The 72,089-nt window shown below is 39.9% G+C and overlaps 1 protein-coding gene across 1 annotated transcript; it reads left to right on the forward strand.

The window, feature by feature from the left end:
• Positions 1-19,903: 19,903 nt before the first annotated feature.
• Positions 19,904-51,980, forward strand: slc7a11 (solute carrier family 7 member 11). The gene is made up of 12 exons (XM_042493313.1): positions 19,904-20,260; positions 22,922-23,048; positions 27,346-27,461; positions 29,419-29,544; positions 32,161-32,260; positions 32,487-32,531; positions 33,572-33,695; positions 43,588-43,691; positions 46,098-46,194; positions 46,606-46,755; positions 47,758-47,935; positions 49,826-51,980. Exons 1-12 carry the CDS (start codon positions 19,993-19,995, stop codon positions 49,879-49,881), a joined length of 1,491 nt encoding a protein of 496 aa, XP_042349247.1. The 5' UTR covers positions 19,904-19,992; the 3' UTR covers positions 49,882-51,980.
• Positions 51,981-72,089: the final 20,109 nt, after the last annotated feature.

Genomic DNA, 72,089 nt, shown 5'->3' on the forward strand with positions numbered 1-72,089 from the left:
CCTAGAGAATGTGCAATAATGTTATGTTTGGTTTGCTGTAATGTCTACTTCTGCAATATATTTAGGGAATGTGCAATAATCTTATTTTTAGTATGCTGAAATATCTACTTCTCCAATATACTTAGGAAGTGTGCAATAATATGTTATGTATGTTGAAATGTCTACCTTTGTTCTTTCTTTTGGTGTAATTTTGATATGTGCTTTTAGTTCTTTCTTTATAGGAAACATCTGCTGAGGACAACAGATGGAAATTAGCCGATGGCTATAATCTGGCTTGTTTACTTTACCTCTATGGTGATGTACATGAACTTGCACAGTCCCCCTCTCAAATAAATTAAATTAAAACAACAACACTGTTTCTTGGTTGAAGATAACTGATTAACTAAGATAATGTTTCATGAGAAAATATGTGAAATTGTGTGAAAATGTCTCTCCCATCTTTCGAGGAACATAATGTTCTCCAGAACATGTCATTTGTCTTTCAGACTTTGTGCCCATCTCACTGAGCCAAAAATAAAAAATAAAGTAAAAAACAAAAAAACAACAACAAACAAAACACAGAAATGCCATTTGGAAAAGTGCTTTGAAATAATTATAGTTTTTTAACATAATTTTATACATTATACATGCCCAGTTCTCGTGTGGGTCAGTATGCTGCCAGTGTGCATCTTGCCCATGTGCTGATTTCTCTGATGTACTGCTACTGCTGCTGAGTGTTGCGTGTTGCTGTCTGTCAGTTTGTGTCTGGTCCAGGTAGATTGTGAAACTGAATTGCCCTGTTGGGATAAAGTTGTTTGAAGTTGAAGTTGAAGTTGAATATATTTTTTGCCTAGCTTTTTAAAATTTTTCCCTTAGACTTTTTTTTTTAATTCATTGTTCCCATGTTTTGAAAGAGGGGTGGTAGATAGGTCCAACAAACCCTCCTTTGATGCAGGAGTCCGATGATTGCGTCCCATCTGAATGTTTTCGACACCATACCATGTGCTTTTCTTGCCTAAACCTTATCATCCATATATTTGTTGGCAGATCCTAAGCATGTGCTTTTGTTGATGTCTCAGCGTTGGTTGCCCTGTGCTTTGTTGACATCTCGGTGTTGGTTGCCATGTGCTTTTTTGGACGCTTTGGTAGTGGCATCCCCGAACAGCAACAGCAGACGCATAAGGCTACCTAGAGCGTCATATGTGATGACTTGGGATGAAAAGGTGTTGGAAAATTACAAACTTAGAGGGCAGTAAAACACTAACTCTTCATTAAAGCCTTTTTATTTCAATTTTTTGTTAGACATATGGAAAACAACATTTCTTTTTGATTTAATTATTTCATTTCAGTGCTAGCAGCCAAAGGTGTCTATTGTGAGACACATGGCAGGGGGGAGATTGGGGAACAAAACAACACTGTTCTCTTGGCCAAAGATAACTGACCAACTAGGATAATAATTTCATGAGAAAATATGTGAAAAAGTGTCTCTTACTTGTTTCATTTTGAAGGAACAGAATGTTCTCCAGAACATGTAATTTGTCTATCAGACTTTGTGCCTGTTTGACTGTACTGTGAGACAGTGTTGGCTGAACACTGTGTTTCTTCCCTCCAAATCACAGTCATTGTCTTCCTCCCTGCTTGGCCATGCAGCCACAGAAGCCAGGCCTCTGCGTGAAGCCCACAGCAGACATCTATATTTCATAGGCCCTCTCCATGAAGGGGTGAAAGTGTGGTGTTGCTAGCGGGCTCACCTTAGGACTCACCACACTCTTGGCAGAGAATTTTGGATTAATAGCTAATAATATAAAACAGAGCCCAAAGCCTGCAGCCAAGCTGCAAACTGACAACATTCTCACATTCATTTTCTTGTTTCTTTTCTCTTCCCCTAACTTTGCTGAGGCAGCAGGTTAATAGATTATAAATCCCCACTGATTACAGCATTAAAAAAAACATGATTCATGATCCACTGTAGCAGCATGGTCTGTCTAAGAGACTGCAGGTTAAGCCAGGACATGAGATATTGTACTGGCCTTTAACCCTTTGAAACCTGAGCAAACTAGTGTGATTTCTGTCAAAACATGGAAAGAGGGAGAGAAAAATGACCCAAAAATTAGCAAAAAAGAAAATTACCTGAAATTTTGTAAAACAAACAAACAATGAACTATTTAATGTAGCTTGTACGGTAGCCTTGGCCAACAATGTATAGTGTGTGTGTCTGTGTATGTGTGAATGGGTAAAAATAACTGGAAGTTTGAAAGGGCTTTGAGTTATTGAACGACGTGAAAGGCACTACACAAGTGCAAGTGCATTTCCAAGTTACAAGACTTAAATTGGGCAGCTGTGGCTCAGAGGTAAAGCGGGTCATCCTCTAATCAGAAGGTTAGTGGTTCGATCTTCAGCTCCTACAGGCAAGTTGAATTATCCTTGGGCAAGAAACTGAACCCCAGGTTGTTACCAATGCTGCGTCATCGGAGTGTGAGTGCATATGACTGATTACTGAGTAGCAGGTGGCACCTTGTACGGTAGCCTCAGCCAGTAGTAGTAGTGAGAGTAGTGAGAACGTGTTTTGAGTGGTCAATAAGACTAGAAATAGCGTAATTGTTTTGGGGAGATAGAGACTTGAGTGGATAGTTTGGCACCCAGGACTAACCTCCTGAACAATGAACACTGAATGAATTTTAATCTTGAGAAGTTCTAGTTGATTGTAATTGGCATCCTCACTGCTATATTCCACTTAAACCTTTAATATAAATATATATTGTGGTGTTTTTTGTAAATATATTTTTGGAAGATGAAAATATAAAGAAATATAACCTAATATACCTTAATCTCTTAAATTAACGTATTCTTATGGAATGAGTCATATATCCTCCAAAAATGCAGTTGTATGATACAGTTTGTATGATATCGTACAAATCTGCGCCCCACAAATGATGTTACATCTTTTATGTGCAGTTATGTAACTAACAGTAAGTTACAGAGATTAGGCTCAGACAATAAACGTTACTGTGGTTAGGTTCAGCAAAAGAACCATTGTAAGGATGTACCTTAACCCTTTAATAATCACACAAAGAAATACCTTTGCAAAATATTATACAACATTGTAGGCCATGGATTATTTTAACAAAATGCATCAATTTATCAAGAACATGTTTTTTCCTCGTATAATGTATTGTATAAAATGAAAAAGTCAATGTAATATGAAAGAAATCTGAAAAATAAACGTAACTTCATACAATAAACATATAAAAGTAAGTAAACACAAATAAATAGATACAAATAAAATGAATCCAATAAAAAAAATCTGTACATCTGTAAGTCTTTCTTGGTAAATCAATCTGATCGCTCCACAACTCGCGTACGTCACCTTGGATTGTAAATAATGATGGCTAGTGTGGTGGCTGCAATAGAAATAAAGCTGCTAATGTTTTGAACATCCATCACTATGCTTCTTGGAATTTTATCGTGTTGCAGAACATCACTCAATGGAAACGCAGTCATCTCACAATTTTGTTTAATTGACATTTCAGAAACATTGCTTTAGTTTTGTGCAAATCTATAATGAAATCATATTGTTCTGTTTATTCTGTTTCCTCAGATTTTTTTTTTTTACAAGAGGAAAGCTGCATAATTTCCCAGGGTTTCCAAGTACTGTGGGAACCTCATGTCCTTTAACTGCATATAATTGGAAGTCAGGTTCTTCCACATTTTGCTGAGGGGCAAGCAAATACAGGATCAAAAATAACGTGCTTTACTCCTCCCCTCCACCAGACAGTAACAACAGAGGTGTTCACAGAATTACAGCAGTCTGAAAACAGATTGCATAGCTACCAAACCAAGTTTTGGGATAAAGACACAAGAGGGAATACAAGGCTGAAGTCATACATCTCTTTATGAGGACACACTGGGGATTCCAGGGCGCCCTCACAGTGATAAATACTGAGTTCATTACACAACATATTGCTCAGCAATTTTCAGGAAAATGATGCAACACTGGAGAATTTTGCAGTGAAACAACACAAGGCTAAACTTTGTCATACATTTTGTCATAATTTGTCTCCAGCAAAAATGGTGCAAAGGGTGATGAATGTTCCAGCAAACAGTGTGCTGTGCATTCAGATGATAATTTTAGGTTTTCTTTGATATGCTGTATCTCTCCCATCGCTGACATTGTAGCCACAGAATCAGCTTGCCTCTCTGATCTCCCACTGCACGTCTGGGGAGTATGACAGCAAAAATGACTAAAATCAGACTGTTTACTCTTATTTATTCTACTAAACACATATATGTAGTGTGTAGTTTCAGCCTGTTCTCAGTATGTATGATGCCAAAAGCCACCTTCCATGAGCAACTGGATGGCGTCAGATGAGAATGTGGTTAGCTAGATAGATACATTATTTGTCCGTGTGGGGAAACTGATTTGCAGCAACAATCACTTGACATTTCCATATATCGATGTAACAAAAGTGAGCACATCAATGTAAATGTACCACACACTTAGACTAGCCTTAAGTAGTAGAATTTGATGAGACAGGACAGAGGAAGATGTTTACCAGACCAATGCATATACTGCCTATTACAGGGTGCATGTACATGTGCATGTTAAAAAAAAAGTTTTTGCAGGTGCAAAATAAAAATACATTCACACACACTTAAAATAATGCCAAGGGGTAAACCGTGTGAGGCCAACCCAGTCTGAAGATGTCACCTTGTGGCAGTTGGCCTGTGACTGTCCACGTCAACTTATAACGTGTTAGGTTTCACCGCCACGTCAACATTTGACGTTCCGAGGTTGGTGTAAGACCGGGTTGTGTAAGCACATAATGTTAAGGAGTGTGAGTGTGTCTCAGTGGAGGGGAAGGTGGGCAGGTGGACAGGTGGACGGGCCACACAAACAACCAACTCACATGTAGAAGTCTAGACTTCGAGTCCTGTGTGGATGTGTGTGTATGCATTTGTGTCCACACTTTGTGTCCTATGTTTGTGTTTTTTTTCTACACCTTATTACCATGTCCCTTTTTGCCTGAACTTAACCATCCGTGACTTTGGTGCCTAGGGACCGCACCCTGCATCCAACCACATGTGCATTTGTTGATGTCATGGTAACGTGTTGCGTCATCCCACCATGTGCAATTCTGTAGCCACCACATGACCACGTGCATTTCTGAAGCGGCATCCTGGCACATCATTTTTTGATGTGGGAAGCGGAGGGTCACTGACAAAGCGGCACCATGTAAGGAGTTGGGAGGAGAACGTGTTGACAGTTTTGACGAGCCACATTGAATAGTTACCATTTAATGATCAATCGTGCCTCATTTTGTCATGAAAGCTTCTTTTGTGCAAATCACATCACTCCAAATAGCACTGTAAAAAGATATCCCCTCTGCTCTTTACCACCTTCAAAATCCTTCCCAGCACTCATTAATGCGTTGAATAGGTGGGATACGTACTTGCAGCCTGCACAAACATGCACCCAGCCTGGGTAATTAAAGCTCTGGAATGAGAGCGATGATTACATCCACAGCTGCCATCTGCAAGCGTTTATAACAGCACCTCTATATATCTGCCTGATATCACACACAAACACATTTTAAAGTTGTGTTTCTGCTTGTTAGGGTTAATGCGGACTTGGCAACCTCAGCTTTCCTCAACTTTTTATTGAGTTCATCTTTGACTTTGCAGGTGGGGACTAATTTGTCAAAGAAGACATCTTGGGGCCCCCAATTTAATGAGACCCTAATAGCTATAAATATGATGTCTAGTGGACTGAGTAAAACACAATTTACTGTTTCATGACAAATAAAGCAACACTTTTGTATGATGTCATTACAGGCAGCATTTTTATCTTGATGGCGTCAAGCAGCGTATTATGCAGACAGGACAGATTCTATCCAGACACAATCTCAACTGATGCCAACCATCCATGTATCATGGTGCTGTGGCAGGTGCTGTTTAGCAGCGTAAAATAATACTGCCACCTATTCTGTTTGGCCCCATTCTCAGCTGATGATGTCCAACGATGTTTAATGTGGAAGCAAAATGTGGCTTTTGGTGTTGGGATCTTGCACTGAAAGCACTACAAAAGTGGCTGTATCTCATGACTCTGGAATGAGAGCAGGCTGTCTTAGCAGAGGATGGGATCAGCCATTCAGGAACAGTAAATTATTGTCATTGCAATGTGATGTTACTGTTATGCTTTAGAAAGGACTGCCGCCGTGGTGGCTGTAAAGTCATACTTTCTTTGTTTGCATGAAGGCTCTATTGTATAATCTCTGTGTAATCTCTCTGTGTATGGTCCTTGGCCGCATCCATGAACATCAAAACCTACCTTAATACCAAAAACATTCTCATTACAGAAAAGAGTGAAAATAAGACCCAAGGGAGAACCCATCCTTGGGTTTGCCCAGGCTCCCAAATCAGAAAATCTGCCCCTGTAACCTTGTCTCATCACAGTCACAATTTGATGTTGTATTTATTCCCCTAAAGAAGTGAGTGGAGGTATTTTAATGCTGCATAATTCTCCACCAGGTACTACGTTTATGTCAAAGCTTAAGTGTTTTACTAATTGTATGCGTGTTCATGCATGTATGCGTATGTCACTGGATGAGCCGCTCACAGGAGCTGTCACAGTACAACCGCCGCCAGTGACCGACGGCAGAAAGAAAGGGAAAAAGGATGAGATAAAGGGGATTTTCTGTCTTTTGTTCCCTCTTTGTGGGATGAAAAATCTCTTTGCAGATTTGATACGCTCCCCCCTCCAGCTAAACACTTTTGTCAGGACAAGTGTTTAAAGGCAGGAGAGAGAGAGAAACAAAGGAGAAGCAGACACACACAAATACTTGGATCACTTTGAGTTTGACAGCCTCCCCTCTACCCATTCTGAATGAGCAGGCAGACCAAGCCAAGGACACACAGTCACCTCTCACAGAGTCTTTCATGTCTTGCAAGTGGCCCCCTTCCCAGACAAACATGCATTACCCCTCTCACCCTCACTGCCTCCATTCCTAGCTCATGGGTCTCTGAAGATGTCTCTGCAGAGGGGCCCCAGCAGAGTGGGAACACAGATGGATCACTTGCAAGCACTGACTAGCTGGATGTTAGAATAGCGGATGTCAGCAGTTATAATCATCAAAATGACAAAAAAAATCAGAGTGAAACTTTCTGACACTTTCTTCTCTGATAAATAATGGAGCAACACCAAATAGTGTGCCTCTGTTACACAAATTTTCTCAGGGAAAGGGTAACCTTGAAGCTTTACATTTGCTACCTAAATGTAGTGTTTATCACTTAGTATCTTAGAAATGTTCCCAACCACATGTGCATGTCTTTTCAATGGAGTGTGCTTTGCCTCAAATCTCATAAACCACAGCTGAGAGAGAGGCAGTGGCATTAACAGACTTTTCAAAACTTGGTTGGATCAAGAGGGGCACTGACCCATGCAGGGTGCAGGTGCTGCTGCGGCAACACACTTTGGCATTGCTTCAATTTACCATGTAAGTCTCCAAAACCCATACCTTCTTTAATTCCTAAAATTGCTGTCTTTTACATACCTGTTTAATTTAAAATATAAAAAGACCTACCAATCACAACACAACAGAGTGACACCACACATATGTAAAATAAAGCTTCCATACTTTATCAAAAACAATGTTCCTCCAAAAGTAAATAGTACAATAGCAAGTAAAAAATGTCAAAATTCAAATGAATAAGCCTGTGTGAACAAACTTTGCTAACATTTTCTATGAAGACTATATCTATAATGCATTATGAAGGCATTCAGAGTAAATAATAATGCATTCAAAATGCCTTATGGATACACTCATAAACACACATAATGCTTACTGGTGCACTGTATTATCAGTCATGAAACATTATAGATGTAACTTATAGTGATTTATAAGAGGAAAGTGTCTTATGGATGCTCTTGACTAGTTATAAACTAGAGGTTGACTCATGGGGCTTATAATGCATTATAAATACCTGTATTCACCTATACACACATCAACAATCAACTGTAATAAGGACTCATAGTGTCCTACAATAGTCAAATTTGAATGATGAGTGTACTCTACTCATATAAATGAGCATATCTAAAAAAGCTAAAAAAAATGTGTGCTGTCATTGTCGGGCACAAACCTTGTTTCTCCACACTTCAATTTTTTTCCCCATAAATCACTTCTATTGGTTCCCTTCTACATCTATCATTAGTTTTTTACCATTTCTCAACTATGCATTTAAAAGTTTGTGACATACCCTATTTCCATTTGATCCTTTTAAAAACAAAGCGTTTTTCCTAATTCTTAAAAAATAGCTATTTAAGAGGATTGTGCCCGACCACAGCAATATAGTTCAAATAACTTAAGCAGTGTTATTAAATATTTTGTTTATGTTTCTACATTAAACATTTTTTGGATTAGTGTGTTTTTTTGTTTTTTCAATAGTTTCATTAATTATTGCGCTTTTGAGTTTAACAGATTTTGAGGATATGACGCGTTTGAACATATTCCAAAAAATGACATCACAATAAGCATAAACACCTATAGGCACTAGCAGACCATTTTTATTGCAGAGTTTAAAGGGCTGATTATGTCCTCCTGCCATGTCTCATGGGTGGTCAGTAAGATGCAGGTCATATGAGATGTGAAAAGTGAAAAATGCCCAGTCAAGAGGAAAGGGGGAAGAGGTCACAGAGAAAACTTGCAAAGAATACAACCCTCAGCCAACTGTTAAGTGTGTATATATAGCTCAGCACTTGTTATGATTGCAGATATTTGTATAGAAGCAGAGTGAAGCAACAGCAATGAAAATATGTCATAACTAGTTAGCTATCGCCACAATGCATTTGTGCACACACACGTTTTTTACCCCGCTTTCTGTGAGCCAAATATCCCAATCACTAAGAGACAGCATATTGTATTACTGCAATTATTCATAGCATTCATCTTTCAGTCTCTGCATTCATACACAGTGGCCCATGCTGGTCTACAGCATACTTTTGTCACTCACTCACTCACTCACTATTCTCTATGTAGTGTGTGTAGTGTGTATTAAATGGTGAACTATATAGGAAATAACCAAACAAGATTTTAGAACATCATTGCATCAGTAGATGCAGCAGATAACAGTGACACAGTGGGAATGCCCAGTACCACTGAAAAACAAACAAAGCACTCAGGAGAACAGATTAATATATCGATGTTGAAGTTTTCTGTAAAATCCCAAATAAATTGTTAAAATTGTGTTGGTGTGGAGGTGTGGTTTTGTCAACTGTAGACCTGTGTCCTGATCGCAAGCTGTAATAGCCCTTGAGCTATTTAGTTCACAAGCTACTTGCTAGCTTGCTATATATAAGTAAATATAAGGTATATATAAAAGGTATAACACACCATTAGACTAATAGTACTAATCCTAATAGACAGATAAATAGATGACCACATTATACTGATAACATACTGTGGTCATTCAACTTTACCAACATTTTTTGCCTCAGTGTTAAACCCAAGTCAATGATAGTCACTTTTATCGCTTTCCACTTCATCACTGAGTCAAAGTAGATGTTTGTGACAAGAAGGGGATGAATGCAAGGTCACAACAACCTTGACCTTTTACGAATGAAATCAAATGAGTTCTTCGTTGGGTCCGGAGTCCGATTTTTTTGTGACAAATTTGAGGGAATTCTATCAAGGCATTCCTTAGACATTGATCCAGTGCACAAGAATAGATATATATATATATACATATATATATATATATATATATATATATATATATATGTGTGTGTGTGTGTGTGTGTGTATATATATATATATATATATATATATATATATATATATAGAGAGAGAGAGAGAGAGAGAGAGATTTGGGACAACAAAGGCTCACACAATACATTGAATATGCGAGCGGCGTACAGCATTCCAAATAAACATGGTTTTGATATAACTCATCTCAATGCTCTGGCTCTGGGTCTGACCCGAAGAGAATAGAAATAGCTCATGACTAACAGCGCAGGCATCTACATCTGGGGCCAGTTTGTTTACACATGTCAGCCTGTGGATGGCCGTCCATTTGTGCCAGAAAAGATGAGGAACATAATGACAAAAGTTTTAAATTCCATTTGCAAGAATAACATTCTGGAATCTGCCTTATTGACCACCGAGGGACAATCAATGCAATCGACAAAAACCCAAACACGAGACAGACCTGACATCTGCCTTGTTATCCAATGTTACCAATGGTATTTAATTGGAAACAACTGAAATGTTCACTGTGCTTGAATCCTGGCATTTTAACCATCGTAGAATTAGAGAATATGGTCCAATTAAATAGACACGGGCATTCAGCAGGACAAAGAGGGAGCAGGAGAGCTGAAGGGGAAGCAAATGTGCTACAGGAGTTATATTTGAGTCAAAATTTTAGCCAAAGCACACAGAAACAAAACACATTGATTTCATTGAGTGTGACTTACACACATCATTTTTAATGTTGTGTTTAAGTTTTTCTCTGAAAGTTTCTCTCTCTTTTTTCAGTTCATCTCTTAACTTCCCCTGGTTGCTTGTGTTGCCTCTGGCTAAATCACATCGAGCTGTTATCTCATTGGTTGGCCTTTGAAAAGTCAGTGTTAGTTCATGCTGGAACATGATATTCAGAGACAAAGTAACTGCCAAACTGCAGTCATTTGTTTACATTCTATGTTAGACAGGTTCTTATTGTATATCTAAGAATAACCTTCTAGAACAAAAATTAGCTGTGATCCCCTGTTGCCTTAAAGTAGGCTACAACTTATAGCAGTTTCATTAGATATTTTCCATAGCCCAGAAATCATGCTCCTGTCTGTCAGTAGAGTTGAGTTAAATTGACAGAACAAATTATGAATGCACCATGCAAGCATAATATCAGCTGAAATAATACAGGTATTAAATTAAACATACAGTTTATTGTAATGTAGGTTTTATTTTTTCTGTAGCTCTAGCTATCAGTTAATAGAGTGAGGATAGAATACCCCAATAAGGAGAACTAAAACCCTCAAATGAGTTGGCATTTCAGCACCTCCTTCGTCTCAAAGTCAATGCATTTTTAGAATGGGTTTTCAGTTAGATGTTTGAAAAAATGTCTGTGACATACACAAGTTGCTAATAACTGGCAATAACTGCCAAGCCACATTGAACAAGGCTTTACAGCCTCTTTGTGATTGAGATGTTAAGTCATGCAATTGTGGTGTAGTTTGTTTATAGTCTAACGTTAGCCTTTTACTTCTGACAATTGCAGTAGTGATCTCCACTGTGTGGAGTTCCTGCCCAGAGACCTGCCCAACCAATCACAAGCACACCAATTAGCACAAACAGCTGTCAATCATGTCTTCAGATTGAGCCCATTGTTATTCCGAAGTCATCAAGTACAGCTACTTTTGCAGTGATTGTGGCGTATGATCCCAACACCGAAAACAACCTTTCACATCCATGTCATAAGGCACTGGACAGTGTCAGATGAGAACACAGCCTGAAGGAACCTGTCACGTCCACATGATACGCTGCTTGTAATGACATAATATAAGAAGCACCAGGGTGCCTATGGGGCAGGTAGGAGGGGTGATAGATGAATCCAACAAATCTAGGACTTTTATGCAGGAGACTGGAGTTTGCTTCCCATCTGTATATGATGTTTTTTTTTCTAAACCTTATAATGTGCCTGACTTGTTTTGACTTTGCTTTTGGTGAGCCGTTATGTGGTCTATCTTTCTGTATAGTCGATGAACTTTATGCAAACTGCTAGATTAGCTTAACTATTAAGAAGTGAAAATAAAGATCCATCACAGTTTACGGAACAACTTCAACTGCTTCACCTTTGACCTATTGTACATAGTGTAATACTGTAGTGTGTACACAGTTTTACTGTGCAAGTGTTCACTTTCAGTTTGACCTCAAAATAAACTGCATTTGAACTAGATAAACTGTTGGCTGCTTTCCAACTGGTTGATCATCTCACTGGTCTCTGAAGTTTTTCTTTTGAGCCATTAAACCTGATTCTCGTAATATGACCTTCAACAATAGTTACACATTTGATTCTTGTGTTCTACAGCCTGTGTATTGTTGTTAACAGTGTATGTTAAACAGCTGTTGGAGCTGACTGGACAGCTGACTGGACATGACATTAGAGAGATGATGTCATCGAAAATACAGTGGGGAATGTTACAATCATCTTTTCCCTCCACGCAGATCTGGTGTTTTCAACCCAAATAATTAGGGCTGTCTAACTTTTGGACTTGTTATTAATAGCTGAATTTTAGCAGTTAACCATGATTAACCCTTTGATACCTAGATCGACATTGGTTTTTCTGCGCTGTTTTCAGATGCCTATCACTATTTGTTTAACTATCAACCTGTTTAACTTGTCAACAAATGTCCCACAAATTCTAAGAAATAACTTTAAGGTTACAAAAGAATGACCTTATTTTCCCCTCTCATCAGTGTGATTAGCTGCACCTGCGTGCTCAGTTCGTAGATAGAAACAATTGCAAGATAGTTAGTAGACCCCAATATGCAGAAATACTCCAATACAATCAAAGAAAATAACACATTTATACTGCGTGCAAAAGAACCCCCAAAAACCTGCATGTTTTTTGCCTAAAACTGCATGGGACTAGCATAAAGTGGGCCTGGAGAACTCATGGGTACCTGTCGAACCCTTTTTCATTCAGATATCTTGAGGCCAAAGATCAATGGACCTCTATAAAATGAAATTTTTTTTGTTGAAATCTGGCCTAACATTGGTGCTAGCATGACATGGTTAGAAGATAGAAGGTAGAAGGAAGATTTATTAGTCCACTGGATTCCTTAGGTCCTTTAGTCTCATATTTCAGTCTGTCCAGAGTGTACTCTGCCGTTTGCCCAGTGACTGCTGGGATAGGCTCCAGCCTTCTCATGAGCTTTAGGAGGTCAAGCTGTGACAATAAATGAATGAATGAATCAAGTTATTTCTCAGCAAAAAAGATCTAGTTCTAGCTTCTCAGCTGTGAAAATGTGCTGCTTTTCTGATTTATGTGATAGTAAATTTAGGATTTTCACTGCTGCTTGGACAAAAGGAGATATTCTTGACTGTTTCACCTAGCCCTGTCCAGTTCCAGTTACAAATCATATTTATCAAAGAATTATGAGTTGAGATATACAGTATATAAATATTCACTATTAAATCCTATTGGTCATTCATACTTGCTGTCAGCAGTCTGTGCAAACATCCTTACGTAATCAATAAAAAAAAGACTTCTCTTTTCCAGGGTATAACGGATCACGATGGTTTCACAAACGCAATCTCAAAACCACAGCAGACGAACTGCAACCGTACACAAAAAAATAATAATTATGTGATTTAGGAACTGACATATTCCTGGCAAGCTGGCAAACAAATGGGGATGCAAACATTAGAGAAGATAAGTTCAATCAGGGTGAGAAGAGAGCAGTACATAAGACTTAAAAAATATATATAATCAGATGGATTGAAGGAGCCTAGGGATGGAAGTACTGGGTTTCTTTTATTGTCCTAGAAAAGATGAAAGTGTTATAATAAGAACGCTAGATCACCTTACTGTATCTACAGTAGAAATGCTAGCTATTGTAATGGCTTTGCAGTGGAGAGAGCTCCCATTTATATCAATTTTTTCGTTAGCATGAGGTAGTTCATGTGTTCTGGAAAAGCCATATGTGGCCAAACCGCAATGGAAACTCCTTTTTTGGCTTTTTATAGGTCACATGATGCTAAGGCTGTGTGCTTGTCGGTAGGAACTGGCTCCCCCAGGCATGATGTAGCAGGAGCTACAAGAGCTGTTATTGCATCCCATAACTCTTAAAAAGTTGAGCAGATCATCTGGAAGTTTTGAATCCATAATTCCTCTGTGAAATTGTGGACTATGACCTCCCAGAAATCTCTCATACATGGCTGCTCCCATGTATAAGGGGCTTGCCTTTCCATTATCACTCCATAACATGCCTACGTGGCATTGAATTGGAAATAATGATGGCTAGTTTGATGGCTGCAATAGTGTTTTGAACATCCATTGCCATGCTTCTTGGAATGTTATCACAGTCACAGAACATCACTCAGTAAAAATGCATTCATCTCGCAATTATGTTTTATTAACATTTCAAAAATATCGCTTACATTTTGTGCAAATCTGTGATGCAAACCCACCCATAGTTTTAGATGATGTCACACAATTGTGGTGCCACACATGCCCAGTGAAATCTGGTCTGTAGGTGCCCAAAGGCTCAGTAGCTGGTGCACTTTCATTGGGCAAAAAAGTCCAAATACTTTCTTCATGCAAACCCTCCATTGTATTGATCACCATGAACTTGACTGCAACTTAAAGTTTTGTCAGGCGCACCTAAGGAGGCTGAAAGTAGCTTACCCAAAGATAACCTGAACAGATATCATCCCTTTATTGTTCCCTTTATTCTGCTGGAACCCCTGTTACACAGGTTTTCTGAAAAATGGAGCAAAAGATAAACAGAGAGCGGGGTCTTTTCTGCTTCACTCCACAGACACAATTATACTGAAAAGCCATGAAAAGTGCATTTTACATCATATTTCATTTTTACACTTGCACTGTTTTAGCAACAATTGCTGAAAAACACTATGTCCAGCTGTTTTTTTTTTTGCAATAAAACTATTTATTTCCTCTTGCTTTGAGTAGGAAGTTGCTGAGAGCCGAGTGAGAACAGAGTGAGGAAGTTCTTTTTCCCCTTTCCTTTTCTCAAGTGTTTCAGTCTGTCCTGAAGACCTCGAGAAGAACACTGAGCTGCATTTTTATAATATTTATGACATTAAAACAATACACACAAGATGCACCATATTGCTAGCACAGCACAAACCATCAGCATGCCACAAAATGAAACAAAAAAGATGGGCTTAATGTATTCAAGGTACAACGTACAAGGTACAAGGTAACTTTATTGTCATTTTTCATAAAGGTAGTTTAAGAGGAATTCAAATTTTAAGATGATCCTTAATCCTGCTGAATCTTTTGGCGTCGAAGGAGGAGTTGAGGAGTCTCACAGTCTGGCGAAAGAAGCTGCTCTGTAGTCTGGTGGTTCTGCAGCAGATACTTCTGTATCTTTTTCCAGATAGCAGCAGGGTGAGCAGACTGTGGCTGGGGTGGCTGCTGTCTTTCAGTATCTTTTGGGCTCTGTGCAGACACCTCACTTCACAGAGGTCACTGATGCTCTGTAGATGGGAACCAGTGATGTTCTGGGCAGTTTTAATCACCCGCTGTAGAGCCTTCCTGTCCTGGGCCGAGCATGAACCATGCCAGCTCATGATGTTTCCAGTCAGTATGCTTTCTAATGCTCCTCTGTAGAACCAAGATCTTACTCTGGAATTTAGCCTTCCTACGTTTCCGTAGGAAGTAGAGCCTTTTCTGTGCTTTTTTAACCTGGGTGGTGATGTGTGATGTCTAAGATAGGTTCTCAGTTATAGTAATTCAAAGGACTATAGCTGTTCACCTGCTCCATCTCAGCTCCACTGATGTAGACAGGGGTGTGTGTCTTTGCCTGCTTCTTTCTAAAATCAACAATCAGCTCCTTGGTTTTACTGACGTTGAGCAGTAGGTTGTTCTCTGTGCACCACTCTGCAAGATTGTTGATTTGGGTGTAAAGTGTGATCAGAAGGGGGCTGAGCACACAGCCCTGGGGGGCTCCGTTACTGAGCACTAATGTAGAGGAGGTTAGACTGCCAATCCTAACTCTCTGCATGTAAGGAAGTCCAGTATCCAGTTGCAGATGTTGTACTAAAGCCCATAGTTCCATATTCTTTCAGAATCCTTAATTATTCCCTGTATGTCTACAATTATGCTCTCTGACCCTAAAATAATGTTTCAGAAAAGAGGGAAAATTAATAAATGTCAAACAGTCCCTTTTCTTTCAGTTCAAAAATAAATCTCTCACCCAAAATAATTGTATTTAAAATATTTGATATCCATTTCCTAATTCATCAAGTAGTATTGTTTGAGGACACATTGTTGAAAACAGGGACTGTAAAAATGGCCAATTTTTCAGTGTCACCCAAAATGTCACGTCTTCAATTTCAGTTTTACAGCATTTTTCTTGTGGGCAACATTGTGTATAACATTTTATATGTCAAGTCAAGTCAAGTCAAGTCAAGTCAATTTTAGAGCCCATTATCACAAAACATGATAAACATCCCTCTGTCCTTAGACCCCTGTAAAAGGGAAAGAAAGGAAGAAACCTCAGGAAGAGCGGTAGAGGATGATGAGGGATCCTTCTTCCAGGATGGACAGACGTGCAATAGATGTCGTAAATAACAAATGAAATACAATCATGGCAAAAAGGAAAGAGAAAGAGAGAGGGGGAGAGAGGCACAGCAATAATAGAAACAGACGCATGTCATATTACAATAATGATAGGTGCGAAATTATCAAATGCACTTGATGATATTGAGGGTGTTGATAAGAGTCTCATGCATATATTGATAGGGAAGCATCCAAAGGCATGATCACAGCATCGGTGCAACCAGGACCAGACCACAATCAGGGCGAGCGGGTGGTACAGTATCAGTGCAGCCACAGCACGAGCAAAACCAAAGGCAGGGTCACAGCGCCAGCACAGATATCACCATGATCAGGCACAGCCAGGGTTGCGGCCAGGATCCGGGAAAGTTAGGAAACAAGTGTGCAGGAATGCTCCGGAGAGGCAACGGGATTAGCATAGTGCAGTTCAACAAACCCAAGGTAGTGAGCAATAAAAAGGATAAGCACTCTATGAGGATCCTAGAGTCACTGATCAGCAATTATGGCTTAAATATGAATGCTAGAGAGCAGTAATAGAAAACAAAGAAAAGAAAGAAAGAAAGAAAGAGAGAGGAAGAAGATCCAGAGTTGCAGGTCTGAATGGACTCAAAATCACCCCCGCTGGATCGGGCCGAAAACTCTGCCACCTCCCCCTCCTCCCTGTCACACGGACGGGGATTTCAACTGAGCACAAGAAACTTGGGCCCCAGGAATATACACACTAATGAAACTAGAGTCATTAATCAGCTATTATAGCTTAAATGTAAATGTCAGAGAGCAGTGTTAGTCCCACTGCTCTCTGACCCCTACAGAAAGTCCCCCGGCAGGTTAAACCTATGTCAGCCTGACTATGGACAGGTCTGGGCAACCTGAGCCAGCCCTAATTATAAACTTTATAAAAGAGGAAGGTCTTAAGTCTACCCTTAGAAGTGGAAATGGTGTCTGCCTCCCTGACCGAAACTGGAAGATGGTTCCATAAGAGAGGAGCAAGGTAGCTGAAGGCTCTGGTTCCTATCCTGCATTTGGAAACTTTGGAAACCACAAGTAACCCTGCATTTTCAGAGTGCAGTAATCTTGAGGGTTGGTAAGGAACTATGAGCTGCAACAGATATGATGGAGCCTGAGCATTTAGAGCTTTGTAAGTAAGGAGGAGGATTTTAAATTCAATCCTGGATTTTACAGGGAGCCAGTGCAAAGAAGCTAAAACAAGAGAAATATGATCCCTTTTCTTGGTTCCCATTGGAACATGTGCAGCAGCGTTCTGCACCAGTTGGAGAGACCTAAGTGATTTGTTGGGGCAACCAAATAATAGGGAATTACAGTAATCCAGCCTAAAGGTGACAAATGCATGTACTAATTTTTCAGCATCTGTTTGGGACAGGATATGTCTCATTTTTGCAATGTTACGCAAGTGAAAGAAAGCAGTCCTTGAAGTTTGTTTTATATGGGAGACAAAAGATAATCTTGATAAAATAAAACTCTGAGGTTCTGTACAGAAGTGCTAGAGGCCAAGGTAATGCCATCGAGAGAAATTACATTGTTAGAAAGGGAGTTTCTGAGGTGTTTGGAGCCAAGAACAATAACATCAGTTTTATCTGAATTCAACATCAAGAAATTACAGCTCATCCAGGCTTTTATGTCCTTAAGACATGTCTGAAGTCTAGATAGCTGATCAGTTTCTGGTTTCATAGAGAGATACATTTGTGTATCATCAGCATAACAATGAAACTTTATAGTGATTTCTAATTATGTTGCCTAGAGGAAGCATATATAAAGTAAAAAGGATTGGTCCAAGGACCGAACCTTGTGGCACTCCAAAGCAGACCTTAGTGTGTGCGGAGGGTTGATCATTTATGTAAACAAATTGGGAACGATCTGATAAGTAAGATTTAAACCAGGTTAATGCTGTTCCTTTAAGGCCAATTAAGTTTTCCATTCTGTGCAGCAAGATTAGATGGTCAATGGTGTCAAAAGCGGCACTGAGATCTAAAAGGATTAAAACAGAGACCAGACCTGAATCAGAAGCAATCAATACTAGTGCCGTCTCTGTACTATGATGAAGTCTAAAGCCTGACTGAAAGTCCTCGAATAAACTATTATCTTGGAGAGAGTCACAGAGTTGATGAGCAACCACTTTCTCAAGGATTTTAGAAATAAAGGGGCGATTAGATATCGGTCTATAGTTAGCTAAAATCTCAGGATCGAGAGTGGGCTTCTTTAGAAGAGGTTTAATGACAGCTACTTTAAAGGACTGTGGTACATAGCCTGTTAATAAAGACACATTGATTATATCTAATAAAGAATTGTCTAATAAGGGTAAAGCTTCCTTTAGTAGCCAGCGTTTTCTTGAAACAAGCGGGTGGTACACAGAGCAAAAAGAAAAGACAATAGCTTCTTTTTTTTTCTTTTTTAATTACTGTTACCAGAACCCTAACCATAAACCTTGTTCACTTAGCCCCATCCCATCCCTTAGACCTCTTTGATGGGTTGCAAGTGGCAAGTGGAATTATGAAACAGTAGAAATATACAGTAGAAATTGGAAATGAACAGGAAATTTAAAGAAATGTAATATTCCCAGATACAACAGAGGTAAAGTAGGGCCAATAAAGCAATAAATAATAGCAATGAACATAAGCAGAAATAATGAAATAAAGAAATAAATAAATAAATAAAGAAAGAAAGAAAATAAAAATAAAAAATGATAAAAATTGGTTAAAAAATAAATAAAAAGGAAAATTAAAAAAGGAAAATAAAAAAGTGTTATCAAAAATAATAAGATGAAATTATGAGAAAATAAATAGATTCTAAAAGATAAATAAAAAAATAGGTAAAACAATTAAAAAAGAAAATTGTAAAAAATAAAATCTGAAAAAGAAAAAGAGTTGTCATCAATGTACAGGGTATATGGCAAGAATTTTAGCATTGTGATTTTATATCTATAATAGAAATATAAGTTTAATTATACACCTGTGTCCATGGCATTGAGCTGCATTAGATGTAAATCTGCATGCAAATAAATTTGTATGGAGTGTGTAAGTGTGTGTGACTGGACATGGATCTGTTCCAAGTAAAACAACTCTGGAGGGTTTGCCAACACATTTCCTAGTTACTGTTCCCTTCAACGTACTGTGTACCACACCCCATCATATTATAAAGCAACCTGTGAGAGAGCTCCTTTAATTGGCTCCTTTGCTATCTCAGCCTTTACCTCTGTGTTTCCATGGCTGAAACTTTCCCAGCGCAGATGTTACATAGCTTTTGTTATGTTAAAGCAGGTGACTGTGATAACAGAGTGAAACCCTTTTTGCTGCGTCACCTTGCAGCAAAGATGCACAACACCTCACCCTGGTGAGAAACAGATGGTTTTAGACGTAATGACATGGCTGGACAGAAACAGAGAGAGAGAAGGAGGGACTACAGAAAACCAGAGACAGGTCGAGACAGTAACACAGAAAGAGGAACAAGAGAAAAAAAGTTTGAAGTCAGAGAGAGAGAGAGAGAGAGAGAGAGAGAGAGAGAGAGAGAGAGAGCGAGAGAGAGAGAGAGAGAGGGAGAGGGAGAGAGTGAGGTCTTTCATCACTGCAACTTAGTTTTTAACTGCCTGCCCTGGTCCCCACAGACTGAGTGTGTCCAGGCGAGACCACAGGGACAGACCCAGGAGAAATATACTTTGAGTTCAGAGACTGTGTGTGGTTGTGAGTGTTACAGTGTGTAAAAAAATGACCAGAAGGTCTGTATCTACTCAAAAAGATGACAAGGTTGCAGCAAATGGACACAATGGGACTCAGTCACATCCCAGGGGGAAACAGGACGACAAGAAGGTGGGCCTGGGGAAGAAGGTGACCCTGCTCCGAGGGATCTCCATGATAATCGGCACCATCATTGGAGCTGGGATCTTCATCTCTCCAAAGGGAATCCTGAAGCACTCGGGCAGTATAGGAATGTCCCTGATAATGTGGATCGCCTGCGGGGTGCTGTCACTCTTCGGTGAGTTGGTTCAAAGGTGGATGAGTCAATTGAGAGATGGCTGTCGTACATTAACCCTACAAAACCTGAGCAAAGTGGCTTGATTTCTTTCAAAAACATGGACAAAAGGCAATGAGCAGTAAAAGATGAGAGGAAACAAAACATTGCATTAAATTAGTAAAAAGTACTAAAAAATTACCTGATAGCTAGTTCAAACATAAATAAATAAATAAATACAGCAAGAAAATTATCTCGAAAAATAATGATTCAGTGAAATAATTTCATGGTAACTATAAATAGAGCTTTTCCCTATCCTTTTTCTGTTCTCCCTAGACATTTTTTATAGAAATCATAATAAATCTACTTTTGTTTTACAATTTGTGAAACAATTATTACCAAGTTGCTCATTGCTTTCTTTGATTGTTTGGTTTTTTAAGAAATTGCACTGATTTGCTCAGGGTTCATAGGTTTAAATACTTGTAAAAGGCGCACACTAAAAGCAGCACAAGAAAAGTGATGGTGATGAAAGGGTTAACAGCAGCTACATTTTTTTTAAGATGCTAATGAAGCTTACAGGATGTTTATTGTCATTGCACAGATGAAATAACAAATGAGGACAGTGATAAACAGATGTCCATACGTATAGAAATGTGACAAACCTAATGTCCTCTTCCAAGGAAGGATGCTTTCTAAAAAACATGTATAAACTAGAAAAGTCCACTCAGCAGAGGTCAGGTCTCTGCCTGAGCTGACCGCAGCTCTGGACTAATTCTTGTAATTCCAGCTGACGCGCTGCAGCGTGTTTCAGAAGCATCTCAAAAGCCAGAAAAATGCGTTTCTTGTTTATTTTTTAAGGGTTTTCACAGAGCAGATAGATTTCTCCTACTAAACCGGCACTGTATATGAAATATAGATATAATAATGAGGAATGTGTTTTTAATAACCAAAACACAGCCACAAATCTTTAATTAATCAGAAGTTTGCAATTATATCACATTTGCTCTTGCTTTAAAACAAACAAACAAAACAAAAAAGTTTCTGTACAGCATAGAGGAAGTTGTAAGCTGTAGCAGCACATTCTCCTTCGAAGTTGTCAAATAACGTCGCTTTTGCAGTGATTTTGGCGGAAGATTGCAATGCCCAAAGTCACCTTTTGTGTCTGCATGAGAATGTGGTCGGATGGTCTGTTCGAGGTGTACAGCCAACACATGCTAGTCCCAAGTTGTAGTGGACAGCCATGGCAGCATGATACGTGGACAGGCAGCTTCACTTGAGAACATGGCTGGATGGAACCTGTCATGTCCACATGACACACCACTGGACGGCGTCAGGTTGAATCACTGCCGGTAATGATGTAATATAATATAAATATAAATAGAACAAAGGAACATATTGTGGGTAGCAGAGGAGGTGGATGGATCCAACAAAACCTGGAATTTCATGCGTGAGTCTGATGTTCCCATCCTGTCTTATTGTGATGTGTTTTTTTACACCTTACCATGTGATTCTTTTGCCTAAACCTAACCATCAGTGCCAGCATGTGTGTTTGTTGAGACTTTGTTAGCCATGTGCTTCTGTTGCCTAAACATAACAATGTGCAGCATCATCCAACCATGTGCTTGTGTTGACATCACAGTAGCAGCATTCGCAACATGAACAGCAGATGTAGACGGATACCTAGGTGTAATATGTAGGCACAGAAGTCAAATGAAATAGTGGCAATATGTGAAAACTTGGGATGAGCATGAGTTGGCTGTACAGCTTGTAACACCCCCTCCTGGAATTTTGTCATTTGTGATATTGGTCTATATGAATGAAACTGACTCGTTTTAAAGCTGAGGGGGCAGAAATGTAGAAAAGGCAAACAAACAAACAAAAGAGACTCAGGAATTTGAAAATACACCCTCTGCTGCAGCTCTCACCTCCTTGTCCTTAGCTTTTGTCTCAAACTCAAGCTTTCATGTCTAAACTACTTGTTCGACTGACATCTGTTGTAAGTACTACACTGACTATGGATACGTACCTCATACAACTGCACTTCAAAAAACATCGAACAATCCCTTTAACCAAAGTGCTTTTGTTTCCCAAACCTAACCACAGACAGGGTCTGGATGTCAACCACTGTGTCTGCTGTCTTTCAACATCCTCTGTCCATTCCAACCTCTTTCCTGTGACTTCAGTGTAGCACAGTGCTTTTGTTCAATCAGAAAACCCCCTAAACATAGGACAAGTTGGTCACCACAACCCAATTAGAAATACATTACAGGGGGCTATATAAACGTACTTTTGGGGTATCAGGGTTGAAATACCGGAGCTGCAGGAGGCAACACTGAAGTAATACCGTGCCCATGTGTGTATTCTAGCATATATTGTTGCAGTATCCTTAAATCCTTCAGTTTTTGTGCTGTAATGAAAGGTCCAAGCCCATTATCCCTTTCTTAACCCTTTTTCTGCTTTCCTTTATTCCTGTTCCCATAACTTGTAATTAAAATGTGTCCACCTAAATCTGTTGCTCCTGAAAGGCTCCCACAGTCATATATCTGGGTGATCACGGGGCCCAGGGCGGGACTGTATTTCTATAGATGTAGCTATAGAGACAGACAGTTTAATGGTCCTGGGACTGTTCTGTACCCGTCTTGTTGTTTCAGAGCCAGACCTAATCTGTCACCTCTGTCCCTGCAGGAGCCCTGTCCTACGCTGAACTAGGCACTTGTATCAAGAAGTCCGGTGGACATTACACATATATACTGGAAGCCTTTGGACCACAGATGGCTTTCATGAGGCTATGGGCTGATCTTATTGCTATAAGGTAATATCTGCTTCCGTGGATCAAGTTGAGTGAACTAACCCTAAAACTGAATGAGTCAATATATGTCTTTGGCAGCCCAGTCGACAGAGGAAACTTTCAGGTACTGTACACTTCATGAACACATTTGTACATTTCATATGTATCATGTCAAGTTTTCTTAAGTGATACATAGGTGGGTTGCCTGCCAAGTTGCAGACCATTTTACCAGACCGACAAACAACCAAATTTTTGTTTTTTTAGTGAGACATTGCTATACTTCCAGTGTGGAAAGTACCCCTAAAACTGTGTATTTTAAGCAAAAGCATGATCTTTTCCTAACCAAGTGTATTTTGTGTGTAAACATAACCACACATTAACCACAGAGCTGTTGAAATGTAAAGTTCCAACAAATCTGGTAATGTAAGTGTAACGTATCCATGGCATGCACAAGCATACAATGCCAACATTTATTTTTCTGGCAATTGGGTTGTCTACAGAGTTTTTTTGTTAAATTAATTAATTTTTTTTTTCTTTTACATTTTTGGGTCATTTTTATGGCCCACAATTTTGCTGTGCAGGTTCATACCATAGAATGTACGTAAAGATGGATGATGTGTTTCCAGTCATTCCCACTACACAAAAATGAGGCCAAAATAAATAAAAAATAAACAACAATAAATAAAATTGTTTTTTGGATCTATCTACCGCTCCTCCCAGCCACCCTATAGGGCTCTCCCTGCTACTTTTATTACGTTGTTACAACCTGAAAATGTCTATCTGGGACTCATGGTGAAACAATAGGTGGTTTTTGGCTTCAGGATCTTACGCTGAATTCACTGCAAAATTGGTAGTATTTGACAATGGAAAGAGAAGACGCTGGAATACTCCACGAGAAATCTCTTATTTGAATACCAAACATCCTGCCTGAGGATTTTGTTAAGATTGTTTTGAAAGTTTGTAGCTTCATGGAGAACAGCAAGTTACAATGAATTCTAATGACAACTCAAGTGAGTACAGTGAGTAGATACATTCAAAATGTCCACAGAAACTTAACAGATCCTGCAGCATAATTCATTTATTGTTAGGTTCTTTACACCAGAGCCAATACATTACTTCTGTTTCACACTCTTGCCTCCTCATATGTCACAATCGAACTAGGACTTGAACCCAAATGCACAACTCGAGTGACAGAGCATCAAACAAACAATTTATTTAACAAAGTACAATGAAAAATCACTCTAAAAGAGGAATGACAAAAACTGAAAATAACTTGACTGAGGGAAAAACACAATAAATACAACAACAACAGAAAATCACTTGAATGAGGAAAAAACTACAACCATTAGAAAACTTTAGCAAACAAAGTAGCAAACTTTAAAACTAGAGCAAACAAACAAAACCTGACTTGACTTGGAACTTGGCATAGAAATGGCACTGGTTGACTGACACACTAGACAAGACAAACTGGCCCAGGACAAAGGGAGACACAGACTATATATACACCTAGGTAAGGGGGAACAGATGGAAACAATCAGGGCGGGGCAGACAATCACACTAGCGGGAAACACACAAAGGGAGGAAGCAAGTTACCTGAAAAGAGAGGAGAGTTAAAATTTCAAAATAAAACAGGAACTCACGAGACAACATAGACACAAGACAAGAAACAAATCAACATAACTTCTTGGACGTGAAATCATAGATCATAAATGCTGTTGCAAATAACACATGAAGTTAATGATGTGACAATACAGAAGTGGATGATGATGCCAGAAGGGTTTGTCTGTTCTTATGCGGTTATTCTGAGTCTCCACTGAAACCCACTGTAAGTGCTGTGAATCAAAGTTCTAATAAGGGCTGTCAAACGATTAATTTTTAAAATCATGAGTAATTGCTGACTTTTCACTGTGACTGGCGATTAATTGCGTATTTAATCACTTTAATTGCATGTTTAAGCACATGTTTAAAATAACATTGATTTGCATTTTAACAGTTTTGAATCCATATTAATAAGGCAAAGCATTTCTTACCAGATTGTCATGATTGGGAATCAAATGAATGCATAGAAATTTAATGATAACTGGGTTTTGGTATCCATGGCTATATTTGCAGTTAGGGACTGTACCACTGGTGGACAGTGTAAACTTTCAAAACGTCCCATAAACATTTCAAACGGACCTTTACATTGTACTATGATGCCGAGGGTAAAACTGGCTCTCCTTCACTGACCAACGACAGCAGCAGCTCGGAGAGACACTAATAGTTTTTTATCTGAAGGAGCATATTACTTTTGACTGGTTAACTGAGCTGTCTGGGAGTTTCAAAATAAAATGAACCATTCAAAAGCACAGTAGTATAATTATTTTCCATCTCTGTGGCAGCTGGGAGACAAAATAGAAGCACATGATTAATGTGATGAAAAAAAATCAAAAACATCATATGGTTAGACTTTAATCTCATTGGGATTAACATGTTTACTCTGACAGCCCTAGTTCTAATATGATTTTAGTGCCTATCTTTACAAAGGTGAAAGCTACAACCTCTTCAGAGCCACGTTTCAAGCCTACAGGGAGACATTAGTCCTAATCAAGCAATTTGCACATAACGCAATTAATAATGGAAGAATATTTATTTCCTTAGAAATCTTCTAAAACGTAGATCATATACTAAGACTTTGTTGGGTGATAGAAACCACCACAATGGGCAATTAAAAGCTCTATCTGGCTGTGACCTTGTGAGGTTGGATACTGAGTTTAGTTTAGACTAGTGAGGTGAGAGGAAGTTCTCTGTGAATCTGTGTATATACACAACCAAGGCCAATAGTATAAACAGTCCGGTGGCTATCCTGAGCTGCCCAATTTTATGCTGGCCTTGGGCAAACGGGCCTCAATGGAGAGCATGGGAAATGAACAGAGACAGAGGCAGAGAATGAAAACAAGAACAAGGGAGACAAAGAGAGATTTCCCTGGCTTCAGCAGCTCAGTGCCTGTTGTGGGAAAGAAGGGAAACACTGATGAGCCATATGATGAGCCTGTGGGACCAGCCAACCTTATTTGATTCTTACTGAAGCCTGGTCTAGAGCGTGCGCGCGCGCGCGCACACACACACACACACACACACACACACACACTCATGTGCTGATTAACTACATAATACATGCTGCAACAGATCTTACATGGTGATACATGAGAGATGAAATTTGTGGAATGGGATCAGAGTTCTTATTCCCAGGTCGTCAGTTACCAACACCTTGTCACGTCCTTCAGCATCTCATAATAACGCACAGGGCGCCATTTAGTAACTCTACGTGAAACACATTGTAACATGTGGTTGATGTCGTGAAATGAACAAACAAGGTAGGAGGTTACGCACATCGAAAAAACTTCTACAGGCGCAGGATCAAAAAAAATCTAACAAAGGTATAAGAATCAAATAAAGGATCTGCACAACAAAGCTCCCAATACATTTTAATGTATGATTTCAGTGTAAGATCCCGACGCCAAAAGCCATCTTTCGCATTTGTACAATACGCCACTGGGCGGCATCAGCTGACAACGTGGCCAGACAGAACCTTTCTTAATGTTATGATACACCTTGGACAGCCGGATGCCACCTGCAGTGGCAGCATGACACACCGCAGGGTAGTGTCAGTTGAGAACACAGCTGGATGGAACCTGTGGCGTCTGCACAATACGCCCCTTGACGCTGTTAGGTTGAAATGCAGCTGGTAACAACATAATATAAGAACGAAGGTCCCTATAGGATGGGCGGATGGGAGAGGTGCTGGATGGATCCAACAAACCCCGTATTGTCATGCAGGAGGCTGGTGTGTCCTTCCCATCTGTGATGTGTTTTTTTTCCAACAACATGTGCCTGTTTTGCATAATCATAACCATCCATGTCAGCATCTGCTTTGTTGTGTTGGTTGCCATGTGCTGTTGTTTCCCAAACATAACCACATTCAGTATCATCCCACCATGTGCTTGATGTTGACATCACTGTAGTGGCATTCCGCTGTGTCAACAGGGGGATATCTAGAGCGTAATATGTAGATGCTGAAGTCCACTGCAAAGTGGCAAAATGTGATGACTTGGGATGAAAACATGTCGCTTCACCAGTTGGTCTCTCACTGTGTCTCTCACCCACTATGGTGGGTTTAGCCGAGGTCTCTCACTAAAATTGGGGGCTGTAAAATCAAAGCTACTGATTTAAGAAACTCTACCACTACATTTAATGTAAAACTTTTATGTTTGCACTAAACTTGCAGTATGCTAGTACTGATATATTTGTGTGTCCACATCTTTATGTTTGTGTCCCTCAGGCCTGCAGGGATGGCAGTCATCTCTCTGGCCTTTGGTCAGTACATTCTGGAGCCTCTATTCATGCCCTGCGATGTCTCCCCCTTGGCTGTCAAACTGGCCACCGCCATCGGCATAAGTACGTATACTTGGACCACTGTGACATTAATACATCACTGAGACAATATGTTTAGACCTGTTGTAGACTGCTCTGTAAATGACAGGATATATGCAGTATGCCCCTGATATTAAACTGTGAAGTTAGAGGCAGAGGAGGAGGGCAGTGGTAAAAGTATTTAGGTCCTTCACCTGACAAAAAAGTCTGGTAACACTTACTATGAAGGCATTCACACACCTGCCCTACTGTGCTGCGATTGGCTAGTAGTTTGTATTACTCAGAGCCCTTTAAGAGATTGATGTTTATTCTAGTGCACTAGTATTACTGTGCTTGTTACCTGTGATTACCTGTGAGCTAACATCAGCTACTGGATTGTTTGCTATTAACCTGCAAGCTAACTGTATGCTTCAACTTGCAAATAACCTGTTAAGGATGGGATCAATGGTTAGCTAGCTAGCTAGCTACAGCATATGGCATACTCACTGTGGATTTCAAGGGCTGCAACAGTTTCTGTCGACACTGCAAGATCCCCAGTCTTTGTGAAATCTAACTCTGTGGCTAAAAACTCTCTGGCACAAGAATTCACGCTTTTTAATTTATTTTCAAAGTATTCTAGTTTATGGTAGGCATTAATCATTTATGATGTGGCATATATTCTTATAAATGCATGAAAATGATTACACTTTACTTAACACCTACAATGCAACATTATGATGAAGCATAAATTATTATAAATGCATCGATATTTACCTCACTTCACTTAATACACACAATGGCAACTTAAAATACAGCACAGACTGTTATATCACACTATGTGTTCTTACTGCAGTTAATTGTTGAATGTGTGAAAAAGTGAGTGTAGATATTCATAATGCATTATAAGCCCCGACATTCAACCTCTAGTTTATAGCCAGGCAAGAGCATCCATAAGACCCTTGCCACTTATAAATCATTATGAGTCACATCTATAATTTATGACTGTTGCTATAGTGCATCAGTAAGCATTTATGTGTGTTTATGAGTGTATGCATAAAGCATTATGAATGCATTATAATTCACTATGAATGCCTTCATAATGTATTATAGATGTGGTCTTCATAGAAAGTGTTACCAAAAGTCCAATACCACAATGTGAGCAATACTTCAGTACCAGTTAAGGCCCTGCATTCATAATTGCACATAACTGCACTGAAGTACTGTGATTCACAAGTTGTTAGGTTCTGGCATAAGACCACTTACTTTAAGAAAAATTGTTTTGGTTTATATTACCAGGTCTGCTTTACAACTGCTTTTCCTGCCTAAAAAGCAAGCCTGTTCTCACTCTGAACATCTGCTCTGTCAATGCTTTGGCATACGAGTTTTACCATAAAGCAACTTTTCGTGTCCATCTGGAGATGGAACAACCGACTTTTGTGTGGGAGTTTGCTTTCTGTGTAGATGCAAGTTTTTTTTCCTACACCTTAACACATGCCTCTTTTGCCTAAACCTAACCATCCGTGACTTTGCTGCCTAATCCCAATCATCATGGCAGTCCGCATTGATTGTGTTGTTGGGTAAACATATGAACCGTGCTGCTTCATTCCACCCTGTACATCTGTTGACATCACGGTAAGGGCATCCCACAGCATGAACAGCTGATGCATAAGGATATCTAAAATGTCATGAATAGACACAGAAGGTCACTGACAGAGTGGTACCATGTCACAAGTTGAGATGAGAAAGTGTTGAAAAAGCTGCTTGAAGCACACCAACGGGTCACTACAAAGCACCAACATTAGACGAAAACCATGCAAGAATTAACTGTACAATTGTGATGACACACAAACTGGCCTACGCATAAAGGTCAGATATGCCCCATGTCCCATCCACCATTATAACCTCCACATCTTCTGATTTGGTCTTTAAAGGATACACTACTTGCTGCATTGGCACTGAATGTACAGCAAGCAACATAAATCCTTTCTTTCTGTCCCTGTAGCATCTGTTATGTACCTGAACAGTATAAGCGTGACATGGACCGTGAGGATTCAAATCTTCCTCACCTTCAGCAAGCTGCTGGCCATCAGCATCATCATAGTGCCCGGAATGTACCAGCTCTTTAAAGGTGAGGCACCTTCATCTTCACCACCATTATCATCATCATCATCATCATCATCATCCCCACCACCATTGTTATCATCACCATCACCACCATTATCATCATCACCTCTAATAGCATCTATTAGTAGTGAACTATACCACGGCCCCAAATACCACCCCAAGACTTTGCAGGACATTCAGTGTTTTATCTTTATGGCTGCTTTTCAAGATCATTCTCAGACTTCACACAGAGTGCTCAGCTGCAACAATTAACACAGCTCCTTTGTCTCATGCAAAAACACACACTGTAAATATAACCTTGAAGCCTCGCAGGCTGTGATACTCAGCTGCTCACAGCAAGCAACAGCTCAGGCATTTCACAGCGTCCTTCAGCTGGTGCATCATTGCACAGGAAGACAGTCTTCCTCTCAGCTGTGGAGCTCCCTTTAAAATCTGCCTGTGTGTGTATAAAGCTGTAATTGTTATCACATATCACATATAATGTTACTCATAATGACCTCTCTCGGTTATCATTCACTTTCCTCAAGTGCAGGCCAGCTAAAGCCAATAACACCACCAGGTCCTGATGATTACAGCTATTCATTCTCCAGTGTAGAAACAATAGTAATGCAAAATGATTTATTTCAATTCTGCATCAGAAAGTAAACAAATTCCTCTGTACAGATGCCCGGGCTGGGAGGTTTTGGAGGTTTGTAAAGTGTTCTCCTAATATATGCTGAACACTGCAAACAGCAGACACAAGATTCACTTTACTATAGAAACAGCCAGCGGCTTTTAAAACAACTGAGTAAAACAGTTGGGAACATTTACAACACTGAAAAGAAATAATATGACTGTACTCTGTAATTAGATGCATGTTATTGTTTCATCTGAGGCTGGATTACCAACAGGGCAAGAAGGCAACTGCCCCACACTTACAGAAGGGCCCAGAAGGGCCCATATTCCTTGTGTTTCAATTGGTATGTGGTCATTTAATTGATTTAACATTGAATAATGTTGAATGTGTGCCAAAAAAAAGAATTTGGAGTTTGGTGCTTTTAGCTAGTTCTCATTCTGAAGTCTTCAAATTCTACCACTTTTGCCATGCTTTTGGCATAAGATTCTGATGCCAAAAGCCTCCTTTTGTGTCTGCATGACTCAGCGCTTAAGATTGAAATGCTGCTGATAACAATGTAATAAGGAAGACTGAGGTCCCTATAGGGTGAGTGGGAGTGGCAGTGAATGGATCCAACACACCCCAGACTTTCATGCCAAAGTCTGGTCTTCACTTACCATCTGAATGTGATATTTTTTTATCTTCACTGTATCATGTGCCTCTTTTGCCTGATCCTAACCATTCGTGTCAGCATATACATTTGTTGACATGCTGGCACTTATTTCCATGTGCTTGTATTGTCTAAATATAACAACGTGCAGCATCATTCCACCATATGCATTTGTTGACATCACGATAGTGCCACCCTGGAATTTCAACATATATCTTGAGCATAAAATGTAGACTTGCCATCTTCAAAGCAGCAATATGTGATGACTTGAGAACTGCTAGCTTGGTTAGCTCGCTGCATGGACAGCAACATTAACTGTGATATAACTTTTGCTAACAAAAAACAGACTTAAAACCATTATAACAAAATGTACCTACTGGGAAAAAATACAAATATTAGACTCCTCTGAGCATCTTTTAGTACACCCATTGTGAAACAAGCCTTTTTATAGATGACCAAAATGTTGCAATTGACTGATATGATTTGAAAACACACGGAAACAGAATACCTACACCTACCTGTACTCTGTGAATCTGAAGTTATGCCATGATCACATCACCAAACCAGCATTTTCGCCACTGCAGCGACTTCAGTTACTCATAACATTATAAAAAGTTGAGTTATATAAAAAATTCACCCCATGTAGAGTTGTCATGAATGTTAAAATTAACCATAGAGACCAAAACCATTTATTGTACCAGGCTGTAAACATGTTTATTTCTGCTGTTAAGTTAGGCCTTTTAACATGGGGGTCTATAGGGATTGACTTGCTCTTGGAGCCAGTCTCATTCGGACATCAGAGGAACTGCAGTTTTTCGCACTTCCATGTTGGCTTAATTTTTGAAGCCTGAAGTTGCCACTGGATTTAACTACATTTATCTGACGAGATCATCCGATTACTCTGGACTTGGTAATATACCTCTGTATGTTTTCACACGGTGATCATTACAAGCAGTTCATGACTCTCAACAATTCAGTACAACGTTATTTTCCTATTAGTGTTTATATAAGCAGTTTCTGTTTATAAATGTGCGTGCCTGTTTGAAACAGAACACTGATTACATCGAGGGTGATTTAATCAGTCTGAAGTACCTGTGTTGTGCACAAGAGTGATTTCTCCAAACTAATAAGGCTGAGAACTGCCTCACTCATCTGTTTTATTGTTAAAAGTACTTCTATAGTTAATATTATTGTTATTGTTATGGCTATGATCACCCAGGCCTTGTGGAAGAACTATTTGTACAGATCATTCCATTGCTGCAACTATCCCTCTTCATTTAGGAGCAATTACAGTGCTTCAAAATGCCAATGAGAAAAATGTTTGTTTGTGTTTTTGTGTGTGTGTGTGATTGCAGGAGAGACGAAGAACTTTGAGAATGCCTTTGAGATGAGCAACGTGGAGCTGTCTGGTTTGCCACTGGCCTTCTACTCAGGGATGTATGCATACGCTGGGTGGTAGGTATGGTCCTGACACACACGCACACATGCACGCATGCACACACACACACACACACACACACACACACACACACACACACGCATACTTACAGGGCCACTCATCAAACATCTTCAGTGGTTTCAGTTTGTTGTATATCCTCTTGCATGTCATTGTATGTATGTATTTGTATCACTTTACCATTTTAACTGTTGGAGGTTATACAATATCTGTTTCCTTCTGCAGGTTCTATCTGAACTTTGTGACAGAGGAAGTAGATAACCCTGAGCGGTAAGTCTAATCCATGTGTTGGCTGTATCTGTCAAGTTTACCAGCATTTGCTGAGCTTAAAATCTGAAGGAAAATATTTTCGTATGTGCACCTAAGTCATCAAATATTGCTGCTTTGTAAGTGATTTTGGGACACCATCGCCAAAAGCCACCTTCCGCATTGGAATTGTGTGCTACCAGGCAGCATCAGTTTGTAACGCGGCCTTTTGCAGTGGTTCACACTGGACAAGCAAACACCTTGATATGTTTATTGTCGCGCAGCAGCCTGTCACCAGGAGCGTATTATTCTGTGACGGTCAGCAGCAACTGTCCTTCTTTGCTCCTTTCGAATCACACAAAGAGCTCTGTCCCTGCTTGTTTGTGTGTTTGTGTCTGCTTGTCTGAGTGTGTTTTAGTGTCTGTCTGTTTGTATCTGCAATCAATTAGAAGTACTGGATGCATATTGTATAATTAGTCATAATCAGAGCATTCACATCATATTTAATATATCCTTTATATTGAGTATTTAGCCTGTTTTCCCCCTAGATTCACTTGTGGCTCGCATAAAAAATAGAGCAGGCGCCGAAACTATCCCTGCAGATGGTGAGCTCGCTGCGGATTTTGGGGCTGTGGTGCGTCCAGTGTGAACTGCCTGATTGCTCAACATGGGTGCTGAAAGCAAGCGGCCGGCGCTCCATGGAAAAACAGTGTGCCTTTGGACTTTTTTGTGTCCAATGTTATACCGCAAGTCAGTTAGACAGCACCTGGCATGGCAGCGTTTTATGTGGACAGGTGATGTCTGGTCATAATAAGATCACATATCACCTGTCACGGCCATATGATATGCCACTGGACAGCATCAGGTTGAAACACTGCCGGTAACATAATATAAGGAGCTGGAAGGGACTACCGGGGGAGTGGGAGGAGTGGTGGATGGGCCCAACACTGTTTATTTTCATGAATAAAGTAGAGTAGATTAGAGGCAGAGGTCATAATGGGGGTAAAATAAAGATCAGTGAGACAAACAAGTGAATGACAGTGTACTGCTTCTGTTATGTTCAGGACTGTGCCTTTAGCTATCTGTATCTCCATGGGGATTGTGACCTCCTGCTATGTGCTGGCCAATGTGGCGTACTACACTGTGATGTCAGCAGAGGAGCTCCTGGCCTCAGAGGCAGTTGCAGTGGTGAGTAATTCTTACACATCAGAGGAAATACACTGTTTAACAAACACTAACACAAAATGATAGTGTAAAAGCAGATTTTGACCAAGATGCGTAATACTGATATAGTAAGAGATCAGTGGGGTGGCGACTCCCCTTTGTGCCTGCTTAGGCAGACCGCTCGGCTTTCAGCTCTCCCTGATTGATTCTTTGTCAGTAAGCCGCTCAGGATGCAGCTGGGTTTAATGGAGATTTGTGTGGCCCTTATAAAAAATAGGGTAACATTTATTTCATGGAGCAAACATTTGCAGGTATATTGTTAATTCTTAATTCAAACCAACACATGAACATAGTTTGAATAAAGCACAGAAGAGATAATTTAACAAATGTTCTTTCATTTAATTATGACACAGTAAATGCATACAGTAAATAGAAACACATATAGCAGTGTGTCTTGTATTTCACTTTATTTCTTTGTTTGATTTGTTTTTATCTTGGAATGTGAAGAAATAGTCATAGAGAAGTCATGCTTTTGTCAAAACACCAATCTAAATTGTACAGTATGTACCATGAATCGTCCACAAATGTGAAAACATGCACATTTGATCTGATCTACCTAATTTAATCATGACACGGAGCATTTGTTCTCACAAGTTAGCAATGCCTTTCTTGTAACACTGACTTTACAGCAGTGATATTGGCATATCCATCCATCCACAGGTAGTGTGACCCCTCCATTAAAGTTACTGCCCCAAGCAAAGGAAATCAAGTATCTTGGGGCTTTCTTCACAAGTGCGGAAAAAATGGAGTGTGAGATGGATAGGCGGGCTTGGTGCGGCATCAGAAGCAATGTTAGCGTTGCGACACATTTGAAGAAGGAGCTGAGCTGGAAGGCAAAGCTTTCGATTTACTGGTCAGTCCATGTTCTGACCCTTACCTTTGGTCATGAGCTTTGAGAAATGACTGAAAGAATGAGCTCATGGATGCGAGTGGCAGAAATGGGTTTCCACTGTAGAGCGGCTGGGCTCAGCCTTGGAGGTGGGGTGAGGAGCTCCAGCCCATTCACAGTTGTCAAATATTGCCGCTTTGATAGTGTTTTTGGCATATAATCTCAACATCAAAAGGCACCTTTTGTGTCCGCATAATACACTCCTGGACAGCATCAGCTGAGAACTAGTCATACAGATAAATGAAATCTGCTGCGTGGCAGCATCACATGAGAACACTGCTGGATGCTACGTGTCGCATGCGTGTGATGCACCACAGAATGGCATCAAGTTGAAATGCTGCTGGTGGCAACATAATATAAAGAGCACAGGGGCGCATATAGGGTGGACAGGAAGTTTGGTGGATGGGTCCACAAACCCCGACTTTCATATGAGAGTCTGGTGTTTGCTCCCTATGTGAATGTGATGGGTTTTTTTTCTACACCTTACCATGTGCCTCCATTGCCTACTACTAACCATTCGTGCCAGCATGTGCATTTGTTGACGGTCCAGCATAGGTTGCCATGTGCTTGTGTTGTCTGAACATAGTCCCGTGCAGTGGAATCCCACCATCTGCTTGTGTTGACATATTGGTAGCGCCATCCCAGACATTAACAGCAGAGGCAAAAGGATACCTAGAGCATAACATGAAGATGTAGAAGTGCACTACAAGACGGCAATATCTGATGACTTGGAAAGACAACAAGCTGGAAGCTCAAACAGTGGAGTCCGGGCTGGGCTTGGAGAAGAACTGCTGCTCCTTTGCGTTCAAAGGGGCCAGTTTAGGTGGTTCAGGAATCTAATCAGTTTGCGGTCAGTTCCAGGCCCGTTTGTGGGAACAGGATAAAATGATCAAAATGGATGGATGGATTCTTAAAAAAGTGACCCTAATACTCATAGCAGTCATAGCACAGGAAAAAGCAAACCAACACATTTACAAACTGGATCAGCTGTCACTGTTTTGGCTAACATTCTGAAATCTTGAGATTTATCATCATATAGAATAACATTGCGCTTGTCACACTCATTATAAAGATGTAAGATGTGTTTACAAGCCCTGCACAGGGAGCAGCCTCAAAACACATTCCAATGCTGCCATCAAATCTGAGCTTTCAATGCAATGCCTGTGCTTCTTTTTGGAATGACTCCATGAATCCTTGTTTTAAGTGTTGCTCCAGTCAGGTCATGTTCCATATCTCACAGCAAACTAAAATAGCAGCTACCACGCATATGGTGCTTCTAGCTGACCTGCAGCGGGGGACGTGGGGAGGGAGACGTAAGGTAAATATATTGTGTGAGGTGAAAGGGACAGCTTCGTGCCTGTGTTCTAAACATATCAGGAAGTACAATATTGGTGTTTGGCCTGTTGATTTGGCTCAACACAAAACACAATGTTTAGATTCAGTGTGACTTACACATCTTATCTCTCGTGTCCATGAATAAATCAGACAGAGAAAAAAAATATGTTTCTTAAAACTCCAGAACTAGCCAGAGAAAGTTTTCTTCAGCATCAGAGTAATCCAGTCATTTTTTCGGGGGGGCTGTTGTTGCCATTTGCTTTGGTTTTCTAAACACAACCAGCACAATCCCACCATATGCTTGTGCTGACAAGGCATATGCTCAATAATGAGCATATGCCTTTTACCTGCCTAACATGCACAATGTTGTCCTTCAGACTGCCCACCTCTTTAAACAAGATTATTTGAAGCCAAGTGACTTGTTGAATAACAAGAGTTTATAATCTAACCCCTCAGAGTGAACAGCTCCAGTTTACCATCAATCAGATTCAGCCACACTTGATACTATGAACCAAAAATTTGAATTTTTCCCCTAAATTCTTAATTTACTTCTTTAACACTAATGGAAAGAATCTTACTTGAAATTAAATACACCATTTTGGCATTAGCAGGCTTTTAAAGCAAGTGCAAAGTCAGTTGTATCATATGAATCTAGAAATTATAATGAATCAAATGATATCAAATATATTAAGCTAGCTCACTGGGAAATTAGCTAAATATTGCTCCAAAGTTGACTGACTTTACTGCGAGGTAATATTTATAAATGTAATATCATATGAGATTGTTACTATGATGCTGAGTATTCTACCAATATAATACATTTTTATACAACAGTTAGTTCCGACCAAGCAATTTGATTGGTCGAGAGGCATTCCATGAGCGCTGATAGGAGTACAACATCACTGGAACTGTTAACTTTTAACTCAACTGCATGTATCACTCAGCTTCACAGCTGTTCAAAATCCGATAATTAGTGTAAGATTGAAAGTGGGATATGTTTAAAAGTGGAATATGTTTACAGCATGGTGTAAGCATAGGTTCAAAAAGCTAGTTGGCGCTGTTCACATAGCTGTCAGTTGGTCAGCTTGAGGGAGGAGAGAAGAAGAGGAGAGTGAGAGGAGTTTGGGGTGAGCAAGAAAGAACAGGAATTTTGAAGTGGGGTCAGAGCTGACTGTATGTACACTGAAGTTACTAAAAATTTTGAGGAAGCCTGTGAGGGAGAAGCTGTGATGGGTTTTGGTAAACGGCCGTTCACTGGGAGTAAACGAGCTGTCACAGATGTTACAAGGATGTGCAGTGAGACAGGGACACACTCGTGTGACACTAACCACAGCCTGAGAAACACCGACACACACACACACACACACACACACACACACACACACACACACGTTGTCTGATACAGGAGTCGAGGTAACGGAGATCACGGCAGCAAGCGGACACACGCTGCAGCAACGAACTGTTTGAACAACTCATATGAATCTCACAAAGTGTCTGTTAACAGACTGATTTCACTGAAAACACAGAGATAAATGTTCATGATACGAAGCAACTGCTCTGTGCAGATATTGGTTTAAACCATTCTTAAACTGTGTAAGTTGTGCCCAACTTTCTTTTGAAAGAAAGTCGGTAAAAAAGTTGTTTTACCTCCGCATGCTTCCTTTGTTTGTCTTATCTTTCTTTCCTTTTTTGATACCCTGACTTCATTTTGTTGGGGGGTGACATGGTGATGCAACATCACTTACTGTCACGCTTGACTGACTGCTGACAGATCAATCCAGTCGACCAGCGCAGGGCGGACTAAACCATTTTATGCATTTAGTAGGGGTGAAAGGGGCCTCTGAGAGAGACTCTTTTCCTGAAAGGAATTAATGTTTATTTATTTATTCAGACAGTTTTAGTTAACTTATTGCAGTTATAACTTAGAGAGAAAAAAAAGGAAATTAAAAAAAAAGAAGTTATTTCAGGCCCATTCAGGGCCCCCCTCCCCACTAGGGCCCTGGGTAGTCAGTCCCACTTTTCCCCCCACTACGACGCCCCTGCACCTACGTATACCTATGAAAGTCTATACTCTAAACTCTATACTACTACAGAATAACTGAACTCCTTAAAATTAATAATGGCTTTTAGTTTAGGTGTGGCACTCTAAGATTTTCAATGGCGCGATCCCCGCTTACCCTGTAAGCACAGTCTCGCACTCAGCGTTTAATCAGTGTTTAATGCGCACGCGATCACCTCCGTCTGGTCACGTTCTCAAGTGATGCCGCCTGTGTGCATTGCATGTGGGCACACATGTTGCTGTCCAGCTGTCTGCCGGCGTACAATCAGCCAGAGCGTGTTCTCATTTGACACCATCCAGCGACATTCCGGTTGGATGCGCTTGTACACCAAAACACTGACAGAGAGGTGCTATTTGATGAGTTTGGAGTAAGAACGCGCTGAACATTTCTGAGGGTGCCACTGACTATGACAGTAAGACACAGATCTAAACACAGAGCTAAATTTTCCTGAAAAGAAAAAAAAATGAAATGTGCCCCACACATTCATTCATTCATTTTCCGTAACCGCTTGTCCTCGCAAGGGTTGTGGGGGGGCTGGAGCCAATCCTAGCTGTCATCGGGCGGAAGGCGGGGTACACCCTGGACAGGTTGCCAGACTATCGCAGGGCCGACACATATAGACAGACAAGCTTTCATGCGCACAACGCAATTTAGACAATTTAGAGTCATCAATCAACCTGAGCTGCATGTCTTTGGACTGTGGGAGGAAGCCGGAGACCCCGGAGAGTATCCACGCAGACACGGGGAGAACATGCAAACTCCGCACAGAAGGACCACCGCTCATGGACCGAAACCTGTTCCACCCGGGATCAAACCAGGGACCCTCTTGCTGTGAGGCAACAGTGCTAACCACGACGCCACCATGCCGCCGTGTACATAAAACTTGCAATCTTCTCAGGAATATCAGTAAATATAGTAGGTTAAAACATGTTTTCTAGTGTCACCCAGCTTGTTCATTTGAACATTCTGAAACTAAGCACCAAGCAGCTGTCAGCAGAGTTCTGATTCAGACTTCCTCAACTTGTCTCTCCTGTAGTGTGTGCTACTTGAAAGTGTTGAGTTGAGGTCTCACGTCTCTGCTGTTCCTGATATTTACTCTTAATGTGAGCACGGCGGCTGCCTTCCTGCACTTAACATGTAATTATCAGCCAAGTGTCTCTGACAGCTTGGCTTCCCAGCAGCTGTTAATGTGATTGTTCCAGCCCAGCCCTGTTAATGCTAATCACATCACGGACATCCCCTAATAACAGCCACCACTGCCTATTAGACTGAGGACTGCTATCAGTGCTACTGTAAGCCTATAGCGGGGGAAGACTCATTCACTCAGAGATCTCTGATCTTTCCTAATGCACTTAGTTTTATTGCCCTGTGTGCGATGAGTGATAGGAGTGCCTTAAGAAAGGTGTTAAGAGCATTTATCTGTTCTTAGACGGCCGTGATGTGATCAAATAATTACACTGCGCTCTTCCTCCCTCAGACAGATGGCAAAAGTTTACATCTCAAACTTAATTTGTCTAGAAGTTGTCTTGAGGAGGCTCGCCTGCAGGCACGATTAGTAATTGTAGACCACATAAATTAGAGGTATGCTCACATAATATGAGTGTGGAGGGGAATAGGTGGAAAGAGTTGAAGAGTTTGGAGAGTTACATGCACTCATTTCCTATGTATCTTAAGGTAGTAAGGTTAGTTATGGCTGAGGTGATTCATCAATGAAATCCAAGTCACTGAATATGGAAATACGCCAATGTGCAAAACATATGTTGGCGTGCTGCAGTATAGTATGCTGTGCCCGGTCAGAGCATGGATTCACCAGAGAGCAAGCCACAGCACTTTGCTTCATTTCAACAACTTATCACAGGTGTACAGCTACAATGCATGGAGCTGACACGAAAGCATCCCGGGGCGCTTTGTTAGAACGGCAGCAACACACCACCGTCTTGCTTTGTTCCCACTGAAGCACAAACAATAAGGATTGACAACACCTGGAACATGTTTCTGTTTGTGGTAGTCACTCAAACTTTCCGTACCGAAGCTGACGGTAATACACGCATCACCTCATGCGTCACCTCACATTATTTTTTGGCCGTTTTGTATTTTCTGTTTTGTTTAACACGAGTGAGAGTGCCAATATTTGTTAGTGTTTATGAATTCTCTCTTAAGAGTGTTGTTTTTTTTTTTTTTAATTTACGCTGATTATTGTCATTTTCCAGAGGAAAAATGACAAGGCCGAATTTTGTTCCCAGTCCAACCCTGACAGCAAACATTTTGAGTTGCAGGTCCAGTATTCTTCTGATCAGGCATATGAAAAACAAGGTCTGTTATGATTAATATTGTTATTGTTAACATCATAACAACAATGATGTGAAAATTAGGTGAATTTTCAAATAAAGCGCTATCATCATTGTTTTTAATGGAAGATGAGGTAATAAAATATTTGTTAGAAAATCTTATTCAACAAGCAAATTCTTATTGGCAGATTAGCTCAAATTTAATGTTCTGTACTTTTTTTGTCCCCCACATTATATTGTAATACGGCCCTTTTTTTGTCTATTTCTACAAAGCAAATTCACTTATTTCTGAGTGAAGTTAACCCCTCGAAACCTGGAGCGACATCATTGTTCTTCTGCTGCTTTTGGACACCTTTCACAAGTATTTGTACCCATTAAGTCAATATTAGGCTATCAATATTATTACTGGGTCTTCATTATTATGTTTTACCCCTATTTATTATTTTTTGGTACATTAACTTTGCAGCATTGCTGGTAAAAAATAAACAGATCTGTCCTTGCACTATTAAATTCTCCATTTTCCTCTGAGACTTCTCCTATCTTGGATTTGGAATATGTAGCTAGCCTAGCTTTTGTTATTCAGGACCAGCCACCACTTTTTAAATTTGGCAAAGTTTAGTGGAAAAGGCACCAAGGCCACAGAAATATAATGCATATTTTAGTTGATGAAATGCTAATACATTTTCTTATTCTGTGAACAGGCTACAAATTTTTGCATCTAGGGAATGTAAGAGTAATTTTAGGCCTACAACAATGATAAAATTGAATCAAAATCTTTAAAAAATGACATTCACTTCCGTGTAATTTTTTGTCAAAGAGACAGGAGCTACTAGAGAGGGGATAAGAGGGGCTCCACAGGTTGCCTACCCCTGGGTTAGGGGGACATATTGATTTGAAATATATTAGATCCTACTTAATTTTTTTCCCATCCCGATCTAATGTATACAAACATTTTTAGCTATATTTGTCAATATTTGTCAAGGAGGACCTAGTAGCTTGCAACATTTTTAATGTGACTTTATTACAGATCAAATTTTATTCAATTTTTGCATTTTTTAAAATACAAGTTACTGTGCTTTTAGTGGAAAACTATAAACTATAAAAAGTAAACAGAATTGTTTTGAATCTTTTTTGGCTACAGAGGAAGTGATGAACTCTGGTGACTCTAAAGGTGACCTCTGTTGGTTTCAGATTGCATTAAAACACCAGCTGTATGTATAATAAGCATATTATAACAACTTTAGCATTTTTCATTACTGATCCAGATCGTTACCATGTATTTCACTTCCTTTAACAATTTCAGGTCATGCTAAAAGGCATCTTATTAAAGAAAACTAACCAAGACAACAAAACCCAAAACCGTCCCTTCACTCTGAAGCTTGAGACCTCTTTCAGTGTGTAAATCCATAATCATAACTGCACACATTGTGATCTTTTTGTTTTCTCTACACAGTAAAATACATATTTTTTAGGACTAATCCTTTTCAGTAGGTGGAAGCTTGGGTTTGTGACAGATTTTATGACCATTTTCCTTAATGCTTTGAATGCCTCAGTGCTCTGTTAGGAATATTTAACATTTTTAAATAGAAGTCAGGCCTGCTAAAACAGTATTGCATCATTATGGAGCGGCTGCTGAGAAATGATCCTCTGTGACAACATCATTTCAGAGTCCATTGTATGAAAGCACAAATACACATGTACAAGACAAATGCAGATTTTCTTCCCTTACAGCCGGAGCTTGTCCATACAAGCATGGACTGTGATTAATATGCGCTGAATGGCTTCATGAATAATAAGCAGCTTTTGCTCCCACTTCTGCATGACCCATTTATGACAATTAATGCCAGCAGCCCTGTCAACGGCTCCTATTCCATCTAAGCAGCTGCAGTTAATTAAATAAGACAAACCGCAATCCAATAAACTCATAGCTGCAAACTTTGTAACATTCACAGCAGAACCTCACTGCCCTTTATTAAGGAGTAACATTTTGGAAAATGCACTTATTTACTTTCTACTCAAAAGTGTCTGTACGTTCAGTGCAGAGGTGGAGTCAGGACACAGAGCAATTGAAAAAGTGAGAAACAAACAGAGCCGAGTTCTGTTGAAAATCAGAATATTCTTCCTAAAAAAACCTCCTAAAGCTCACTGATAAGTGGAGGAGGTATTCAGTTCCTTTACTCCATTAAAAGTACTGATAACAGACTGTGGAAAAAATATTTTTAAAAAGAATACAACACACCCAAAAAAACTCAAAATTTTTAAGAAATACTCTCCAAAACTCAAAATGATTAAAAGAGGAAGAAAAAAAAGCACCCAAATATATCAAAATGATTTAAAAATAGATAAAAAAAACATCCCCAAATATCACTATTTAAAACAAATGAAAAAAACCTTCCCCAAAATATCAAATCATTTAAAAAACAAAAAAACAAACCCAAAATCAAAATAATTTTAAAATAGAAAAACACCCAGATATGACATCTCTTTAAAACAAATGAACAAAAACACCCTCAAATCAAAAAATGTATATAAAAAAAGAAAAGCCCCCCATTAAATTTTAATAGAAAAGAATGTGTGTTGTTTATCAAGATATTTGGCAATTCATTTTCTGTGAATTCAATTGAATTCAATTGATAGATTCTTCTTCTGTTTTTTTTAATGAAAAAATCTTAATTTGTAGAATAACTGAAGCTGTCTGATGAATATAGTGAAGCAAAAACTACAATATTTCCTGTTGAGCCCAAGTACCTCAAATTCATACATCACTACAGTACTTGATTAGATGTACTTAATAGCATTCCGCCACTGGTCATGAAGAGGTTACATGTTGTTTGTTTGATCAGAACATCAACAGAATTGTAAAATGACAGTCTGTGTGATGGGAGGTTCATGTTGGAGCTTTTTTTTAACAAGCTTCAACTGGCTACTTTTTATCTCCCTCCAAGAAAGAAAGTGTATTTCTCATGTGCTGAACCTCTCCTCTAATAAAAGTAGACAATCTGTGACACATTCTTCACTCTGATGGAGGCCTGTTAGTGACAAAAAACAATAAAGTAAGAGTTTCTTAGCACATAAGCGAGCTATCTTGATACCCAAGAGAATGAACAAGTGAATAATGTTCTATATCCTCAGGAGAAATAAGGGAATAGTATACCTTGTCATAAGTTTGAGGGTAGATCCACTGCTGATATACAGCATACTGGTCACTTATGACATCCCGACATCAACAGCTCCTGCTCACTCTGCTCGCTGTCTGTGCCTCCCTCTGTCTCTGCCCATCACAGACGTTTGCTGAGAAGCTGATGGGGAACTTCTCGATAGCGGTGCCGCTGTTTGTGGCCCTGTCCTGCTACGGCTCCATGAATGGCTGCCTCTTCGCCTTATCAAGGTACACATGCCTCCTCTTTGCTGGCCTTTGCCTCACACCTAGTACATTCACTCAAAGGGAAAGTTCACTTCAAAATCAAAAACACATATTGAGATGCAGAATGTTGGAGATATTGGCCAGTTATGTTGGCCTTCTCCCCAGTATAATGAAACTAGATGGCACTCAGCTTGTGCTATTCAAAGCACCAAAAAAAAGATAAGATAATCCACAGACCTTGTTGTGAGCAGTTTCTTTTCAGAACTATTTTCTTTCAACCGAACTACACCTGTCAACCATATAACTGCACAGAAGGAAGCGTGCATCAATTGCTTGCTTGCAGACCACCTCTGACCTAGCTAACATTACAGCTCAGCTGAGGAGGACACCATTAAGGTTTATATCTTGCTCTTTCATGAGCATGAGCATCTCGTCCAGGAGTAGATGCACGCTTCCGCCATATTATTATACTGGAGAGAAGGCAGACATCTCTACTGTCAATTTTAGAGCGACGTGTCCCTTTATCAATAAAAACACACTACATCATTATTTTAGAGAATGAGTCTGTGACATTTGTTCAGTTGTAGATGACTTCAGAAAGAATAATGACAGCTTACAGTACCTATTACACTATAAGTTGTAAAATAAAGTTGGTAGTCAAATAATAGCTGTTTCTCAAATAACAGCTGTAGGCATATGGAACAAACAAATGGGTGTTGCTGCGTGGGTTTCCATTACAGATTTACGTAAAAATTAAGTGATATTTTCAAAATGTCGATAAAACACAATCGTGAGATGATGTTTCCACTGAGTGATGTTCTGCGACTTCTCCTCTGGTGATAACATTCAAAGAAACATGGTCATGGATGTTCAAAACATTAGCAGTTTTATTTCTTTTGCAGCCACCGTACTAGCTGTCATTATTTACAATCCAAGGCAATGTAGGCGTGTTATAGTCATAATGGAAAGGCAAGCCCCTTATATGTGGGAATGGCCACATATGAGGGATTTCTGGGAGCTGATAGTCCACAATTTTACGGAAGAATTACGGATTCAAAACTTCCAGGTGATTCGCTCATTTTTTGAAGAGTTATGCGATGCAATAACACCTCTTGTAGCTCCTGCTGCATCATGAGGGAGCCAGTTCCGACTGACACGCACATAGCTATAGCATCATGTGACCTAGAGAAGCTAAAAGAAGTGTTACCATTGCAGTTTTGCTGAATATGGCTTTGCCTGAAATACCACCTCAGGTGAGTGTAAAAACTTTTTTTGCAATAAATGGGAGTGGTTTTGAAATTGACATTTTTCCATTTGACGTATTTCATATGTGGAATTCGTGCAATTTCAGGGTTAATGGAAACCCACTTTCTGGCAAAGACCAGGTAAAAATCATTTAAGGGGCGAAATTACCTGCAGTCTGGTTGCTTACATAGTAAAACTGAGTGACCATTTCCACAGACAGCACTAAATTCAAGTGTACCACAGCAGATTGATTGTAACAATCTATTTCACTGAGTAAATTTTGTTTTCATTCACTAAATTTTTCCAAGTCACTTTTACTTGAGTTTTTTTTTCTGAAAGCTGTTCAGGAACTTTTAGTGAAAATAACATTTGCAGATTTTTCATATTTAAAAGCCAATCAGGAGATCAAGGGATTAGCTATGTCATTTGAGCCAAATTGAGGCTTTTAATGTGAAATATCTGTGCAGCATATGTTGATTTTCATTGACAGTAGCTTTAAAGCAACCCAAGAGCAATTAATTGGAGGAAAGCCTCTTTCTAAAATAAGATAAAATTTATCTTAAAAAAGAGGCTTGTTCAGCCAAGTCTCATCCAGCACTCGTTAAATACTGCTGCTTAGACTGTATCATACCTCCACCTTGTGTATGATATGCTTGTGGATGGCGTCAGTTTGAAACGTGAAAGTTTGTAACAATGTGAAATAAGGAGCTGGTAAGTTCCTATAGAGTGTGAAGGAGGAGGCACAAGGTAAGGTGTAAAAAAACCATCACATTCAGACAGGAAGTGAACACTAGACTTCTGCCTGAAAGTCTGCAGTTTCTTGGACTCATCCACCACCCTATAGGGACCTTTGTGCTCCTTATATTATGTTGTTAGCACAGATGTGACAGGTTCCACCTGGCTGTGCGCTTAACTGACACATGCGGACGCAGAGGTGACTTTTGCCAATGGGCTCTTATGCAGACAACTACGGAATGAAAACAGGCTTGGTCATTGCATTGTTGATTGCATCCCTGTTGATACGGCCATTAATTTCATAATCTCAATTTGAATATGATACAAGATTCAAATAAGATGGTTTTAGTCATACAATTAATCAATTCAATATTTACTAAATTCTTACATCAGTCCTGTTTAAATTTCTGTACGTGTATGTGTGTGTGTGTTTGTGTGTGTGTTCACCAGAATGTTCTATGTGGCATCACGTGAGGGACATCTTCCTGAGGTTCTGTCTATGGTCCATGTCCACAGACACACTCCACTGGCTGCTGTCCTTATACTGGTCAGTTTACAACAATCAATTACTGATCATTAGAACACTGAATATCACTAATATCACCTTTTGAAATAACAACAGCATTTAACAAAAATCCATAATTTCATCCTTCTCACTAATGTTGAAAGAAAAAACACTCACCGTTTCCCATGGTAATTATAATCTGTTGGTAACATATTGTGGAGCAAAACACTGTTGCTATGGTTACCTATAGGTTTCATGCTGACAGATGGTTAAATAACTGACCTATGGTTGAGTGATAATAGGTTTTAATGGACACCTGCCAGGCTACCACAAATAAAATTATTTTCTTTTGCTGTGGTAGAAATAAGCAGAAAGAAATGTGTGTGTTTATGTCTGTGTGTGTGTGTGTGTGTGTGTGTGTGTGTGTGTGTGTGTGCGTGTGTGTGCGCACAGTACCCTATGACCATGCTGCAGCTGTTTGTGGGAGACATCTACAGCCTGCTGAACTTCATGAGCTTCCTGCGGTGGCTGTTCATCGGTGTGGTGGTGCTGGGTTTAATCTACCTCCGATACACAAAGCCTGACCTCCACCGCCCCTTCAAGGTCAGTCTTTACACACCTGGACTCAGCTCTAGCTGAATTGAATCTAAATCTGTGCCAACATTAATTACCATAATGCAGTTTCTGCAAAGCACAAATACGTTACATTTATACATTTCAACGTTTCTAGTGACATTTCTATGAGTTTACTTTTTTTTATCTGAAGGTGGAGGGGATCGTTGATGGCCAACCAAGATAAGCCCGCCAACTGTAGACCAAAACTGATTTTAATGGCCTGTCACAGTTTTTCCTCCTGCTTCTTTTTTAAAAAGATTTTTTATGTTATTTTGGTGACCTGTTGCTGTTTCTCCATCGGGGATAGCACCTTGACAAACATTTTCTTTTACCCATATATCTTTGTGTTTCCAAGTAGGATAGTTCCACCACAACTGGATATCAAGATGCAATCTTTTCCTACAATAATTAAGTGGTTGTGACCATGCTTTTTGTTGAAATGTAAAGAAATGTGCAGTTTTAATGTAATGTGATGTGTCTGCAGTTTGCAGAAATGCACATTTTCTCTTGGGAATGGATTAGCGTCATTGCCTTCCACTTTGGCCCATTTTGTTCTTGTAGCTAGTATTCATGTTTCACAAAAGGTTATCTGTTCCTTAAAGGGGAACAATGGCCATTTTCAAAACTCATGTTTTATTTATGGATATTTCAAAAATATTAGTAAACTTCATTAACTGTTTATTATATTTTGCCCTTTTTTCAAGTCTTGTTTGCTTTTTACAACAAGTTTTTTTTAATTTATTTTATAATTTTTTTAAATTTTTCTAAACAAATTTTCAATTAATTTTCTGGTACTTTTTACAAACTAATTGCTAATTTTTGGGTCGCTTCTTCTTTGGTGGCTCTTTGCCTTCTTCTCGTGTTTATGAAGGAAATACAATCAATTCGCTCAGGTTTCAAAGGGTTTAATATGCATGCACATCTTTGTGTGTGCTTACATACAGTATGCAGATAATAATATTAACAGACATCAATTCTGTGGTCTCACAGGTCCCGCTCTTCATCCCTGTGGTGTTCTGCCTCACATGTTTCTTCATGGTCTCCCTGTCTCTGTACTCGGACCCAGTCAACACGGGGATTGGATTTGCCATTTCCCTCACTGGCATCCCCGCCTACTACATCTTTATTTACTTCAACCACAGACCAAAGTGGCTTCAGAGGGCTTTAGGTGAGTCATCACTACCACCTTTCGCAGTGGTATAATATGTGGCTGATTGGCTGGACAGCACCTGGCATGGCAGTATGATACGCAGATGTGCAGCATCAGTTTATAAGCCAAAGCAAACCTGTCCATATACTTTCACCCAGATGGCCGGTGTTCACTGTATGTATGTACAGCCAAACCATAATGTTTTTTTCTAAACTCAACTACATGCTTTTTCTGACATTCCTACGTTGGCATCCCTGGTCATTAACAGCAGACACAGGAAGATGCCTAGAGTGCAATATGTAGACCTGCAAGTCCACTGACAAAGCAACGATATGTGATGACTTGGGATGAGAACATGATAGACGAAAATAAATGGAATCAGTTTTGGTATTCCTGCTCATGCTTTTCATGTCATGTAGCCCAGATTTTAAACAACACGGATTTTTTTTTTTTTTTTTTTTACATAAAAGTCAGTTCACTCATTATGGAAAAAAGAAAAATAATAGAATGTCTGTTATGGTCACAATGTCTGAAAAACAACCCCTAATGATTCGATATGGGTTATCTGTTGTATAAATGTTAGATAGAAAAATTGGGGCACAAATTTAAAACCTGAAGGCATTTAGCAAGCAGGGAAAGTGTAAGGCAGTAGATATACTTGCCTTTTAACCCTTAGGGCCTGCTTAAATATTACACAAACTCATACTACTCTGCTGTAAAATCTGCTTTTCAAAATCAAGCTTTAACAAAAATTTTATTGATATTATTTTCTACTGTTATTGAATTAATTTATAGCCCAACATCAGTCGGAATTATAAATACCAAATTCTCATTTATTTTCAGAATTTTATCCATTCAAATGCCATGATGCCACTTTGTTTTTAGAAAAAAAAAGAACACAAAGAATGAATTATTTTCAATATACCACATACTAAGTATATATTTTTTTCTTATTATCATAGCCTGGGATATGTCAATGATTAGCAGCAGAGTTGATTGTTATACATTATTGTTTTTGTATATTAATATGATTTTATACTTTCTTTGAGTTTGTTTTTTTTTTTAACCAACATCGGTCCTAATAATGACTATTAAATATTTTCATCCTTTAAATTAGCAGGGTTTTGTCATGATGCTACTATGGTTTTAGATAGAAAAAAATGATGATCCCATATGTCAGTTATTACAAGCAACATAGATTGTGACAGTGCACCTAGTGGAAATAGCATGTTATTTCACCATATGCCAAATATGGTAAAAATGACAAGTCACCAGGTGGAAATAAAATAGAAAAATTAGAAATTCCAAGGCAAAAGCCCAGAATGACACCCAGAAATAATACTATGCATGTTTTTATGCTTCTGTATGATCAAAAATATATTTTTTGCACTTGACAGTCTGAATGTAACAATTTAGTTTATTGACTTATTGTTGGAGCTGAGCTGGAAATTCACAGATTAAAGAAAAAACAACAAAAAACAACAACAAAAAAAAAAAAACAATCTTGCCAAAATGTATGCTATATGCATGAACACAGGCAAAAACATCAAAAATCAATAGGGTAAAGTCACTTAAACACCAGATTGAACTGGATTTTTTCCTGTTTGATGGCATGGTTAAAAAGTTCTATATGCCATGCCTGAGAACGCATAGATAATCATAAAAGAACGTGAGGGAAGCCCTCAGGTGGCAACAATATCTTCAGCAAGTGTGTTGGTCTTCCAGTGCTGCCAAGCTGCTGTGCTATTTTATTTATTTTTTTTGCTAATGAAATCTTATTCCCATGTTGTAATGGTTTTGTGTATTTAAAATTCCTGTCATTATTTCAACCAAACATTCTCATGAACTTCATATCTGTCATTTCACCTTCTATGTAACACGAGGGTATGATTTTCTTTGTGTCCCCAGATTCCTTTAACAGAACCCTGCAGATCCTCCTGCTTGTCATCCCTGCTGAGCAATAACAGCTCTCGAACGCTATATCACCTCCTTGGTCCCTGCGAATCCCACATAGAGTTTACACTAAGTTGAACTGTTATACTCTCCAAAACTCTTTTAAGACAAAGATTGAAAGTTAGAAATGTCTGTGCTGAATGAGAGTTTATATAGTGTGTTTTATTAAAGGATAAAAGATTTATGTTGAAAGAAATGAAATTTGTTGTCATCGTTTTTGTTAACATTGTGATTATTCCCCGAAAATTGCCATTTTCTTCTCGACCCACTCTTACTGTGTGACTAAACAGAGCATGTCACTGCACATGATACAGTGTTAGTATGTATTATCATTCAGTGTCTGGACTAATGTGAGCTTATTATTCTGTATATCATCTGATTCTTTGTAGAAATGATTGTGCCATGTTATCACCATTTCCTTGAAGTCGAAGCAACGTTATCTCACATAAAGACATGAAAAGACTTACCTCTTAACATAATGATGGCATGTAATGTAAAAAATTACAGGTGGCAGCACAGTTGGCTTTCAGTATAAAAAATACTTGGCTCCACCTGTTTAGGCAGTTGAGGCAACAAAACCACTTGTTTAGATTTAGATAGAGATGTGATGAAACTACTTAAAGGATGTATGTGTGTAAAGTTTAAAGTAGTTTGCAGTGACTTTTAGTTTCACACAGGACATGAACAGCCGTCTTCTGGGTAAAAGTCCCATGTTTGTTGGATCCCTCCATCCTGACATCCTCCCTATAGGCCCATTTCCACTGGAGGAACTCGGGGGGAGTTTTATGGGGTCTCATCCGCTGGTGTGTGTCTCCGCCACAGAAACTGCCCTAGGAGGGCAAAACAAGTCCCTGCCTTGGGTTAATTACTTCAGTACGGCCCCAAAAAACTGCTGGGTGGGATGTAAACAAAACAAGTGCCATTTTTAATGCTGCAATCCTGTGATGTCTGAATAAATGATGACTTTTAAACTGCGAAAATCCACATGAATGGCCTCAATTTGGAAACTCTGAGATAATTTTATAACACGAGTTGCTGACTTTATGTCAAAATGCATAAACGTGACGGGCAAAAGTCAATGTTTGGTCAGTGGTAAGAAATATTTTTATTAATTCATGTACAGAAATAGCTATCAACCTCTTGTTGAAACGCTCTGGAAATTAAAATGCAACCCATCTTCTTTGTAGCTTCCATGTTGTTCCCGCTTTATGACCTCAAAGGTCATGAACAATGACTTCCCAACTCGGAAAGTTTGACCCCACGACATCACATGAACGCAGTGTAAAACCCAGAAGAAGAGAGAAGAACATCAACTCTGGAGTCCAGTGTCCTAGCGGGGACATACACTGCAATGGAGACAAAAGTTTAGAGGACCAACTTTGAGGCCTTTCTTTTAAATGTTAGCCTTCTAGTGTGATGTAACTGAGCCAAGGAAGTCATGTGTCCAACATGACAAAGGATTGTAATTGATTTTCCACTGTTTCTATGGTGCAGTGGTAATTTTAACACAGTAGTGGCCACCATTACATATAACAGTGAAGAGGTCATTGTTATTTTAATGTATTTCTTTGAGAGCAGATCTAAACCACAGAGTCAAATGTGTTGATTATGTTTCTTAACTTGTTTTTAGGAGGTACAAATTTCAAACATTGTGAAATGAGCACCATGTCTTTGAATTTCAATACCAGCCACTGCGAACAATAACAGAATGGGGTTCTCTGTTATAAAGGTTGAACTAAAGGACATATTCCCAGGAACAGGTAGTGTGTATTGTAACACATCCTAATGAAATGTTGATAATTATCCCTGTTCCTGAAATTTGTATTTGAATCCAGTTGCAGGTTGAAAATACCAAAATTTGCCAACAAATCTAAACCCTAGTCTGTTCTTGCCTTTTAATGTACAGTCTACAAATCATTCAGGTAATATTAGCAGAGTTCTCCTTTTGTTGTTCACGAAAAAGTTTGTGCTTTTAGGTGTCAAATGCAAAACTAGTTCAAAACACAGAGAACATACCTGTTCTCCTCAACTTGCTGTAATAATGCTCAATTCTCTGTTTGTATTCTCTGTCAGATTGGGTAGCTATATTAAATTTGTTGAGCCAGTTCAATTTTACCATGTCGTCCTGCTGTTTGTGTGTCTGGTACACCCAGCGGAAATGAAATGTCACAACTGTGTCACAATATGTGACTGTGAAAGCGCTTTTGTGTGATCACAGTACTGCACTGTAACATTGTTTTGTCTTACATGCTGAAAAATAACTGCTTGGCCATCCTAAAATGGTTAATCTGGTTGACCAGTTTAAGGCATGTTTTTGCACAATCTTTGATGGTTTAGGTGGTCATATCAGCTTGTGATGGTCACTCCTATCCTCTGAAGTTCCTGTAAAACTGAAACCAAACAACCAAACAAATCAATGTCCTTGAGTCTGGAGAAGTTGTAGTTTCACGAGCAGGAACTATGAAAAGCAAAGGGCATAAATCAGTTCAGTCTGCTGTCATGGGATATACTTAAAGATAAATGGGCGCAGCTTGATAGGCTGCTCACACCAGCATGTCCGGCTGGTGGCCCACCTAGCTAAACCATCAAAGAGCAGCAACAACTGGATCAGGACCATCTACGACCATCTTCAACCAGCTAAAACCATTCATTCATTGTGCATAACTGCTTGTCCTCATAAGGGTTGCGGTGGTTAGTACTGCCGCAACACATCTTCCTGTGTGGCGGCAGTGCTAACCACCACACCATCGTGCTGCCCCAACTAAAACTAAATACCAGCATAAGCTGTAAATTTTAGCTGTTTTTTTTTCAGTAGCGTTGCCAAATAGCTTAGTGTTATGCGTCACTTTAGTTATGGCATTGTATCATTATTGCATTTGCATTTTTGCATTCTCGATGAGATCTTATTTGTAGCGTTTCATTAACTCACTGTTCTTCTTCCTTTTTGTATTTCTGCCATTTTCTCCTCTGCTTAAAAGACTCCTAAGACTCTTAAAAGTCCTTCTTCCTACTCCTAACATAGTTTTTCTGTAGGAGCTATCTTACGGTCTAAGATGCTTTGTGAATGCATTTTATCCATACCTGGACCTTGTTCTAACTACAATAGTAAATTCTTTGAAAATTCACCAGTCTAAGAATTTTGTCAGAATTTCATCACAAGGAGTAACTCTTTTGTACCAGGAAGCCTTTGTGAATACGGCCCCAGACTGCAGTCGAATACCCCTTTTTGCTAAGGAAGGTTCCTAACTGAGTGAGATGAACCAGAAGTACTGTTCGAATTCTCCTAAAATTAAGGAAAGGTGCATCAATGCATCCTTCATAATCTCCTTTAGCATAGGATACACAAGAGCATCCTTTACCAAAAGAAAGGAGAGAATCCGCCCCACAATTCTTTGCAGCAACAACTTTTAAAGTGACGAGCGACTTCGGCCGCTATTTGGGGAATCAGCTGATTCATGACATCACAGATCCACAGTCTGTATGAGCCAAAACAACTTCAAAACACTAACACGTCAACATGGAGCTGTGTACTGAGCTGTGTGAGCTGCTTCTTAAGCTTTAATATACACAGGCTCATAATCACATCATTGCCCTGAATTAACATATGAACATATTTGTCATTCCAAACACTAACCCGCCAACATGGAGCTGTGTACTGAGCTGTGTGAGCTGCTTCTTAAGCTTTAATATACACAGGCTCATAATCACATCATTGCCCTGAATTAACATATGAACATATTTGTCATTATATATTATATTATTTGCTATATATATATATATATATATGTATCTTATATTCTCATTTTGTTATTATTATCATACCATGTTTTATGTGTATTTAATATTAGTATTGACTTTTCTCTCTAATAGAGCTGGAGTCCAAATTTTGAAGTTAGGGAAAATGTCAAAGGAAAAAAAAGAAAAAAGTTCGGTGAAATGTCTCCTGAAAAAAAAAACATGAAAAAAAAAAACTCTTTTTTGCAGTTTGGGTCCTAATTTTGAACTGCAAAATAACAAACACTCAATCAAACTGAGAGAAACAGCAGGAATGCTGATAATCCTCTGTTAGTTTGTGACTGGAAGCAACACCTTTCACATTTCATGCAGTCATTTCATCCATTTCGGACATAAAAATAGTGATTAATACAGCTTTAACAAGTTTCCAGAGTGTTGTGTCTCTTACATCCAGGTAGCATGCTGATGTTCCAGCACTAACATTAGGACCTTTTGTCATTTGATTCAATGGTTATTATGACTTTCCATCACCTTCCCGACCGCATGTGGACTCTCTGCTCCCCTGGTAGTCTGCTCGCATTTCACATTAGCCAGTCAGAGTGCGGCAGCACCACCTCTTCCCTCCTGCATCACGAATGAAGTGGCTTGGCCCTGTGTGGCCTGGTGTGGTTATAGTCTTACTCCAAAGGGTGTGAGTGTATGTGTGTGTGTGTGTGCGTGCGTGCGTGCGTGCGTGTGTGTGTGCATGCGTGCGTGCGTGTGTGTGTGTGACGTGCAGTCTGCTGATGTGGCTGCTCTCCATTCCTCCCGGGTGGGATTTGCAGGTAATCTGTCTGTGTAAACCGCTGCCCTGTGGCACACTGCATTCCCTCTCAGCACTGTAAATGGAGGGCTTTTACTGCTGATGAGAGGATGGCAGCATGGAGACAAAATGCCCAGGAGCTTCCACTTTAGCGCTGAGCCATAAAAAAGCTGGCTTAAACTCAGCTAGCATTAGCCTTTGTGAGAGCAGAGCTAGCTGTGCCCACACTGCAGTCGCCTGAAGCTTTTTTTAGAGGCTGTCACTGCTCAGGTTGTAGTGTTACTTTAACATTTATTTAAATGACTTCACATGAGCATTAATTAACACATGAGGGGAGGCCCTACTTCATAGTGCTTTACAAGTAGCCTCTCACAGTCTGGTTAAACTCTATGTTACTAAGGACAGTGTAAGATAATGTAAACATTTAAGTTGCTACATTATTTTCGCTGTATTAACCCTTAGGGACTGTTTTTGGTGCATTTTACATGCTTTTCATTCTTATTTTTTTTTCTTTTAATTTTGGCTGTGTTCATGCATATGGCGTACATTTTTGCAATATTTATTATATATATATTTATATGTTTTTGTTCAACCTAATTATGTCATTTTTGTTTAAACCATATTAGGCACATGGAGAAAATACATGCTATTTGCCCTAAACAATTCATGTTGTGTGCTTTTTTCATCTTAAAACATAGTGGCATCATGACAGAAACCTGGCATTTAAAGGGTTAAAATTAACTAAATGAAAAGAGAAAATAATATTAATGTATAATATTTTTTAAAAGCTTAATTTTTAAAAGTGCATTTTGTGTACAGAGTGATGTGTTTGCAATATTAAAGCAGGCCCGAAGGGTTAAAGGAAATTCAGCTGGGCGTCTAACCTTGCCCTCTTTAGCATTCATAGGCAACATATGAAATGGTGTAAAATACACTTTAATATTATTGTAAGCAGTTTTAGGGACAAAAAATAAACTGAAAATATAAATACAGTATCACCTTACCCACTGAGGTGATGTAGAGGGGGCTGATATGCAAAAAGGTGCTCTATCTGAAGTGACCTCTGCTTTTATTCCTTATCTTGGGTCTTCCTGGTGAAGTGGAAACCTAGGACTCTAGGTTTCTAGTAACACAAATATTTTGTCTAAAATGGATCTCCTTGCTGACCGCAAGTTAGACTTTTTATGTTTAACTGAAACGTGGCAGCAGCCGAATGACTTTACTCCACTTAATGATGCCACTCCTCCGGGGTTTGTTTACATCGCTCAACCTCGTGATTCCGGTCGAGGGGGAGGTCTCGTGATAATTTACCGCGAGAAGTGGAGGATAGCGCCTGTGAATGCTCCTGTCTGTCACTCATTTGAGGCCACTGTATGTCAGCTCTCTGGCCCTATTCCTACTATTGTTGCCACCTTGTATCGCCCACCGAAGCCTAACAAGGACTTTATTACCGACTTCTCAGCCTTTCTGATGCACCTTTCCACACTCTCACCAAACATAATACTTCTGGGGGATTTTAACATTCATATGGACAATGCCAATAATACTCTCACCAAAGACTTCACATCCTGTTTGAACAGTTTTGGACTGCAGCAATATATCAATTTTCCCACACATGCTAAAGGACATATCCTGGACTTAATCTGCTGCTCAGGTGTTACACCTGTTGGCTGCAAAGCAGATTCCCTCCCTCTCTCAGACCATATGTTTTTATCATTCAGTGTTAATCTCTCACTCTCCAAATCCAACCCTCCACGCAATATAACTTTCCGTAAAAATTAAGGACATCAACCTGGATAATTTATCCTCTTGTATCAACAGACTTCCCAGTGTTGACAGGTTTTCTACCCCAGATGAACTGCTCTCACACTACAACAACTGCCTTCATAACCTTTTAAATACTCTTGCTCTTGCACTCAAAACTAGATCTGTGTCATTCACTCATACTGCACCTTGGTTTACCTCCACTCTCAGACAGTTAAAAAGCAAAAGGACGTCAACTTGAAAGACTCTATAGGAAAACCGGTCTCACTGTCCACAAGGACATGTATTCAAATCATATTCTCTACTACAAAGACTGCATTTCTACAGCCAAATCCATATACTATTCTGGTTTAATCAGTTCAAATGAGGGTGACTCTAAGGCCTTTTTCTCCCTGCTCACAAATATTACAAAACCGCCAGAGTCACTTCCTCCTCACCTGTACTCTTCTGATTTCTGCAACACTTTGGTATCATTTTTCTCTTCAAAAATCGAACATATTCACCAACAACTTACATCCACCTCTGCTCCAACTTCACCTGCTCTAGTTCCATTTGCCCCCACCCATTCACTCTCAGTATTCACCCTACCTTCAGTCAATGAAGTTTCCAAATTCATTAAGAAATCCAAATCGTCAACCTGCCAATTAGACCCTCTTCCCACTGTCCTTGTAAAAAGCCACCCTCCCCTCTCTGTCCCCTCTCATCACAGACTTCATACACTCTTCCCTTACCACTGGTGTTGTGCCTTCTGCCCTCAAAACAGCTGCTGTAAACCCAGTACTCAAGAAACTTGGTTCTGATCCCCAATAACCTCAATAATTTCCGCCCAATCTCAAATCTTCCATTCATTTCCAAAATTCTTGAAAAAACAGTTGCTGCTCAACTTCACACCCCATCTATCCTGCAATAATTTATATGAACAATTTCAATCTGGTTTCCGTCCCTTCCATAGCACTGAAACAGCACTCCTTAAAGTCACTAATGACTTCCTCCTTGCTGCTGACTCTGGTTCACTATCCATTCTCCTTCTGCTTGATCTGACTGCGGCAATCGACACAGTTTCCCACACCATCCTTCTGGACAGACTTTCCTCTCTTGGCATCACAAAACACACCTCTTAACTGGTTTCATTCATACCTTTCAGGCCGCACTCAGTTCATTCAGTTAAAATCATTCACCTCCCATCCAGTCCCCGTTACCTCAGGTGTTCCCCAGGGCTCTGTCCTGGGGCCCCTGCTGTTCATTATTTACCTTCTCCCCCTCGGGTACATTTTCCGCAAACATCATATTCACTTTCATTGCTACGCGGATGACACCCAGCTCTACCTTTCAGCCAAACCTAACTCCACACTCCACCTTCGTCCCTCACCAATTGCCTCCTTGAAATAAAATCCTGGTTCACCTCTAACTTCCTTAAATTAAATTGCAATAAAACAGAACTTCTTTTAATAGGCACAAAATCTATGTTAAACAAACTCCATAATTTCTCTATACCCGTCGATAACTTCTCCATCTCTCCCTCCCCTCAGGTTAAGAGTCTGGGTATCATCCTCGACAGCACCCTCTCCTTCGCCTCCCATGTCAATAATATCACTCGGTCTGCCTACTTCCATCTTCGTAACATCAACTGGCTTCGTCCTTCTCTTACTCCTCACTCAACTGCTGTTCTTGTTCACAGTCTGGTCACCTCCCGTTTAGATTATTGCAACTCTCTTCTCTTTGGCCTTCCACATAAAAACCCTCCATAAACTACAACTGGTCCAAAACTCAGCTGCCCGTATCATTACATGCACCCCTTTAATCCATCACATCACACCTATTCTACAACAGCTATATTGGCTCCCCATCACATACCGCATCAACTACAAAAATACTCCTCCTTACCTTCAAAGCTGTCCACAACCTTGCCCCACCATATCTCTCTGACCTCCTTCACATACACGCTACACCCACCTGCACCCTCAGATCTTCTTCCTCCATCCATCTCATCGTCCCCCCCGCCGTCTTGTTACCAGAGCGGCTAAATGCTCTGCTCCCCAGCTCTGGAACTCACTCCCACCTGACCCCCGTAACTCAGACTCACTACCACATTTCAAATCCAAGCTCAAAACCCATCTGTTTAAACTGGCTTACTCCCTCTGATCACAATTGCATTGTCTAATTTTATATTGTATTTCTATATTTTATTTTGTCTTTTTAATATTGTGTCTGCTACATGTTGATGATGTAAGGTGACCTTGAGTGTCAAGAAAGGCGCCTATAAATAAAATGCATTATTATTATTATTATTGAAATAGGGGAAATCTGCCACATAGCTTTTATCAGCCACCTGCTGTTTTTGTTATATTTCAGCTTTTTCCTTTCATTTCTGACAGATAGAATGATGTCTAATATTTGAATAGGTTTGAAAAGATTGTGTTGGGCACAAACAAAGAAAGGACCCACAAAGCAGACACAGGAAGAATTGCAGTTCAGGGTGTTTTAATTACAAACAAAGTCCGTACACGGTAAATCAGTCCTCAGGCAGAGGTATCAAAAATGGCAGGCAAAAGAGTAGTCAAAACACACGCAAGAATCAATAACAAGTCACAAAGAACACGGGGAAGAACACTGGATTGCTCACACAGGTGGTAAAGACAATCTGGCACAGAGGAGTGGGAAGACAGAGACTAAATACACTGGGGCAATTCAGACAATGACACAGGTGAAACACATTAGGGCAGGGCAGGCAATCACACAGGAGGGAAACTTGACAGGAAGTGGGATCTGAAATGGGAGGAGATGTGAGACACCAAAATAAAACAGGAAGTGCAAGAACCGACAGAAATAATGACAAGCAGAAACCCTAAATAACAGCTGGGCATGACAGATTGCAATGAATGTGGTGTACATAGTGAGTTTGTTGACCTAGTCATGGAGTTCAAATATTAGATTAAAAAGTACATTATTGCAGGACTGGTGGAAACAACAAATGTCTCAAGCCAACTCATGCATTAAATATTGTCTTTTGGAAGTGCAGCCATGAACATGCATGTATACCAGCGCCAGCCTTTCAAAGCTGTAATAGTTTTAGGAGCGAGCATCAAACTCCAGTCAAAGTGATAGCTACAGAGGGCCACTCAGTCCCCCAGGTCCCCTAAAAGCTCAAAGTTGACATATTTCTGTACTTGTAGCAATTGGCACTGTGAAAACTAAAGCCACGCTCAGCCCAAATCTGGAGGGAATGCACAACAATGCATCCTCTCTGCTAAAAGCAACAACAAAAGAAGTCAGCCCTGCAAAAAAAGAGATCTCCCAGTGGAGGGGCAGACTAAGAACATACAACAAAACATCACACTTCATTTCCCAACCACACATCGCCATATCTGAGCCTCTCATTAAAGCCAGCAAATAAGCACCCCAACTCTCTATTTTTATACTGTAACAATTTGTGTTTTTATTATTAAAAAAATAGAAAAACTAGGGAACATGTGAAAAAAAAGACTTTCATTTTTTTGTCTGATTCAGTGTTAAAAGGTGTGACCTGTTCATTTTACCTTAAGGCAACATGAAGGAGATAATTAACACACCAAAGACTTCAGGTTCCAGGTGCAAGATGAAAAAAAAAAAAAAAAAAAAACTATGCAAGGATTAACTATAACTATAAAAGGTGCTACATTTGTGTATGTGTGTGTGTGTGTGTTGAAATGGCTCTATTACCACACTGTGTCAGCTCGAGGAACAGTCATGCTGCCAGCTAAGAGATAACACAAATGTACACACATACACACACCAGCACTGATACAGAGAAAATGCCAGGAGATGGCACAGTACCAAAGGCTAAGACTCTTTCTGTCTCTCTCTCTCTCTGTCTTACAAACACACACACACACACACACACACACACACACACACACACATACGAACACACACGTAAGTGAATATTGTGCCATAGTCCTGGCTGTGGGCCAAGAGTGGCAGAGACAGAAAGAGAGAGAGAGAGAGGCAGGAAAAGAAAAAAAAAAGAGCTGGATTATATTCTGAGGAGGCATCTGAGGAAGCACCAACCTGCACTGACAGTAAAAACTCAGCCAGTAAACAGTGTGTACTGTGACTGTGGTATCCAGCTCAAACAGCACACACACCAAACTCATTATGTGTTCATTATATAGCAACAAAGAAAAAGAAAAAAGAAAGAAAGAAAAAAAACAGCATTTGATCACCAGTTCAATAAACAGTTTAAAGGATCGGGTTGCTTTCGTACAACTTGGAGCTTATTTTCATAATTTTAGCCATCATCCCTCTCTGTGATGTAGCATTGTACTCAAATTGGAAAAAGGGTAAACACAGTAACATTAAGCATTCTGCGTTACAAACCCAACACCAAAAGCCACCTTTTATACCAAAGATGGGCGGCGGCAGCGCAGCTGGATGGAATCTGTCGCATCTACCTGATACACTGCTGGATGGCAGTGTGTCGAAGGTTGAAACACCAGTAATGACATAATATATGGAGCTTGAAGGGCAGGCCGGGCGTGGGGGGGGGGGGCGCAGGAGAAGCTAGTTTGATCAGACAGATTGTCGCTGCAGTGTGTGTCTGCTCATTGCTGTGATCTCCGTTACCGTCACAGCTGCTCCCTCCTGGGCTTCCTCATAACTTTTAGTAACTCCAATGCTACGCGAAAAGCACTAACTAGCTGTTTGAAAGGCCCAAACATCACTAAAATGATTCCAGGAACACCCTTTAGTGTGAATGAGACAAACAGGGCTTTAGAACAACCCTAATGTGAAAACATCATGTCCTTGCTAGTCATTATAAGCAGTGGAGAAAGGGAGAGAAATTCTGCTGGTGGTCAGGTTCAACTAACACAGGACTTTTACCCAGGAGAGTGGTGTTTGTGTCCCATGTGAAGCTCACAAACCCCGAAGTTTAGGTGATCATGGCCGTGAAAAAAAACAGCACATTTAGTAGCCTCGCGGAGGTAAATGATCCAGCCTGTGAGCCCAGACTAAAGTGATTTCCTCCTGCACTATCAGTGATTGATAAGGCAATATATAAATGTTTCCATATCCTGAACAAAAGCTCTGACTGCAGGGTACATTTAAGTCAATAGCCATCAGCTGGCCGTCACTCAAAATGAAAATTCTCTGAGAGAATGTAATAAAATGTGAGAATTTTAGAGTTTGTGGTGTGTGTGTGTGTGTGTGTGTGTTTGTGCGTGTGTGTGCTCTAAGTCAAAGCTTGTTTAGGTCAATGCGAAAACTGTCAATCACTCCTGTGTGGGGCAGCACAACCACATGGAAAATGGTTGAAATGTTGGTTCTCGTTGCAGTTCCAAGTGAACTTTGGTTCGGTTTATTTGTGGTGTGAAAGCAAAGAAGACCCTCCATGGGATAGTGTCTGAACAGATCGAAATGATTTTGAAAACTAAATCACAAACTGCTTAAATACCATCTGCTGATGATGGTAAAACATACAGAAATGTATCCCTATAAAATAATCCAGGACATCATCAACCAAACTGTCCCCACTTTAAGATACATTCAGACACATTTTGCAGTTAATCTTACAGTCACTTGTGATTTGTGGAAAAGAACCTGCTTCATCAAACTCACTGCATCTGTGGATTTAAAAAGTATTTCTTCTCGGCATTTTTTCATTCAATGTAGGCCTCACTGTTTCCTCATATCCTCTCCTTTCCTCTCCTCTCCTCTCCTCTCTCTCCTGTCCTCTCCTCTCCTCTCCTCTCCTCTGTCCTCTCCTCTCCTCTCCTCCTCCTCTCACCCCATACACTTCTCCTTTCTCATTCTCCTCCTCTTGCCCTATCATCTTCTTTCTTTCTCTCTAATCCTCCTCTCCTCCTTTTCTTCATCCTCCTTCATTCTCCTCCCTCCACTTCTCCTCTTCTTCCTCTCTCATCCTCTCCACCTCTGTCGATCTCTCGATCCCCTCTGCTCATCTCTCCTCTTCTTCTCAACCTTCTCTTCTCATCTTCCCTCATCTTCTTTTCCTAAACTTCTCTTCCTCCTCTTCTTCTCTCTCTATTTCTCTCTTCTTTTCTCATCCTCCCCTCTACACTTCTCCTCTTCTTCCTCTCATCCTCTTCTCCTCTTGATCCCCTCTCCTTGTCTCTCCTCCCCTCTCAATCTCCTCCCTCACATCCTCTCTCATCCTCTCATCCTTCTTTCCTCCTCTTATTTTCCTCTTCTCCTCTATCTTACACTCTCATTCTCCTCCTCTTCTTTTTTCATCCTCTTCTCTTTCACTTCTCTTCCTCTTCTCCTCTCTCAACCTCCTCCTCTCTTTCTTGAAAGCTCTCTTCACCTTTATCTCTTTCCCTCTCCCCTCCTCTCTCACCCCCTCTCCTCTCCTCCTCTCTCCTTCTCTCCTCCTGTGTTTTCTCCTCTTCCTCCTCAGTGTGCACCTCCCTCTGAAGGCTGCGTGACCTTTCTCCCTCTCTTCTCCGGCAGCATGTTGCAGTGAGAGACTGTGCAGGGCTGCAGTTCTCTGTGCAGACACATGGGGGTGCTGCAGTGCTGCAGAGAACTCTGCTGGACCCTTCCTTCCATAATGACTGTGAAAAGAACACAGCAGAACCAAACAATGAGGAACACATACATCAACACTCAGAGAGGAGATGGTATTGAGTGACTGTATATTACTCACAGTCAGACAGAAAGCTTCACTCTATCAGACAGCACTTTTATAGATTCAATAGTGCAGGTGCTTTAAGCACACCAAGGTTAGGAAATGTTCCACAGATGGATTCTTTTCAATTCAACCATGAAAACACTAACAGAGAAAAACGGCTGAAATAGATATTTGTGTTTTATTTGTCTTTCTCTTATAGCGTATCCTCAAATTCTTCCTATCTCTCTCTAACAGCACACATTTGATCTCAGTCAGTAGCCTTTGTGATCATTAGATACAGTAGAGTTTAGACACCATCTGCACCAACCCAATGACATTTGAATGACATGAACTTGTCACATGGTGCCGCTCTGTTAGTGATATCTGCATCTACTTATGACGTTTTAGGTATCCTTCTTCATAAGCTGTTTACGCATATGATGCAGCACGTCTTTATGTTTGCTCAGCATGAACCATCATAATGGTTAGGATTAGGCAGCAAAGTCATGGATGTTTAGGTTTAGGCAAAAGAGGCACATGGTGAGGTGGATGAATTTATACTTCCATGATATGTACAGACCTATAACCTACATATACTAATAATAATCGCCTATATATTATATAATACTGATATTTTATGATATTCAAATCAAAGTTTATAATTGAACCAGAACATGGAATGCAGGGCTGTGCATATCAGGGCTGCTCTCATATCAGGTGGCGGAGAAAACAAATGCACCTCCTGTGTCAGAAGCCAGCACCTGTAAAAATGTAACCACCTAGGCTGCTAGTATAATTACAATGTTGCAGAGATAATTTATTTCTCTTTAATAATAAATGATATCAACATGCTTTGGCTTGTCAGTGTTTAAAAATAAAAAGTTTCAGATGAAGAGCGGCAGTGGTGTTCAGCTTTCAGTCAGTCCCACAGAGCTAGGACGCTGTGATGGAGAGTGTATCCATGTAGGTTTCTCACATTTACTATACATTCTAAATGAGCAATATGTGGTTGCAAAAACTAAGATGTTAGAATATGGTCTAATAACAATTCTCCAACTCAGCCAGATCCATGCCGTCGTAAAGTCAGTCCATGCTGACTTAAACTAACGCACATATAAATGAGACCTGACATGAAATACGTCATCAGGGTGGGAGGGGTGAAGGTTAGATGGAGGGAAGTTTACCACAGTTCATCTGCACATACTACCCACAGTTTGATACAAAGCTGGTTGAAAATCGACATTGCATCCCTTTAAAATCTTGGAGGTATAACAGTAATGACTCATGCAATTATAAGTGGTATTAATAGTTCATCATAGTGCTTTTTTCTGTTTGTCAGCATCCCATAATATCTTGATGTTTTGTTTGTGTTTGGATAAATGTTGGCTCCATCATCATTGCATCAGATCAGCATAGAACAACTAGACATTTGCTTTCTACTGTTAATCCATTCAAACCCTCGGCCTGCCCACTGTGTGTCTGTGTGTGTGTGTGTGTGCTTGTGTGAACGTGTTTTTGTGTGTAAGTGCAATGAGGCCAAAAGGGGAGGAGCCACCAGCGAGGAGGGAAGTGTACGGAGGAATCAGCTAACCTGAGGCTGAGACGGAGGGATTCATTGGTAAGGAATGCCTGAGGGCGGGGTCAGAGGTCACCTTTAACAGGAAGATGGTTAAAGGTTAGTGAGGGGGTCGAAACTATAAAGAATGATGGTTTCCATGAGCGACTGTGTGTGTGTGTGTGTGAGAGAGTTTGCTATACTGGGGCTGTGACTCAACTCAGTGAGCGGAGGGTGGTGATTCCTCTGGCAAAACTGTGACTAATGGGATGTGTGTGTGTGTGTGTTTGTGTGCGTGTGGACCTTGAGTTTCCAGGGTCGCCCCCATTAACAGCAAGCAGCAGAGCCCTCCAGGTAAGCAAGGTCTACCCATAGGGTTACTCATGGCCCAAATGGATGTGACAAGACTCTGTGTGTGTGTGTGTGTGTGTTGTTACCTTCTTCTGAGCCGTGATGGATGAATGGATGTACGATCTGAAGAACTTTTGAAGCAGTTTGTTTCTGCATGTAAATAGGAGAGGAGACTGATTGGCTGAGGCTGCCGCTGTCAGACAGGCTGACTGACACACACACACACACACACACACACACACACACACACACACACACGCACACGCACTGACTGACACAGCGCTGTGAGTGTGTGTTGTGTGTGTGACTCAGGTCTAGTGAGCAATGCAGGAGTTAGGTAGTGAGGAAGGCTGATGAGACAAAGCCACTAATTCAAAGTGACCACAGTCCGGCTCCAGAGAGACAGCCATCATTACGGCTCCATAAACACCCCCCCCCCCCCCCCCCGCCACACACACGCACACACACACACACAAACACACACACACACACACACACACACACACAACACACACACACAGAAAAACAGGAAATTACAAAAAATATCCACTTAGCAGTAACACACAAAATGTCAGAATTTTTTTTCCTTCAGACAGGAAAGACTGTATGTGGATTATCACTTTTGGTTTCAATGGAGCCTGGGAGACATCAATATATATATTTTTTTAAACGCATGTGCGCTTTCAATTTCGTGCACCCATTTTATAAATTGCACATACATGTTAATAACCTACAAGTTCATTTGCACAAGTGTTTTATTTGTATTTTGCACACCCTTTTTATACATAGCAAGTGCGTTTTAGTAACTTACACAAGCATCTTAATAAAAGCAAAACTCGTGTGAATTACTAAATTGTGCACATGTTTTAAATAAAGATGCACGTGGAGGCACAGTAAGTTTTTATTTATAAAAATGAAAAAAGATATTATGAATTTTTTTTTTTTTTTTTAAAAATTAGAGAAAATAAAAACAAAAATAGGTACAAAACTTTGCATGGGTGTCATAGAGGAAGAGGGAGGTGTTATTTACTGGATGGATATTAACAGAAGGACTCAATCACAGGCTATCAAAGGTCGAAATGAACACATTAACCTGAAAAGGACCTTAATCACTGTCACACTTTGCTTGGTAATATAGCCACCATCCCCACGGAGATGCTCTGTTTCATTTGCATTTATTTTGCTAAAGGAATATTCAATTACATATATTCACTGCATCTGAGACAGTGATACTTTAAACAGCTGAGCACAATGATAACACTGTCCAAAATCTATTTAAGAAGACCTCCCAAGATAATAAAAAAGTGCTTAAAAGGCTTGATATTTTCAAGAATAGAAGTCACTAGAATAGTGTGGTGGGGCTGAGTGAGGGCCGAGAGAGTTAGAAAAGATTTTTTTTTGTTATATCTGATCAACAACCAGCTAATCACCCAGAAACTGGTAGAGTGCAATGTGCCCTCCAACCATGTCAAGGCCCAGATAAACAGCCTATTCTCACTCCAGATTCATCAAGTACATCCACTCTGTCAGCAGTACTTTCAACATACGAGCGGGACACCAAAACTCACCTTCTGCATCCAACCAGAGTGCAGTCGGACGACGTCAGATGACGCTGGACAGGCTGGATGGCACTGGGCATGTGTACATGTAACCAGCACAGGTGGCGTCACTTGAGAATGCAGTCAGACAGAACCAATTGCGTGTGCATGAAAAGCTGAAGGACAGCATCAGGCAATAATGCTGCCGGTAACCACAAAATATAAGAAACATAAGTGCGCTTATTGGGTGGCCGGATTGGGAGTGGATAGGTCCCACAAACAAATGACTTTCATGCGGGAGTTCATAGTTCACTTCCACTGTGGATGTTTGTGGGGGTATTTTTTTTACACCTTACCATGTTTCTCTTTTGCCTAAACCCAACCATCTGTGACTGTGTTACCTAATCCCTGACTTGTGACGGTCTGTGTTGGTTGCAATGTCCTGTTGTGTAAACATGAAGACATGCAGCTTCATCCCACCATGTGCACTTGTTGACATCACAGCAACAGCATCCCGGAGTGTGAACAACTGATGCAGAAGGATACCTAAATCCTCATAAGTAGATGCGAAAGGTCACTGACAGATTGGCACCATGTGACAAGTTGGGATGAGAACGTGTTGGATAAACCCAACACTCAGGTGTTGCTTTGGCTACAAGATGACAGAACAAACAAGATGAACAAATCTAGTTTTGTACTGATGAACATGGTAAGCACTTTTCTTTTGGGCAAATGTAAGGTGTAAACTGTACAGGCTGGCTAGTTTCACTGGTGCACACTCCGTCTTTCATAGATTGGTTAGAGTTAGCTGCCCTGCCACTCTGGACGGTCCTTTCATAAGGTACAATACAAACATACAATACAGACTAAAAAAGAAAAAGTGAGCTGAAATGCACAACCACAATTGCAAAAATGTTGGGACACTGTGTAAAAACATAAAAACGGAATGACATGATTTGCAAATCTTTTTTGATCTATGTTAATGTCTCATATTGGAATAGCTGTGGGAGCAGGGGCTCTTTGTTACATCTGTTGTGGGAGTGAACAGAAGTGCAAATGTTTTGATCCATAGTTTCCATTATGATTGAAAGACTAATTTTTTGCTCTGTCCTGTGCTCTGCTGAATCTGCACTGGACCAGAAATTTGGAGTGGTAGACTAATTGATTTAAACCCTTTGAAACTGGGATGGACATCACAAAGTGCTAGAAATGAGTGATTTGGAAAATTATTTCTTAAAAGCTAGGGGAAAAGAAAATAGCTAGGGAAACTATATTTATAATTATCAATTGAATATTTTAATTTATGTTACATAATTATTAAAATTATCAAATTTTTCCATGTTATTTGTGTGTTGTTGTTTTTTAAATTTTATTTATTTATTCAACCTATTTTTCAAGTATTTAATTGTACTTTTTACTAACTTCTTGACATTTTTTGGTTAATTTCTACTTTCTTTCTGATTTTTTGATTTCATTTTCTTATTTATTTGTTTGTTTTTTAACTTTCTTTTTCTTACTTATTTATTTATTTATTTTTCCTTTTGCAGGTAATTTATTGTAATTTTAAAATAAACTTCTTTTTGGTTCATTTCTTCCTTTGTTGCTCATTGCCTTCTTCCCAGGTTTTTGAAAGCAATCAAGGCAAATTGCCCAGGTATTAATTGATGATTAAAAACACATATATCACCACACTGCATTCATTACAAAAGTCCAAATCATCAGCTGGGATGTCAAAACCATAAAGCTTGAAAGCTTATTCCCATTGTTGTGCTCTGGTTCCTTTGTTTCCATGAAGCATCCTGCTCTGTGTGAACCTCCCTCCTTACTGTGTCGGTGTTTGTTTTCTTTTGTTTGTGAGATTTCTTGTGTGTAAATAAAATCTTAAGAGTAAAAAAAAAATAGAAGCTATAAAGGGGAAACTCATCGAATCATTTGATATTTCTTTTCGCACAAAAGTAAATTTGCGTCACCATGGCAACTGCAGGCGGAAATGGGAGACAATTACTTGAGCGAGCAGGAGGGAATAAGACCTGCTTTGCTTTCAACATATTGCGTGGGGAATTTGCTGTGTTATGATGAACAATGTGCAGATGTTTTCTCAGTCTGTATCACTTTCACTGTGTGGGCTGCTGCTTGTAGAACAAGTCAGCTGCTCGGAGGCAATCTGAGCCGAAAGGAAAAAAAAACACACACACCAGGCTCATTTTGTTTGGCTGATTGGATTCCCCCGGTGACTGATGCACTGCCACCGACACATCAGACAAGTTTGATCAAGTTTTGATGTGATCCGACGATTTCAATATTTGCCCAATGACTGCTGTCGTTCCTCTCTCCTCGGCGGCGAGGCTCGCTCTTGTCTCAATTTAATTGGTTCAAAAATCAAAGCCGGCATAGAGAACGGGACGAGTTGAAAGTAAAAAAAAAAAAAAAAAAAAAAAAAAATTAATGAAGCTTTGAGGAAGGCTCTGCGTCTGATCCTGGGTTTGTAATTGTGTCTGACTTTTTGGCTGAGAAATCGGAGGAGGCCCCCGTTCTTGCAACAATATGTTTTCAGGGAAATCAGCGAGGGCGGCTGATAGGGTTCTTTTGGCATCTTTCTCTTTCCCTCCCTTTTTTGTTAATTCATTCTAGCTCCTCAGGCTGAATCTTCATTGTTTTAGGATTTGAACGCCTCTCCGCCCACTGTTCATTAGCCTACCAACACAGTGGCATTAATCTGCTTTTTCTGAGTAATGGAGGCCTCCATAATACTCTCACTGTACATTACCTCCATCTGTTATTCTAACTAATGACTTACAATACGCTGCAGTCATGCCTTGTAGTACAGATCACACACAACAAAGTCTCACACCCATCAGTCATCCATACAGTATAACTCACACATGACAGTGATAAGTGTTGTTTGGACACCAATTCCCACAAGGCACTGGGAGAGTTGATGAGGCTGAACCAGGAAAGACAATACATCAGTGTGTCGTTGCTTACCCGAGGCTAAAGATGAGATGTCCTGCTAACATCGGAGGACAAGAAACAGCCACGATGTCTCGTTTCCATAAAAAAAGCATGAAAGTCAAGAGGATGACATTTTACAATCATCACCCCACATTACTTTACTCCACAATTTTTCAATTCTGACATTCACTTTTTTTCGTCATTGAAGTGCAATCAAAAGATGGATGTTGAGTGGGAAATCTCAAGAGCCTGTCAGCTTGAGGGCAACTGACTCCACACTTTATGATGATACATGGCTTTAAAAGTTTGCAAGTCTGTTACAAATACGGAGGAACCATAAGAGAAATGGAGTCAGAAAAAGAAAACTGACAAATTATGTTTCCTGTACACCTACCATTCTGAGTGAATAATAATGGACTTGTACTTGTAGAGGTCCTCTCTAGTCCTCCGACCACTCAAAGCACTTGAACACTTTTCCCAGAACCTGGCCGTAACCTTGACTGTGCCTGACCGTGGTGATAGCTGTGCTGATGCTGGGACCCTGCCTTCTGATTGTGCTCGTGCTGTGGCTGCACTGATACTGTGCCCCCCACTCACCCTGATCACGGTCTGGTCCTGGTTGCGCCGATGCTGTGATCTTGCCTTTGGACAACTCCCTATCAACATATGCATGAGACTGTTATCATCACCCTCAACATCATCATAGAGTGCAATTAATAATTTCACACCTATCGTTATTGTAATATGACATGCGTCTGTTTCTATTATTGCTGTGCATCTCTCCCCCTCTCTCCCCCTCTCTCCCCCTCTCTCTTTCTCTTTCCTTTTTGCCACAATTGTATTTCATTTGTTTTTTACGACATCTATTGCATGTCTGTCTTCTCCTGGAAGAGGGATCCCTCATCATCCTCTACCGCTCTTCCTGAGGTTTCTTCCTTTTTTTTCCCGTCACAGGGGTTCTTTTTTCAGGAGTTTTTCCTTGGGTGATGTGAGGGTCTAAGGGCAGAGGGATGTCATAAACTGTAAAGCCCTCTGAGGCAAACCATGTTTTGTGATAATGGGCTCTATAAATAAAATTGACTTGACTTGACTTGAACACTACATTGTCACATTCACCCATTCACACACACATATTCACACACTGGTGGCCGAGGCTACTGTACAAGGTGCCACCTGCTCCTCAGTAAGCATTCTCGTACAATTAACTTGAGGACTGGAGGAGCCGGGTAGTAAATGGGTTTAAAAATGGGCCCTATATGGGATTGTCCATGGGTTTCATAATCGCCCCATGTTGACTACTCATGTGGATCAGTTTACCTGAGGTTTGTGCCTAAACCTCATAAGAGTGAAAGTAAAATCTAACAAAACTGTGACAGTTTTACACCACGGATATGCCAGCAGCCATTCAATGGGCTGAAAATGGCCTGTGAACCTGATAGCGGGTATGGCAGGCCCCCCTGTCCATTAACTTTCCAGCTAAAAACCACTGATAACGACCATTTAATGGGCCGATAACATCTCCATTATGTTTTTTTAAAAAGAAGGTTTTAATTTATTTTGATTTTTTTCAGTACTCATGGTCCCCCATGAGGTCGTGACCCTCGAAGCGTTTTTTTTTAGGGTGCTTTTTTTTTTTTAAACAAAACAAAACCTAACCCTAAAACCCCAAAACATCTGAAATGAAAAAAAAAACCAACTCAACAAAATATTGATTTTTTTGGGATTTAATTAAATGGTAATTAAGTAATTAAGTAATTGGACCATGTGTGTTGCTTTGTTTAAAAACTCCTCTAAATGTCCTCTTGTTCTAACATTTATGCTTTGATATTTCACTGTGAGACATGCGAAAGAAAGACTGACTTTTACTCAAAATTCACCTACAATATAAAGTTATTAAATGGAAGAAATAATATTGTCTGTCATAATTCTTTGGCTGTGTGGGGTTTGATATTTCAGTGACCATACACAGTGGCACTTCTCTAAAGCTTGTGAATATTTGAATGGAAGCTCATGAATCTACCTTCAGAGCCGTGGCAAATGTGACAGAGAGGCCGAGCCGCATATTCGGGGTGTTTTTGCTGTGCTGGACCGGGCTAAGCAGGAGCCAAGAGGATATTTGGTCTTTTGAGTGGGAGCTTTGGGACTGATCCAGAGAGGAAGAGCTGGATTGCGAGGATCATCCACCCTCAGGCGAGGTGAAGATCCCCGCTGAGCCACACAGAGCTCTGCCTCAGCACACACAAACTGAGGGACTGATGTGGATATTATGCACAATCACAGGCAACGTAAAAGAAAAAGAGAGTCTCTGACTGAAAGAGACAAAACACAGATCAGAGAGCACTTTGATTCATGTGGCACCTTAAAAGAAACCACATTTATAAAAGTACATTAAAGTCAACTGAAATTTTCTCCTGACTCTTACGAGGAATAAAAGAGCTCAGATATTATGAATAATACCAACAACTGCTCTGTTTCACTGAGAGTAGCAGTAAACCTTCCTGTGGTCATTTTTCATGTTTTAAATTACACCTGTGCGTTTCCTGCTGATATAGAATGTCTAAAGAAAGCTCTGTTAGAAAAGATTAGACTCAAACAAAATAATCTCAATCCCAGACAGTCCATTTGCCAGTTTATAGAGCCCCATTGTGACCCCGGAAATGTTGAGTACCCCAAAATTTTATGTTATAAATGCATAGTATGAGTCCCCAACATTAGGAAACTGCCAGATGCTAACTTGCATATGTTGGGCAATTTGCTTTATATACCTAATGTGCATATATTTGCTATTAGCATAAATTGACAGTATTTCAGCCACTGCTTGGCCAGTTTAGACATTATTTGGGTGGTCTTTGGGGGTTTTGAGGATGCTTAATCTATTTCTGATATTTTCAAAATTTATGTTTTAACCCATA

This window comes from Plectropomus leopardus, chromosome 9 (assembly GCF_008729295.1).
Source record: "Plectropomus leopardus isolate mb chromosome 9, YSFRI_Pleo_2.0, whole genome shotgun sequence".
NCBI lineage: Eukaryota > Metazoa > Chordata > Actinopteri > Perciformes > Serranidae > Plectropomus > Plectropomus leopardus.

Bases quoted from the DNA above. Each gene is read 5' to 3' on its own strand.
- slc7a11 (XM_042493313.1), top strand. From the start codon at position 19,993: ATGACCAGAAGGTCTGTATCTACTCAAAAAGATGACAAGGTTGCAGCA. The intron at 29,545-32,160 runs GTGAGGCACCTT...GTGTGATTGCAG, and splicing joins AATGTACCAGCTCTTTAAAG to GAGAGACGAAGAACTTTGAG. The intron at 47,936-49,825 runs GTGAGTCATCAC...TTGTGTCCCCAG, and splicing joins GTGGCTTCAGAGGGCTTTAG to ATTCCTTTAACAGAACCCTG.